Source organism: Mytilus trossulus, chromosome 4 (assembly GCF_036588685.1).
Source record: "Mytilus trossulus isolate FHL-02 chromosome 4, PNRI_Mtr1.1.1.hap1, whole genome shotgun sequence".
In the NCBI taxonomy this organism is placed as follows: Eukaryota; Metazoa; Mollusca; class Bivalvia; order Mytilida; family Mytilidae; genus Mytilus; species Mytilus trossulus.
In genome coordinates this window covers 28,558,197-28,619,144 of record NC_086376.1, presented here as the reverse complement: position 1 = coordinate 28,619,144, position 60,948 = coordinate 28,558,197, and the positions used below count along the sequence as shown (strand labels likewise).

The following is a 60,948-nucleotide window of genomic DNA, read 5'->3' as shown; positions in this document are numbered from 1 at the left end:
ATGAAGTCCTACATTTTAAATTAAGAAATTGTGTAATTACAACATCAATGCATATACCAGCAAAGTATCTACGAACTATTCTTTCATAACAGGGTTATAATAAATATAATCAATTCAAATAAAGTTAACTTAAGTTGCCTTTCCTAAATATCATATAAACAATACACATCTATGAAGTTCAAATTTATAAAAAAGTAAATCGTTTATTACATCTTAAATGTATATTCTGGAAAACTATCTACAAAGTATTCTTACATGACAGGATAACCTCGGGTAACCATAACAATAACATAAAAAAAATAAAATCTATGAAGTCCTAGATTTTTTAATTAAGAAATTGTGTGTTTTAAATACAGATGTATACACTAGCATAGTATCTACTAATATTTTTTTCATAACAGGGTTACCTGTGGTAACCCATGCAATAACAGCAATTACAACCAATTTAACTTAAGTTAATTCAGATCACCTTTACATTTACATCACATAAACAATATAACTTCAATGAATTCCTACATTGAAAATAATGAAGTTGGTTTATTACACCATAAATACATATACTAACAAAGTATCTACTAAGTATTCTGTCATGACAGGGTTACCTCAGGTAACCCATAAAATAGCTACAAGTATAATCCATTTAAATCGAGTTAAGACAGATCGCATTTTCTAAATATCGCGTAATCAATTTACATCTATGAAGTCCTACATGTAAAATAAAGAAATTGTTTGATTACAACATGAATGTTTACACTAGCAAAGTATCTAATAAGCATTCTTTCATAACAGGGGTACCTGAGGTAACCCCAAATATAATTGCAAATATAACCCACTTAACTGAAGTTATTTGAGATCACCTTTACATGTATATCCCATAAACAATATAACTTCAATGAAGTCCTACATTCAAAATGAATAAGTTGGTTTATTACAATTAATGTAAAGACTAGCAAAGTATCTACGAAGTATTCATTCATGACAGGATTACCTCAGGTAACCCCAATTATAACACCAAATACAAACAATTTAACTCAAGTGAACTCATGTAACATTTACATATAATCGCATAAACAATACAAATCTATGAAGTCCTACATTTTAATTAAGAAATTGTGTAATTACAGCATAAAAGTACAATGGTTCTCTGAAGTAATCTGACCATGTACAGTAGAACAATGGTTCCCTGGGGAAACCTGACCATGCACAGTAGTACAATGGTTCCCTGAGGTAACATGACAAAGCACAGTATTACAATGGTTCCCTGAGGTAACCTGGCCATGCACAGTAGTACAGTGGTTCCCTGAGGTAACATGACAATGTACAGAAGTGCAATGGTTCCCTGACAAAACCTGACAATGCACAGTAGTACAAAGGTTCCCTGAGGTAACATGACAATGCACAGTAGTACAATGGTTCCCTGAGGTAACCTGACCATACACAGTAGTACAGTGGTTCCCTGAGATAAACTGACCATGCACAGTAGTGCAATGGTTCCCTCGGTAACATGACCATGCACAGTAGTACAATGGATCCCTGAGGTAACCAGACCATACACAGTAGAACAATGGTTCCTTGAAGTAACCCGATCATGCACAGTAGTACCATGGTTCTCTGAGATAACCTTACCATGCACAGTAGTACAGTGGTTCCCTGAGGTAACCTGGTCATGTATAGTAATTTTCATATGACCTGAGGTAACCTTGTCATTTACAGTAATTTACAGATGACCTGAGGTAACCTGGTCATGTACAGTAATTTACAGATGACCTGAGGTAGCCTGTCCGTGAAAAAAAGAACATATATGTAATCTGGACTGAATAAGCTGACGAAGGGAGTTGACCATATCAATAGTACAATGGTTCCCTGGGGAAACCTGACCATGCACAGTAGCACAAAGGTTCCCTGAGGTAACATGACAATGCACAGTAGTACAATGGTGCCCTGAGGTAACCTGACCATACACAGTAGTACAGTGGTTCCCTGAGGTAACCTGACCATGCACAGTAGTGCAATGGTTCCCTCGGTAACATGACCATGCACAGTAATACAATGTATCCCTGAGGTAACCAGACCATGCACAGTAGAACAATGGTTCCTTGAAGTAACTCGATTATGCATAGTAGTACCATGGTTCCCTGAGATAACCTTACCATGCACAGTAGTATAGTGGTTACCTGAGGTAACCTGGTCATGTATAGTAGTTTACATATGACCTGAGGTAACCTTGTCATTTACAGTAATTTACAGATGACCTGAGGTAACCTGTCCGTGAAAAAAAGAACATAGATGTAATCTGGACTGACTAAGCTGACGAAGGGAGTTATGAACATTCAATTGTGGTAACCTGAGGTTTGTAGAAAATTAGCGTTTTGCAAAGTTTATCTGTGGTAACATCCCAAGTCAAACTGAACTGCTATTATTAGCTGTTTATTAGCTGTTATTTACCAGTTCTTCATATTTTTAGCAGTCCTTTAGCTGTTCTAAGCATTCAATCTAATAGCAGTTTGAAAAAAAGCCACAATTTCTTAGCATTCCGCTTAGCATTCATCTTAGCATTCGTCTTAACATTCGTCTTAGTATTCATCTTAGCATTCCTATTAGCAGTCGGGACAACAGTTATGACAGCAGTTCGATAGCAGTTGACCTTTTAATCTTTGTTATAAAGATGCTTGGATCTGGCTATGTTTTCAGCTCCATGTTCCATTTTGGCTCCATGTTGTGTGGAAATACTTTCTAGTGAAAAACTGAGTTTTTTGTCAATTGTTAGATTAATTTTAGCTGAATTGAATACTTTTACACACCTGCAGTAGTACAGTAAGTTGAAAGTTACAGTTAATGCTTGTGTATATTCTGACATAACTTTGTAGGGGAAACAGAAATCATACAGAAAGCACTAAAAAGGGGGATAGTTGTTTATTTAAATAGAATATCTGATTTGTTGACAGGATTGTAATAGAATATTAGCATATATTGTACAGTTCAAGATGTTATTAGAAAAGAGAGATATGATTGTTTTATCTATTATTTTGTTAATTAACAAATCTAATCATATTAAAGAGTTGAAAAAAAGGGGGAGGGAATATTATGTAAACCTTGGCCACAAATAGCTGATTGGTTAACATTGTCGGAAACAATCCATTAAATGAAATTAATTCAATATATAAGTTTACCTAAGTTTGTTTCAGAAAAAAACCAACATACAAATGTAATATATTACAAGTATCAAAAATTTATTTGTTTAAATCCAAAAGAGAAAGAGAATATAACTGTTATCTTTTTGTCTGCATTAAATATAATAAAGATAGTACATTTGGCATGTTCGGTTAAAAAATAATGATAAAAATAATAACTTTTAATCTGAAAATCACTTATTCAAGGTATTAATAAGCCTCTAAGTAGTAATAGTCCTTAAATAAGTTGCCTTTTAACATGTTTAAAATCTCTTATATTTAAAGTGCACTTTTAATTGTTCCTATATCATAAGGGCCACTGACAAAATTGATAATGGGTCTAGCTAAAGAAGTTGCTTCTCACATTTTTGTTTTACATTCCTTTAATTATGATTATAGTCTGTTATTAGATTGTATAGTTAGTGCTCTAATTACAAATATAAGTAAGTACATGTAAAACTTTTTTAAATTTTCATAGACTCGTCAATATGTTAGACAGTATATATTATTAGAATTTTAATAATTTTTGCTTTCATATCTTGTACACTGTACATTGATTATTCATGTGTCATCTTTTTTATTGCAACTTTTGGCAGATCCGATAGCATTCCACAGCAGTTAATAGCAGTTTATTAAACCATATAAGGATGTAAAACTTAGCAGTTTGCATGAATATTCATTATTGACAGCTGTTATTATAGCAGTTCTCATGAATATTCATTATTTGATAGCTGTTATTATAGCAGTTCTCATGAATATTCAGATCTCATTTAAATTTTTCGTTAAAAATAACTGCCAAAGAACTGTGAAGGCTAAATAAACTGCTAAGAAACAGCTATGGAATGCTATTGGAATGCCTTTATGCAAATTAATCATTGCCTTATATTTGAGAACTGTGAATGCTAATAAACTGCCAAATAACTGCTGTCAAGTGGGAACTGTGAATGCTAATAAACTGCTAAATAACTGCAGTTCACTTTGACTTAGGATGCAGCTGGTACAATGACCATGAAGTTGATACCTTAGGTAACCTCACCATATTCTAGCATACAGAGGTATTCTGATGTTACTTATTTATATACAGTAGTTAAGAAATGACATTAGTTAACATGTGCACTTGGCCATGTAAAGAAATGCAGAAGTGCCCTGAGTAAAACTAAAAAAATAGTGTTTTGTAAAGTTAATACAAAGTGTGGTAATACGAGTACATGTATGTGCAGTAATACAGAGTAACCTCACCATGTACAGCAATACAGAGGTAATATTAGGTAACCTCACAGCTTAATGTTCAATCATACAGAGGTGACCTGAGGTAACCTCACCATGTGAGCAATCATAGATATGATCTGAGATACAGGAAATACACAGTAATTTAGAGATGACCTAAGGTTATCTGACCATGTACAAAAGTCCACTGGAGATGTGAGGTTTTTCCTTGAAAATATCCAACATCTCTCAAATAAGATTGATTAAGACAATTAACATTTTAAAAAGCAGTTATATACTAAAGAACCTGTGCTTGAAACTACGTTACTTTCAAAGTAATGTCAAATGTCGCGTATGATACGATTTTGATACTCATACACAGCTAATGAATATTATGCATGAATATAGATAAGATCAGCACGTATAGCCATAGACTGAGAGTTGTAGATTTGTAGTGTAAATATATAGATGCCGTTTATAGAATACAAAATTAGATCAGAAACATAGTTATTAAAATTGAGAAAGGAAATGGTGAATTTGTCAAAGCGACAACCACCCGACCACAGAGCAGACAACAGCCGAAGGCAACCAATGGGTCTCCAATGTAGCGAGAATTCCCGCAGCTGTAGGTGTCCTTTAGCTTGCCCCTAAAAATATGCATAATAGTTCAGTGATAATGGACGTCATACTAAACTCCGAATTATACAAAAGAAACTAAAATTAAAATCATACAAGCCTTACAAAGGCTTTAATACTATAAAAGTTCTTAACAACATTATGTTTGCTTTAAATGAATGTTCAAATCATACATATCGCTTATTCCAGCTACACTTACAGTACTAATGTCTGTATCATTACTTTTTAAAATGAAACTAAACTTATCTTGTTCTCATATATTAGCAAAAGATGGAACTATATCGCTTAAATTACAAAAGAGTACATTTCTATTAATTTCTAGCGCTTTGCATTGAATGAGGAAATGGAACTCGATCTTCAATTCCATCCTTACAAATTGGATAAATTCTCTGTTCTAAAGGTGTTCTAGTATATCTACCAACTTCTATTAGTAATTTACTATTACTAATTCTGATTTTTACCATTTTAGAAATAACACTTGGTCCAGTAAAATTATTTTTAACTTTGCGATATGTTCTTAGTTTATTACTATGACTATTACCATTATTTGAGTCACAAAAAAGAGCTTGTTTCCAGTATTTTATGAATTCCTCTTCTAATTTCTTTTGAAAAGTATTTTTTTCTTTGACATAGTATTTTGATTTTCCCAGACATGTTGCAAACCAAGTTTACTTAATAACACTTTTAATTTACTACAAAAAACCATGAGGAAAGTTTAAGTTTTCATTGTATGCTTTCTTTACCATATGCGTATTCTGTCCATATGTAAATGTCATATATTACCAAACACAATGATAGTCAAAGTTTCAACAGGACATTCACGAAACTTAGGCAGCAATCATTTCATTTTCAGGGGGGGGGGGGGGCTATGTTTTTTTTTTTTAAAGTTTGTTTCTAATTGTTCTGCCACTATACGTAATGCTAAAGTTGAAATGAAAGAAAAAAATGTTTTCGACCTGTCTCCAAAAAATACTGTCTTTCGCCGAAGGAAAAAAATCCATAGCCCCCCCCCCCCCCCCCCCGAAAATCAAATGTTTGCTGCCTTGGGCATGTGTGGATAACTTTTATTCTTTCATAGTTAGTTTAAATAATTGTATATACATTTATTTACATAAATCTCTATGAAACCAGTTTTTGACAACTATTATTTTAAAAGTTTAAATCGCCATTCAAAAAGTCTTTTCTTTTTAATTATTTTAAGTCTTTTACGTTTCACTAAATAAATATCTGTTCACGTTGCAATGATCACAAATAAACCAAATATTAGGATTTTTTTCGTGAATTATTTGTCGTAACTTATTGTAAAAAAATGTATGTGTTCCTGTTTTCTCCTATTTTTCGCACTTATACTGTCAGTCGAAATAGAAAGTACAATGATGTATTTTTAGTTTATTCTATTTTTAGATCATGTTATTACTACGCATATGGGCACTATTGCCAAGATTACCTGAGGGCACCGATTACCTCAGGGCATACAGCAGCGGACCTAACTGCCATCTGCTTTAAAAAGTCGGAATGCTAAGCGGAAATACGAGTTGAATATAAAAGGCTCAACAAAAATGATACGGATACGTAAATACGCATATATATATATATATACATATTTACTAGAACACACCTGTGATTCGCGGGTCTGTGACTGAATTAAAGAATACAACTATGCGTAAGCCTTATAAGTATTGTCATCTGATAAAGTCATGTCGATTATAAGATACACAGTTTTCTCTGCTTTCAACATCTTTCTGTTTGGACCCGTCGACCTGGAACTGATCAATTATTGGTATTAATAATTTTATTTGGAAAACAAAAGGGCCTGGAAAGGAGTATGTTTTAATCAACAGCATTGTCCTTTATGAGTTCTAAATAAAGTTGAGTTATTTGATTCGCTGTTTTACGTCATTTCAACAAATTGAAAATTGTACATGCTGTACCTATACGCCTTATTTTAAGTCCAGATTTTTTATTGTTCGTATTGTCATCTTAGAAAGTCATACTGATAAAAGTACTACAAGTAGGAACAGTAGTAGTGTCAACCCTGTGATTACCACCCGTTTATATAGCAAAATCCTAAATACAGCGTTTGGTGGTGCGCCTGTCAGATGCGGAACGTACAGATAAGTTAAGGTAGCTATAAACAGTTAGGAAAAAACACTAAAATTTGCCCTTATGAATTTTACCATTCCCTTTTCATTGCTTTCTTGCAATATGAAGCTTACTGTTTTTGTCATATATGGGCATATGTATGTAATCAGAATCTTCCAGACATTTTATTTCCAGTATATAAAATAGTAAAATATAATTTCTTTTTGGTGTATCCATGGCAACAATCTGCATTTATTTGTTATAAAATATTGCAAAAAGGGGGGGAAAGGTGTCACATATTTCCCCAAAATTTGACTAAAAGTAGAATTTCAATTGCTTGCAGTAATACCTTTTCTGAAACTGTGTACATATATCATTCAGCAAATCCAATGAAAATCATATGTCTTTCATCTCATTTTTTTGTAAAGTTGCGTCAAAAACTTCGTGTAGAAAAAGAGTGTTTGTAAACAGTACATTAATTTCTGGACCGATGGACGGTCTAGCTATGAAAATACGGACTGTCAAACAGAAAACAGCCCATAAAACATGTAAAAAATAATCTTGATGCTCTTATAAACCACCTTTGAAGGCTAAATTAGCACTCATCTGTCTAAAAATGAATTTTATTTCACAATAACTTTCCTATTTGAAAAATCCACAGGGGCCATAATGCGAAACTCCTAACTGTGTATTGCTACCTAATAGGTAACAGGTGAATATACTATTGGTATCGGTATCGGATTCGACCCGGAACTTCTTAATTATAGGCAATATTAATTATGTGGAAAACAAAAGGGTCTGGAGTGGTGTAATTTTTAATCAACAGCATTGTACTATATTAGTAATATGTAAAGTTGAATTCTTTGATTCATCGTTTTTACGTGATGACGGCTGACAAATTGGACCTCGTAATTTTAGTATTATAGATATAGATATAGATATATATAGTTTTCAATTTAGACTCGTATATATAATATATATATATATAACGTTATGTAAAATTATCCCATTATACCAGCCCAATATCATAGTACAGGCTAGACTATCCTTTAATAATGAGAAATCTGGAAGCTAAAGTATCCCGATGAACTCACCGGTCGCCAAATATGACCGAAATGGTTGACATAGAATACGATTGAAACTTATTTGTATATAGAAAGACCTTAAAATTAGACATTTTGATTAAGAGTATCTGACGTGCGCTTACATACTAGGAATTTGAAGGACGTCTCATTTTAACAATTGAAGGACTCCTTATTAGCGATATTGTTTAGCTATTCAACATATATGTATCCTGGCAGATTTTTTATTTTATTTTTTTTGGTCTCCAACATCACTGTTTTTTTAAAAGAGATATATATTGCGAATATGGCTGGTGCGATAAATTGGTACCGCTAATGCTTACCCTTCCTTAAAACCATAAATCATCACAGTTTTTACAGGGTTCTTGTTTCTTTTATTTTTTAATGTTGTAGTTTATGGACTGTTGTGTGTATTGTTTTATTTTGACTGTGGCTTTGTTGATTGGTTTCAACCTGTTTTAGTGTTATTACCTATTTGGTAAATTCCTCCTCTCTCTTATATATGATACCATAATGAGTATATATTAAAATATCAGCGTTCATATGTACATTTATGTGGATACAATGTTGAATCAAAATAAACATAATTAGTAGATGAGTAAAAAAAAGAAAATGAAGAAATAGAAAAAGTAATTAAGGAGATATAAACAGGAAAAGTATAGAAGGCAATATATAAGGATATTTGTACGTGTGCAAGGTTGGAATTATTAAGTGTTTAACTTGTTTTACACAACAGACAACATTATAGATAGTGTTATATATAGACAACACGCTTATTCGTTCTAGTTGTAAGTTAGGCTGTCATCCTCAAACGTGTTAGTAATGGTGTACCTTCTGTAATATGTAGAATACAAGGGATATTCAAAGATTTAGACGAACATCTTCGAAACAGCATAATGGTTTGGAAATTGATCAAATCAAATAATATTGAAAATCTAAAAATGTTTACCGCGCTAAATGTTATATATGACAATCATACGAATAAGTCAGAAACTCCACTGTTGTTTGGTAGGTTTTTTTCTCTGTAAATCTTTTGTTTGTCGTTTACAGTTTAGTATAAATCAATCATGTCATTGGTTTTTCTCCTTTGAGTTGTTTTATTAGCTCACCTGGCCTAAAAGGCCAAGTGAGCTTTTCTCATCACTTGGCGTCCGTCGGTCGTCCGTCGTCGTCCGTCGTCCGTCGTCGTCTGTCGTCCGTCGTCGTCCGTCGTCGTCTGTCGTCCGTCGTCGTAAACTTTTTACAAAAATCTTCTCCTCTGAAACTACCAGGCCAGATTAATCCAAACTTAACCACAATCATCATTGATGTATCTAGTTTAAAGTTTGTGTTTTTTTACCCGGCCAACCATCCAAGATGGCCGCCACGGCTAAAAATAGAACATAGGGGTAAAATGCAGTTTTTGGCTTATAACTCAAAAACCAAAGCATTTAGAGCAAATCTAACTTGGGGGTAAAATTGTACATCAGGTCAAGATCTATCTGCCCTGAAATTTTCAGATGAATCAGACAACCCATTGTTGGGTTGCTGCCCCTAAATTGGTAATGTTAAGGAAATTTTACTGTTTTGGGTTATTATCTTGAATATTATTATAGATGGAGATAAACTGTAAACAGCAATAATGTTCAGCAAAGAAAGATTTACAAATAAGTCAACATGACCAAAATGGTCAGTTGACCCCTTTAGGAGTTATTGCCCTTTATAGTCAATTTTTTACTATTTTCCGTAAATATCCATGATCTGTTACAAAAATCTTCTCCTCTGAAACTACCTGGCCAAATTATTCCAAACTTGACCACAATCATCATTGATGTATCTAGTTTGAGCAAATCTGACATGGGGTAAAATTGTTCATCTGGTCAAGATCTATCTGTCTTGAAATTTGATGATGAATGGGACAGCTCGTTGTTAGGGTGCTGCCCCTAAATTGGTAATGTTAAGGAAATTTTGCTGTTTTGGGTTATTATTTTGAATATTATTATATATAGAGAAAACTGTAAACAGCAATAATGTACAGCAATTTAAGACTAAAAACTAAGTCAAAATGACCAAAATGGTCAATTGACTGCCTAAAGGTTTTTGTCCTTTATAATCAATTTTTAACAATTTTCATAAAATTTGTAAATGTTTACTTACATTTTCTTCTGAAACTACACGGACAAGTTCATTATAGATAGATATAATTGTAAGAAGCAAGAATGTTCAGTAAAGTAAGATGTACAAACACATCACAATCACCTAAACACAATTTTGTCATGCACTGTCTGCTTCCTTTGTTCAATTCACATATACCAAGGTGAGCGACACAGGCTCTTTAGAGCCTCTAGTTATTTTGGCAAATGGTGTCGACGTGTGTTGCATGTGTTTATAGTAAGCTTACACACGCAATATCTTCTTTCCGATTGTGACATATAGTCACAATTTGCATTAATTGTGTAGCTAGTTTTTTAGATAACACTTATTAATCTTTAAATTTCGGAATGTCTACAGCAACTATTTCCAAATGGCGTACACCGTTACTTTAAAAAAAAACAACGTTTGAGGCTATTCAAGAAATGAAGATACTTCGGGAAACACAACAGCATTGACAGTCAAGTAGTTACATACTCGAAAAGAGGGGGAGAGTGATTAAAGAGATACTAAGCATTTACTTGATTTTCCTAACGAAATAGATATGTACAATATTTTAGATAAAGAAAGAGCCATTTCCAAATGTAAAATACAACTTTTAAGGTATGTTAATGATAAACCGCCATCTTGGATTGTACAATCACAGTACAAAATCGGTCTAGTTTTTTGCCCAAATCAGCAAATTTGGAAACAGATTTGCAATTTTATGGTTAGACTGTTTATTTATATAAAGAAAACCTGATAATTTATTGTATTATCCGAGATATTTTAACAAATATCAACCTTTTTTGTTTTTAAAATCATTTTTTGCAAAAGAAACATTTAAGGGGAGATAACTCTTTTAGTACAAAATTTATACTAGGCTAACAGGGCTTGTTTTTTATTTTTTCTTGTGGCAAAAAAACAAGTTCGGTGACACCATGTTTTCTTTTTATTTTCTTAAAGCATATTACGAAACCTATCTTCTCACAATTTATTTCAAAATTCTATCTCATAGAACTTTTTTTATGCACTCTTATGTGTTTTTCCATGAACAATCTAACCAAATTTAGGCAATTTTCAACGACTCATAGCTTGAAAAATAGCACGGTGAACCATACTTTTTATTATATTTTTGAAAAAAGCATAGTAAAATGTTCATTATGGCAAATTATAAGAAAATTCTGTCTCAAAAACATTTACTTATGATCTAACTTAAAGAAGCATTTGAAATAAACAGTGATTATTTTATCGAGTATGTGTGTACCATCAAAGAAAGATGACTGTATCCCGGGTTACTACTCCCGAAAAAGAAAAAGGAATAAAATCAGATCTTGAACTACATGTCGCGGTTATCAGGACAGTAGAATTTTTCATATGAATATGTGATACAAGTGGAAAATATCAACGAATTAACATTTTTTTTGTCATAATTAGTCATAACTGTGTGAATTAATGTGTATTTACAATAAGTATTATTTTAGTAACAAAACTTATTATCTATCTTGTTTTAAGTAAGCAAGTAAGAGAAATTGTCTAAACGATCGAGTTAGTTAACGATTGAGTTAGTTAAGTCATTAAAACAAGTTAGCTTAGTCTTTATAGCAACCAAGCTTAAGGTCTTTATAACTCTAAAACTGCTAATATTTCTTAAAGTTACCAATTCAGGGGCAGCAACCCGAAAACACGTTGAATGTGTCTGAAACTTTAGGCAGAGATTTTGCTTACCTGATGAACATTTTAACCCTTGTTAGATTGGCTCTAAATGCTTTAGTTTCAGAGATACAAGCCCAAATCTACATTTAACCCCTCTCCCCCCCCCCATTATGTTCAATTTTTTTAGACATGGCGGTCATCTTCATTATTGGGCGTGTCAAGGGGTACTATTTTTTAAAACTAGTTACCATAAGGATGGTTTGGGCCACATCTGATTTTATTTTGCCAGTAGTTTAATTTTTTTCAAAGTGATGAGAAGAGCTTATAAAAAAAAAGAAGATGTGGTATGATTGCCAATGAAACAACAATCCACAAAAGACCAATATGACATAAACATTAACAACTATAGGTCACCGTACGGCCTTCAACAATGAGCAAAGCCCACACCGCATAGTCAGCTATAGAAGGCCCCGATAAGACAATGTAAAACAATTCAAACGAGAAAACTAGGTGAGCTAAAAAAAAAACTGACAAAAAGCAATGAACATAAGGCAAAAGTGTCGGACAAAAAGCAAAATTATCGGACAAAACGCAAAACGGACAAAAAGCAACGGACAAAAAGCAAATGTTTCGGACAAAAAGCAAAATAATCGGACAAAAAGCAAAACGGACAAAAAGCAACGGACAAAAAGCAAAAGTTTCGGACAAAAAGCAAAATAATCGGACAAAAGGCAAAACGGACAAAAAGCAACGGACAAAAAGCAAAAGTTTCGGACAAAAAGCAAAATTATCGGACAAAAAGCAAAAGCGGACAAAAAGCGAATTGCGGACAAAAAGCACCGTATCAAAGCAGCAAGTGCCAACTCTTGAAGAAAATCATTTAACTTATGGCCTCAATTTTAGACGGTTGGCTGCGATTGGTCATATAGTAACACGTGTTTAATTAACCGCGATCAACAGTTGCAGAGACCGAGCATGATTTTTTTTAAAGTATTTGTCTTAATGTTTACAATAACAGAACAAAATCCTTTTTTGAAGACATTTCACTCACTAATGAAGTAGAAAATTCATTCTTTTGATAGATTTATATGTTATTGAATTCTAATTATAACTTGAATTCGAATCTATCAGGGGCGGATCCAGTCATTTTAAGAAAGAGGTTCCCAACCCAGGAAAAAGGGGGTTCCAACTATTTGTCCACATTCGAATGCATTGATCGTCCAAAAGAAGGGGTTTCAGCCCATGGCGCACCCTTCTCCCCAACTGAATAATAAATTCATGTATTTGGCAGCAAACGTGCGATTTTCACGAAATGTGTAAACGGGGGATTGGGAAATCGGAAATGGCACATCCTGCATTTTTCATCAAAGTGAAGATCACAGCCTGTTTAGCCCCCCTCCCGCTTTCCGTTTCACCCATAAAAATTAAACCTTATCTAACTTACCACTAAGGATTTCTTTAATATATTATACTTTTTAACGAAGTCTCAAACGTGTTAACACACATCTTATACTTGAAATAGTTCTTTTGTTTTTATTAAATTATTAGATTTATGATTTTTTTTCTAGAAAAAAACCTCCGTTGAAGGGAAATGAAAAAATATGTGTTTATACTATAACTTACATTTACTAATTTGATGCCAATCCATTTAAGTTTCTCAAATGTTCAGCTTGCAAAATGTAATACTTCTTCCTTGAAACGTCGTACAAGTCAAATACAAAACAAAAGTAACAAAAAAAAACAGGCCGGAAACAACCTGCCGTATAATTTTTCTGCACTTGAAGTCAGGTCAAGGTCAGACGCCTCGGACCTTGACCTAACTATTCGTGCAGAAAAACTATCCGGCAACGGTTGTTACCGGCCTGTTTCTTTGTTACCTTTGTATTGTATCTAATACTTCATTTACCCGTATACGTTATTTTCTTTTCTGGCATTTTGTCAAAGGTTATTGTTGTCTTTCTACATCCCACATTGGTTTGTACTGGTCAGGAACCCGATGTCCAGTGGTTGTCTTTTTTTTTTGGTGTGGTTTACAATTGCTTCTCGTTTCTCGTTTTTTTGTTATATAGATTATACAGTTTGTTTTCCTTTTTGAATTGTTTTACATTTAATAATTTTGGGTCCCTTTATAGCTTGCTGTTCGGTGTGACTCATAATTGCTCCGTGTTGCAGGCCGTACTTTGACCTTTAATGGTTTACTTTCACAAATTGTGACTTGGACGGAGACTAGTCTCATTGGCACTCATACCACATCTACCTATATCTATCTATATCAAAGTAAATTACACCGCATATTTACCGAAACAAAAGACAGTAATCGTTTTATCCCATATTTTATTCCGAGAGAAACGTATGTCATGAAAACATTTTTTTCGGAATATAGTATAAAACGATTACTGTCTTTTGTTGGCCTTAGTGAATATCCGTTTTTCAAAAGTCAATAAAAACACACGTTTACCTCATCAAAAGACAGTAATTGTATAATATTGTTTAATAATAGCAAAACGAATAAGAATAAGAAAATATAACAGATAATACATTTAAATACATACTTATTTTAATATATACCGATCGTTCGACTAAACTTGCTTTATTAGAAGGTAAGTAGAATGTTATCGGATAAAGATTAAATGAAAGTCATATTATTTATACAGGAATTTTAACTTTAAATGATTTTCTGAAAATAAGAGGGTGACGTCAAAACATGCTGTAATGATATAAATAGAACATAGGAAGTAATGGATGGCGAGCTAGCAGGTAATTTAACATAAGTTGTTTTAAAAATTGGAAGACATTCAAAGTGTTGAACATTTTTGATTTTTTTTTTCACGTCTAGAAAATGGTAATTAGTCTAAGACTAAAGACCGGTGAATTAAAGGTGTGTTTCACCAGATTGTCCATTGTTTTACTTTAAAACATTCAATAACATGATAACTCCTATTTTAGATGTAAACAAATTTATTGACATGAATAATTTGATCGTATATTTTTTCATTGTTTAAAAGTGTTCTGAAGTGTCATGTGTTCAAAATATTTCAAGTATTAAACCACCGATCTTTATCATTGTAATAAATTGTCCATGTATTTGTTGCGAAGTTCGTGAATCAAGAAATTTGTTTTTATTTTATATTGACCTTGTCTGAAATATAGATCTGTCATTATACTTTCACTTTTGTGTCGGTTGTGATAACTGTAACAAACAAATCGTTCCGATGTGACATTTGTTCTGCCGGAACAAATTTCATAGAAAATATGCTATACCGGAACTTCTGTCACAGAAAATATGTTCCAGCACTATAAAATTTATTCCAGAACTATATTGTTTTACCAAGTGTGAAATAAGTTCCGAAACAAAAATTACAGCACCATGAGTTTTGTTCTTACATTGAAATGAAAATAAAAAATGAAATAAGTTCCTGTGATATTATTAGTTTTGAACGAAGGTATTTTATAGAAATCAATGAAAATGTTCTGCTCGAACCTATTTCACAGAAATAAGTACTGTACGTGCTTGCATGGGGTACATTTGCAATTGTAGGATGAAGATAAAAACTAAATGGATGATAATGTATCATAATTTGTATCTATGTTTTATCGTTTATGTGGTATTCGACATCCTTGTTTCCTGTTGATCTGTCATGCGTGTTCTTATCATACATGTACTAAGCTATGGTCATTGCACAGTTTTAAAAGAGTGTGTCTTTTGTTTCTTTATGTCTTTTAATATAGAATCATATTCAAAACAGTGTGGTCCTGGCCATTAATTGACGACCTAAATTATCCCATTGACTGGGACAGATTAGGTGAACGTTTGTCGGTAACGACCATTGTTCACTTCTTACTTATTATAGAATTTAAACTGTGGGGTCACCAAAGGTTCTTAACGCCTTTAATAATAAAATAATTCGAAAAATTATTCAGGAATAACCTTTATGTTTTGATTTATATTATTATTGATATAAATCAACACATCGTATTATTCCGGATTAGTTTTTCGAATTGCTTTATTTAGGTGTTGAGAACCTTTGGTGACCCCACAGATTCAGTGCCTTTAACAAGTACATAGTGAGCAGTGATTGTTACCGACAAACGTTCACCTAATCTGTCCCAGTCAATGGGGTAATTTAGGTCGTCAATCAATGGCCAGGACCACACTGTTTTGAATATGATTCTAATTGATCAGTCACTTTGCCCTTTTCAAAAAAGTACAAATGTTCATCTTTGACTATAATACTTTTTTTTGGAATGACTTTTATTATACATTTCTTATTCTACTCTTTCCTGGTTCATAAGTGTCATTTTTAGAATTTATAATTGAGTATGTTATCTAACTTTTGCTTTACTCCACATGATCCAAATTGGATGTTTACACTTTTTATTTATTACATTACAAGTGTGGACACAGATGAGTGTGGATAGTATGTTTGGATGTTTGACAGTGTCTTATGACAACAAAGTTCTATGTTTTTCCTATATGGTGTTGCACGGTGACAACCGATCTGAGCATTAGGAGTGTTATTTATTTGATATTTTTTTTATGTTCAATACAGACATGGGGAGACAGTAATTACATTAGTTACCAAATGATTATGATAGAACATGTTCTACATCTTTGGTTTTGGATACATTTTGTAGCTGGGAGAGCAATTGTTAATTTCTGTGTCGATTTGGTCTCTTGTGGAGAATTGTCTCATTGGCAATCATACCTCATCTTTTTTATATGTATTTGCTTACTATTGGTATGGTTCTATTTACATTACTTTGTGGTGGATTGTCAGTATCATTAGTAAATTATTTTGTTAAAATGTCGAATTTCTTCCTCAGATTAGAATACATTTATTGGTTTTAAGTAATGACAATGGCTTATGTCTGACATGATTATTGGGGCTAAATAAGATAGGAAGTAAACCTCTGTGCTGATTTATATCAATTTTTTATATCTCCTCCAAAGCTGGTCGAAGCAAAATTTTGACCAATATAAAAATGATTTCACCAAAAGAACCTTTGTGAGCATGCTTCAAAGACTCATAACTGCTCCAAAAGTAATCTGATCGAATTTTAAGCATGTCAAGCAGATATCATCAACATCTACTTAATAAGTCTTAATATGTCTAAATACCTAAAAAGCTATTTAGTACTCAAAAGGTATTGCAAAATTATTCCTTTTCATTTTTTGTTTTGTTATATGGATACAAAAATAAGTGATACATGTACCAATACAGTATTTGGTGTTGTATGCAAGTGTAGTAATTAACATTGACTGTAACAATGTTAATTCACACAAATGAAGAAATAACAAATGAATGGAACAGATACTCCGCAGGGTGCTGCTTTATACGACTGCAGAGGTGGAAACCTGAACGGTTGGGGCTAGTATGGACACAACATTCAAGCTTGATACAGCTCTGAATTTGGATTGTGGTTAAATAGTTGACACAACATAGGTTTCTGACACAGATTGAATGTGGTCTATAAAGAACTTCGACTTAAAAATTTTAAATTGGACATTTACCTATTTTGGTCCAATATCCAAAATCTAAATACATGGTTAAATTCAGAATATCATAGAACCCGAAGAATTCAATTTTTTATGAAAGCAAATAATGTTTAATTTTAGACCCTTTAGACCTCCATGTGGACCAATTTGATAACCGGGCCCAAATATTAAAAATCTAAATACACGGTTAGAAGAACCCCATATATTCAATTTTTGTTGAAATGAAACAAAGTTCAATTTTTGACCCTATGGATCTTAATGTAGACCAATTTGAAAACGGGACAATACTGTGCAATTGAATATTCCTGGCTATTGGCAATACTGTGCAATTGAAAATTTCTTGCTATTGCGCAATATTGTGCAATTAGATATTTCTTCCTATTGTGCAATACAGTGCAATTAAAAATTTATTGCTATTGCACAATACTGTGCAATTGGAGATTTCATGCTATTGTGCAATACTAAGCAAATTGAACATTTCATGCTATTGAACAGTACTGTGCAATTAAAGATTTCTTGCTATTGCAGAATACTGTGCATTTGAAAATTTCTTGCTATTGCACAATACTTAGTATAATAATTTTTGACCCCGATTGGGGCCAACTTGAAAACTGGGCCCATAATCAAAAATCTAGGTACATGTTAAGACTCACCATATCAAAGAACCCCAAAAATTCAATTTTTATTAAAATCAAGCTAATTTTAATTTTGGACCCTTTGGACCTTTATGTAGATCAATTTAAAAACAGGACCAAAAATTAAGAATCTTAACACGGTTAGATTTGGCATATCAAAGAAGCACAATAATTCATTTTTTTTATGAAAGCAAACAAAGTTTAATTTTGGCCCCTTATTCCTTGGGACCAAATCTCCCAAAAATAATCCAAACCTTCCTTTTGTGGTCATAAACCTTTATAGCGTGTATAGTGAACCCCCTAAATAAAATAATACTGTGTTCTAGACCACTTCCCCTTTCGGTGATCTACAGAAATGATTTTTTACTATATAGTATGTTAATCAACATAATGCATGTTTTCTATAATGACCTTACACTCATGGGTGACAACTTCAAGTGCTCATTATATAAGATAACTTGTTTAACCAGTGGAACATATTTCACAGACAAGGAGCTTATTTCACCAGGTGAGAAACAAATCTCACAAATCCAGAACTTATTTCACCAGGTAAGGAACAAATCTCACACACATGGAACTTATTTCACTAGGTATGGAACAAATTTCACCAACCCAGAACTTATTTCACCAGGTAAAGTGTGGAACTTATTTCATAGAGATGGAACAAATTACATAGAAATTGCCTGTGAAAAAAGTTCTCCAATTCTTTTTTTCACAGTAACAAATTTTTGCTCACAATACCATATATCCCTATTTCTTTTAAAAATGCCATAGAAAGTCGCGTAAATCGAAACATAGAGAGTCATCAATTATTGTTCATTTTTCGGCATTATAAGTTAGTTTGATAGGAAATATACCTTCGATATATCATTGACTTTTACTCAGAATCTGCATAACTAGCAGAACACATTAATCGTACGACTGTTTTGAGTACCTGCCGGCCTAGAACATGGTCCACTGACTTTGATTTTTTACCAATTTTCAATGTTAAGTTTTCTGCTTTAAAAAGTTAGTTTGAGATGAACTTCCTGCGATAGATCAATGATGTTTTGTATGAAATAGCTTAACTAGCAGTACATAGATCTATTAGTTTTACGAAAATTTTGAGGTCCTTTCTCTACATTCTCTAGGACATGGTCTAGTGACTGAATTAATTATCGATTTTCAATGTTAAGTTTTCTGCTTAAGCTAGTTTGATATGTTCAACACGTGAACACACTCAGACACCATAGATACCAGGATCGAAAATTTATATTTGTGACAGACGCACGTTTTGTTTACAAAAGACTCATCAGTGACACTCGAATAACAAAATGTTTAAACACAATAAAACGGCCAAACAAAGTAATAGATCGTTGGTTTTTGTATGAAATTGCATTACTATCAGTACATGCAGTACGTGTATATTAGTTGATGACTATTTCGAGGCCCTGCCCCTATGTCGTGGACCAGTGACGGTGAGTTGATTAGCAACTTTTAAATTTTTAATGTTAAAGTGTCTGCATAAGATAATACCGTTAGCAACTACAGTTATTTACAATCAGCACGATATTTCCAATAGAGTAAGATTTCTGTCTGTACACCTCAGCTCGTAGACCATTTTCAGATCCCGTCTACTAGAACATGGTCCAGTGACTGAATTTACGCTATTTTTCCTGCACGTTTGATGTTTATTTGATTGCACACGACAGAGCACTTATGTAGTACATTTCGATGGGCGATGCAGAATCATGATACAATGCCATTTGCCAAAAAAAGAAGTACGAAGTAGAGAAAAACAACTATAGCAAAACACTACACATACAACTAAGATTGATTTATAACACGAACCAAACAAGACCCGAGACGAACTCTTCAATTTGTTAGAAAAATACGTCTGACTCTATAATTCGCAATCGAGGTTAGGGGTTCTATTTCCTTTTTCAATAGCGGAACATATCCACGGTCATTAGTAACAAACATAATCTATAACAGTCAACAACATTTTTATGGATTCCGTAAAATATTCAAATGGGTGACTTCAACTATACCATTTGATTGTGGTGTCTTTTTTTCAAGCTGCACAGTCCGCATAACCATCAACCAATTAGTTATCACGCGAAAATCTGGCTTCTTTTCCCTTTTCAAGAGAAGAACTTATATAAGGTCTGTCTAATAAGAACAAAGAAACAAGTCAATAATCAGGGGTGGTGTCCATTGGACTGCCAGTTATCTTGAAACACTGTCTTCCAACGTAACAAATGTGCTGTAAATTAAAAAAAAAAACAGCATCTTAACAATGTCGGTTTCAGTAAGTGTTTTGTTTACATCAGGGCGGTTTTTATCCTTCTAAAACAAGATATTTTTATTATCATTAATTGGTCATGTTTGTAAAACAAACTTATACTAATCATTTTAATCTGTCTTTAGATTTTGAATGAAGAATACTTGTGAAAACGATTATTTCTATGTAATTTAATTTGTTTCATCTGAGCTTAAATTTTGGACAACGAATAGTGAGTGCTCAGACTGTGTACACTTATTAGATACTATTAGTATTATATTTGTAACTTCACATAAAAGACGAAGAACACAGTTAGTACAGTTATCGTATAAAGCACAGGAATTTAAAACTGTTTATTGTGATTCTTAAAACTAACTACAGTATGTTTCAATGATACTGCTTTTCTCAAAACTTTATTCTATTGTAGATCACATGATATAAAAGAACATGCCTGGATACTATGCTGACAATGCATATAACAGAAGAATCGGGAGAGCTGGGTTGCCAAAAGGTAGCATGCCAGTGTCACGGGAAGGAGTATTCCTTGCACCAAGAACATATACTAGTAACTCCTACACAAGACTGGACCGAGACCTTTCACAGTTTTCAATGTTATCTGGATTTCTGAACAGTTCTAGATCAAGCGATAGTGACAGTGGCTTTGGTTCATCATCCTCGTCATCCTTCAGTTCACCTCGTCAAAACCCATCACATTCAGACGGCGGCACATCTTTCAGTTCACCACGTCAAAACACATTTTCCGATTCACCATCCAGATTTACAGCTCACCTAAGGGACAGTTCTTTTGATAGTGGTCTCGGGTCACCATTTTCTAGTCCTTTCAGTTCACCACAGAGAACTCCTGATCGATCATGGGTAAGACGTTTTTCTGTATTTCATCAAAATCCCATCAATTTTCGTTATTAATCTGTTACAGTACTACATACATCATACACCATGGACCAGTTAAACATTCTAGAAACTTACTTATTTAATCATTCTATTGGGAATGTACCCTATTGGTATACAGGCCCTTTAGTCTTCTATAGGATTTTGGTTACATATTTTAAAGTCAAATGAAAATGAGTCTTTATTATATAATGTTTATAAAGCTAACAAGCAGTTAAATGATGGATTTGCTTCAAAAGTTAAAATGCTACTTTCAAAATTAAATTTCACTCATGTTTGGGAAAATCAATGTACCTTCTCTAAAAAACTATTACTATTAGCCGTCGTGAAGAAGCTCAATGAAAATTACATTATATTTTGGAAAAATTGTCTCTTTAATGATGATAATTCAATAAATGGAAATAAACTAAGAACCTACAGAAAATTTAAAGTTAAGTATGAACTAGAAGAGTACCTTTTATTGAATTTAGATAAAAATGTTACAAAAAATTATGCTAAAATAAGAATAAGTAATAGTATGTTGGCTGTTGAACGTGGAAGATACAACAAAACAGCTTTAGAAAATAGAATATGTCATTTATGCCATAAAGAGTTGGAAGATGAATTTCATTTCATCATTACATGTTCAGAAATAAATAAAACTAGGATCAAAATGTTTAATGAAATTTCTAATATTGTCCCCTGTTTTAATTCCATGAGTGAAGAAAATAAATTTGATTTTATATTTTCCTGCGAAGAATGTGATATTTTACTTATCATTGTTAACTACATAAGTGAAATGTATAATGAGAGAAACAATTGTAATGTCAATATATGAACTGTGTAATGTATATTATAACATATTTTTTCATACATAAGCATAATATTTTAATACATAACTTTAAAGAGGAGGCATGCTGTCAAAATAGTATTATAATTAATACTATTAATCTATGTTTTTGTTTTTCTTTCAATGCTACATGTTTGTAGTGTAACTGTTTATTGACTATCGTTTTGTAATTTTAATATGCCTGTTTGTTTGGTTTTTTTTGTTGTGTATTTTAGTAACAATCCTATTGTTTGGATTTCAAACTAATAAAATTCTTATTCTTATTCTTATTCTTATTATTCTACCCTTTTCGCAGTTGTTTGTAATTAGTTAAACAATGGAATAAGAAACGAAGTTTATCATGCTTATTGTCTCTGCTAGCAAGTCAGGATTAAAGACAAACATTTCTTGATTTGATAATACACAAAAACATATTATCCTTTAACTACAATTTTTCATGTTTTTAGTTTGATGAATACACAAAATGGACACAACTGAAGATACACGAGGAGGGGGAGAAAATTGCATCTAAACACGAACAACAATGGCAAGTTATGAACCTGACCGATGAGATATTGATGAGAGAACTTCAACAGTTACAGGTAAAGCTTCAACTGTTATTCTGGTGCTAATCCCCATTTCTCAAGTATGCCCCCCTTTTGTTTAGGGGGGGGGGGGGGGGGGTTGCTGATGTGGCGTAAGGTTGACATCAATCAATCAAAAGAGTGACGAAAAGTGTTGTTCAATTTGTCCCTACTAATAATATATTAATTTCTGTGACTGCATCTTACGATAGAAAATTAAGTTAATCTGCAATCAATTCCAGTGCATGCCTTATACCGATAAATTATATAATGTGTTACATTTCTAAACTCTACAGACGAGAAAGGTAACACTTTGCCACCGAAAGCTGAACTTTTAGGTCAGTCAACCGAAATTTAGCTGTCCCAAATTTTGGAGTTGTAGGTGAAGATTTATACAGAAATGTGTATAGATAACGATAAAATTAAATGAACTATTTCAATAGCATAAGTCTCGTATATATGAGGGAAAGTGTCTTAATTACTTTGTAGATAACTGAAGACCTTTAAATTATCATTCTTTGTTTACAGTTGGAAGAAATAGAGAAATGGACAGAATTTAAAATGAAGACAGAAAAAGAAAAAGAAGATATATGTCAAAGAAATCAGCATGAAAATTTACATAGGAGAAAAGAGAAATTTTCTCTGAATCTGGTGGAACGACAGGTAAAATCTGACATTAAGTTGCAAATATGTATTATAGTACTAATCACAAAGTTTTTATTGTTCTTCGTCATTTCATTTTACATGTAATTTTAGGACACAGAGTCTGAGAGCTTGCAATCGAAGCTTCTCAAATCAATCTGTAGTTTGCTCCTTGAAAATTTGAAAACATTATAATTTATCAGCCAAAAATCATCATTTATTGCCATTTTTTTTCTGTTTCAGCAAGAGGAAATGGAGAAATGGACTATTTGGCAAAGTAAGGTTGAATATGAAGCAGAACGAAAGAAACGTCAAAAACATGACAGTGAAATAAATACGCCTGCATCTGAATTTCATCAGTTTTGTCAGGTATAAACTAATGGATAGGCGTTATGCCTTTTTTATTAGCTCACCTGGCCTAAAAGGTCATGTGAGCTTTTCTCATCACTTGGCGTCCGTCGTCGTCGTTAACAATTTTTTAAACATCTTCTCCTCTGAAACTACTGAATGGATTTGAATGAAACTTAGCATGATTGTTTCTTAGATTATCCTGCACAAAGTGTGTGCTTTGATTTTTGATCCGTCAAAAAACATGGCCGCCGTTACTTAAAATAGAACATAGGGGTCAAATGCAGCTTTTGGCTTATATCTCAAAAACGAAAGCATTTAGAGCAAATCTGACATGGGGTAAAAATATTCATTAGGGCACGATTTATCAGCCCTGAAATTTTCTGATGAATCAAACAACCCATCGTTGGGTTGCTGCCACTTAATTGGTCATTTTAAGGAAATTTTGCAGTTTTTGGTCATTATCTTGAATATTATTATAGATAAAGATAAACTGTAAACAGCAAAAATGATCAGCAAAGTAAGATCTACAAATAAGTTTTATATGACCAAAATTGTCAATTGACCCCTTTAGGGGTTATTGTCCTTTAATGACAATTTTTCACAATTTGTTCATCATATTTGCTAACTTTAAAAAATCTTCTTCTCTAAAACTACTCAACCAAATTCAACCAAACTTCAACTGAATGATCAGTAGGGTGTATAAAATAAAGTTTGTGCTTTATTTTTTATTTCGTCAAAAAACATGGCCGTCATGGCTAAAAATAGAACACAGGGTAAAATGCAGTTTTTGGCTTATATCTCAAAAACTCCAGCATTTAGAGCAAATAAGACAAGAAGTTAAAGTATTAATTAGGTCAAGGTCTACCTGTCCTGAAATTTTCAGCCGAATTGGGTAACTGGTTTTTCAGGTATAATGCCCCTGAATTGATGATTTAAAAAAAAAAATTGCAGTTTTTGGTTATTATCTTGAATATTATTATAGATACAGATAAACTGTTAATAGCAAAAATGTTAAGCAAAGTAAGATCTACAAATAAGTCAATATGACCAAAATTGTCAATTGACCCCTCAAGGAGTTATTGCCCTTCAAAGACTTTTTTTCACAATTTGTTCATCATGTTGACTTACTTTTAAAAATCTTCTCCTTTGAAACTGCTGCATCAATTTCAGCCAAACTTAGACTAAATGAGTTTCAGAGTATCTAGTATAAATTTTATATTTCATTTCCTTGTATGTCAAGAAACATAGCTCCTATGGCTAAAATAGAACATAGGAGAAAATGATTTTTTTTTTGCTTTTGAAGAAAATTGGATGATTCAAAGAACATTTAAATAAATTGAAAAGCCAAAATAATCATTCTTGAGAGATTTAACCAAAACAATTAAGGTGAGCGATTCAGGCTCTTGAGAGACTCTTGTTTATGTTTCTTTGATACATATATGACATGGCTCTGTACTTATACATCCCGAGATTGTGTTATTAAAATTTTCTTGGCTTTAATTTTTGCTAAAATGCTTGGTTTATGGGCGTTTTTCAATAAAAACGTACTTTCTTGTCCCAGCCACTTTTAAAAATATGTGTTTGATCTTTGCAAGTAATTTTTTGTGCAGTCAGTACATTGAATTAGTTTGAACATTTTTAATCAAAGAAAAAGTTTATTTTTTAGAGGGATTGATTCCTGAATGGTCCAAAATAACCAAAATGGCATGTCCCTAGACCGCCTGTTCAATATTCATAAACTAAAATAACAAAAATGTAGAAATGAATGTTATTTTTACTTAATATAAGTTCTTTGATAATTCAAAAGTATGTTTAGAGCCAACATATTTTAATAAACAGCTTTCTGCATAGGATTTTTAATTTCAGAAGGTGTGTCCCTGACAAAATGTCTACTACGAAACGAAGTCATTAAAATTTGCTGATGAACAGTTTTAAAAAAATCAATGTTGTTTTTGTTTGCAAGAGACATAAACATAAAGGTCTTACAAAAGAAGTGATGCTTTTATAACGGCAATTAAATTGTTAGTAAGAAAAATTGAGCACATCAAATGGACCAGAGTGATATCGTATTTTTGTTAATGTCCACTACGAAACTGGTCAAATCTCCTTCAGTATTTGGTTTTAAAATTATGAAAAAAATATCAGTGTACAGCTTAATACATGCTTTGATGAATACAATCAGTCTTGTTAGTTACTATTGCAATATAGAGATTGTGGGGGGGGGGGGGGATAAAACATGCTAATATGTGCCCTACGAAACAATTATGGGAGAAAAAAACGTTTCGTAGTGGACACTACCACTACAATGCAGCCTTTTTTTACACTTTTTTTTCAATTATATTCGTACAAAACAAATAACAGTTGTTAGTTTCATGAAATTTTTATTATGTTTTTATTAACATAGATTAGGGTTGATGTCAACTATGAAACTTTTTGTTCACTACGAAACGGTTTTGTTAACTACGAAACGCATCAAAATGTCCACTACGTAACATGAGTTGTACCTTCATATGTGAAGTACTGTCTAATATTTATCGTTAAAAATGGTTCTCTAATTCAGAAATAAATGAGATTGTTTTCAGTATATACAGTAAACAAACTGGAATGTCTAGAGGAAACATTTAAAATTGCAAAAATATGTGTGTTTAGAAGCAGTTTCGTAGGGGACAAAAGTCCACTAAGAAACAGTACACTAGTAATTATGTACGTATGTTGTGTCGATTTCAGTCGTTTACCTCTTAACTTTATTAGGAAAGTTTTTTGTACCAGCTTTATCTAAATAAAGGCAACAGAAGTATACCGCTGTTCAAAACTCATAAATCCATGGACAAAAAACATAATCGGGGTAACAAACTAAAACCGAGGGTAACGCATTAAATATAAGAGGAGAACAATGACATGACACTAAAATGTAACACACACAGAAACGGACCGAGCATCAGACAAAATCCCACGAGAATAATAAATATAACATCAAAACCAAATACACGAATTATGGATAGACAAGTACCGTGACACGTCTTATCGCAATGTGAATTTACACTAAAACATAAGAGAAAACAAACGACGCAACGTTTAAATGTAACACATGTACAGAAACGAACTATAATATAACAATGACCATATTCCTGACTCGGTATAGGACATTTTTAAAGGAAAAAATGGTTAGTTGAACCTGGTTTTGTGGCTTGCCAAACCTCGCACTTTTATGGTCATGCGAAATATAACATAAAAATGACAACACAACACCACAGGACTACAATATAAACAATAAAACTAGGAATACGATTGACTGACATGCGTGTTAAAACATTTATCTTCCATCAGTTCACTTAAATTTATAATATGGTGCAATAATTCATACACATTCTTGCTTTTGTTTACTGATTCTTTTTCTATCTTTAAAATAATATCAACGCTTTCTTTATGTTCCATTTCGAATGTTTACCATATGAACATACATAAATGTTTTGAAGTATGGCAAAGTGCTTTAATAGTATTTTTTATTGTATGTTGCTTTGATACAGAGACCAGCAGATGAAACGTGGACAGGATTGCGAAATCCAACGGACCAAGACAATACAGACGAAATGCCAAATAATCAAGTCCCAAACAGCTTTTGTTATCAGCAGAATCCTGTATACGAGACACCGACCAATGCTAATTTACAGGTATATACAGTGTTTTGTAGTAGTTTAATAGGTTTTATTTTTGAAAATGTGACCTATGCATCAGCCCCATGCAAATCAACAAGACTTAGTCAAAGCTCGAATTCGAAAATAAGAAACAGCCGTTTTAATCACAATTCATGCGACTACTTTTGATTTTTATCGATAAAACATGTCACTAGTTGTTTTGGTCAACCAATCGGTACGGTGACCATAAAACTTATGTGGTTATTTCAAACATGAATGGTCGAATAAAGTGATTGTAGTCATGTTCTTGAAAACATCAATCTTCAATAATTATAAGTTCTCATTATGCAAAACAAACACCAATTAATCTATAAAGCCAATGGTTCTTTAAATAAAAGTTTTCGCATAACCTGAACTTTATCAGACTCGTATTGGCTTAATTGTTGTTGTCGATAAAAGTAACATTTTATTTAATATTTCAGTTCACATGATTGAGAAATGAACAAGGAAAATGTTTTGAATTGTAGCAAAATGAAACAATGAATAACTGTATTTGTACGTTTTTACACACATTTGATTTATGATATAGACACCAACAGATGAAACTGGGACGAGATGGCGTAATCCGACAGATCAACACACGACAGATGTCATGCCAAATAATCAGGGCCCTTTCAGTTATCAGGAAAACACTGTGGACGGAACAACGACGAATGTTAATTTACAGGTAAATATAGTGTGTTTGTCAGTTGTTTGAATCAGACAATCCGTTGTTAGGTTGCTGCCCCTGAATTGGTAATTTTAAGGAAATTTGCTGTTTTTGGTTATTATCTAAATTATTATTATAGATAGAGATAAACTGTTTACAGCAAAAATGTTCAGCAAAGTAAGATCTACAAATAAGTCAACATATGACCAAAATGGTAAATTTGACTCTCTAAGGAGTTATTGCACTTTATAGTAAATTTTTAATCATTTTTCGTAAATCTTAGTAATCTTTTAGAAAAATCTTCTCCTCTGAAACTACTGAGACAAATTAAAGTAAACTTGGCCACAATCGTCATTGGGGTATATAGTTTAAAGATTGTGTCTAGTGACCAGGCATACCAACCAAGATGGCCACCACGGCTAAAAATAGAACATAGGTTCAAAATGCAGTTTTTTGCTTATAACTAAAAAACCAAAGCATTTAGAGCAAATCTGACAGGTGTAAAATTGTTGATCAGGTCAAGATCTATCTGCTCTGAAATTTTAGATGAATCAGAAAACCCGTTGTTAGGTTACTGCCCCTGAATTGGTAATTTTAAGGAAACTTTGCTGTTTTTGGTTATTATTTTGAATATTACTACATATAGAGATAAACTGTAAACAGCAATAATGTACAGCAAAGTAAGACCTAAAAATAAGTCACATAACCAAAATGGTCAATTGACCCCCTAGGGAGTTATTGCAGTGTATAGTCAATTTTTAACAATTTTCATAAAATTTGTAAATTTTCACTAACATTTTCCACTGAATCTATTGGGCCAAGTTCATTATAGATAGAGATAATTGTAAGCAGCAAGAATGTTTAGAAAAGTAAGATCTACAAACACATCCCCATCATCAAAACTCAATTTTGTCATAAATCCATCTGTGTCCTTTGTTTGATATTCACATAGACCAAGGTGAGCGACACAGGCTCTTTGGAGCCTCTTGTTTTACAAGTGAGAGTTATAATTAAATTTAGGTTTAATCCACCTGTTAATGCTTTTCATCAGAAAATGTCTGTACCAAGTTAGATATATGACATTTGTTTCTATTTGTTTGTTGTGTTTTAGATTTTGATTTTGCCATTTGTTTAAAGACGTTCCGTTTTGAATATTCCTTAGAGATTGGCATTTTGTTACTTTACTTGTTCACGATATTTAAATTGAAACTACACCGTGACAGGATAACTAGTATTTCAAAAATTATTTATTTCTTTCATTATTAATTAGTATTGATGAACAGATAAGTCCACATTATGAAAACTACTCTCCATTTTGTAAATTGGATTTTAACGTGTTAATCATTTGATATTTAAATGGGAATCAGTAGACACAATATGGACTAAATGGAGAACAGATGATGAGACCGACACAACACTTGTAAAGGAAGTGGAACAGGTATTACAACATTGTTACTAAAGAGAAAGTCTAGCTGTATTGAGTAAAAAGTAAAATCACAAAACTACCGATAATTCAATACGCAAAGTTCACAAACCACAAACCAAAACCGAGGGAAACCAATCAATAAAAGAACGGAACAACAGAAACACTTTACTGCTACACAAACTAACGCCAACATAGTGAAAGGAACGGATTATTAGAAAGCAACTGCCATATTCATGATGATTTTTACAAAAAATGTATTTTTTTTTATACTCGATAAATCCAAGTGATGCAGTTTCATGATTCTCTTTCATCAAAATATTGTCCATCTGTTTGACTGAGTGTTTTAAAAAATAATAATAAGTAGTGCTGTTTATTATTATTCTTAGAGATTATGTAAGATTTGTATCAAATGTGGTTTTTTTAGAGTCAGTGTGGAAATCAAGCCTTATTAGGACAAATGCCAGAATCTACTTTGATGTCACAACATCATGAATCAACGTCAGGATTTCAGAATACAACTAAAATAGGTCAAGAGTATCAGGAAACAATGCGATTCATACATACGGGAATAGAAAACTTTGATCTTCAGTCCAATATCGCTGATGAAAACATGGACAATACTTTAAATACAACTACAGGTGACAGAAGTCCTCATTCAGATTTTACCGATGATGATTATCTACAAAATAGTAAACCGTCTATGTCTTACCAAGTTAGTTCGCCACACTATATGGCAGGTACAAATAGACTCAAACCTGTGCAGAAGAAAAAGAAAAGCACGACTAATTATGATGCTTCCTCTTCATACTTAAAGTCAAGGAGGAAAAGCAATGATCATGGAAAAGAAATCCGATTTTCTCATCCCGTAAGTATAAGTATAACTCATAAACTGTTAATAAACAGGTTTTCTTTAAAATAATCATTGGTTCAAGGAGAGCAGCATTAGTTTAACAATGCTTTCGATCAAAATATTAAAAAGAAATGGTATGATTGCCAATGAGACAGCTCACCACAAAAGACCAAAATGACGCAAACATTAACAAATAAAACTTGTTTTATCTTATCTGTTAAGCCAAGAGAAGAAAACGTTAATGTTTATTTGTCAATTCAATTTTTCATGAAGATGTAAAGAATATATAATATATGTACAAAATGTATCTTATTTTGGAGGGAACATGAAACCCTTCATGGCTTTCATGTGAATAATATGGACTTCGTCATTTCATATATCACAATATGTTAATATGGCAGGATTTGGGGAATACTAGTATACCCGAATCAATTTTTATGTAAACGTTATTCATACAAAGCTACCGATTCTATTAAATCAGCTATGCAGAGCCATTTTCTTCTCAGTTGCATAACGACTTAAAAAATAAAATGGATTGCTATTGTATTTTTTTTAGGAAAATGATTGTACTTGTTCAATACCTTTACAACTATCAATTTTAATAAAAATATGTTTTATTTTTATTTTAAGGAACAAAGTTTAAACTTACAAACGTCAGCTATCAACGAAAGACAGTTTAAAAACTTAAGGCATAAAGCCCTGAATGACAGAAAAGATATGACAAAACAAAAATCGAAGATAGAAAGCTATACCATGAAAGGATATACTGGAATAGTAGTAGATTTTGAAAAAATCGAAATGATTCAAACATTAAGTGTACAGGGGTTATGTAAAAAGCATATCGCACGATGGAATGACACAGTTGTTGTTTCAAAGATGATTGATGTGCATAAAGTTTCAGAAAGGACAACAACAAAATTTCAAGATGAAATATTGTTATCAAGTGCCATAGAACATTCAAATATTGTAAAATATCTAGGTGCTTCAATTGTTCATCCAAATTTGTGCATACTTACCGAATTCATGCAGACAAATTTATACGAAGCACTTCATATTGAGGAAAATATTAAATTTCTTGAAAAGGAAAAGATAAAAATTATACAACAGGTTGCTTCGGGACTTGAATATCTTCACAAAAAAGACATGTCACACTTTAATTTAGAGACTCGCAATGTTCTCCTTGACTATACGCCAGGTTCGTCTTTAGTGGCAAAATTAAGTGACTTCAGTCATAGCGTAAAGATCATGAACGAAACAGAAGAAAAATATATGCGTTCTGACCAGAATTCACGTTATTCTGCACCAGAAGTATTGTGTGAGGATTATGTCAACATGAAGTTTCTAAAAATGGCAGACGTCTATTCATTTTCATTGATAATATTTGAAGTTATTTTTGAACAAGAGCCTTTCCAAACTTTGGATATTTCAGAAGCCGCAAAACAGATTCGCGAATCAGGTTTAACACCTACAATTCCAAGAAATGTCTGTGTCAACAAAACCTTACTGAGTTTTATTATGTCTGGTTGGAATAGAGACCCAACTCAACGTCCGACTATTAGACATTTTGCAAACTATTGTCTTGGGATGGATCATATATTTACAAAGTCTAACACCCAAGACAAAGACATCACCATTTATTTTTATTTTTGTCTTTGCTTTATCGGATTTTTATCTGTGGATGAGTTTATATTTGATATTATGTCAACATGCAGCATAGTAATGTTATTTATGTTTGTTCTCTCGTGCATTATATTGTTTAGATCAAGTAATATCAAACTTACGAACACAAGATGCTAGTCTTGAATGCACTGGCTCAAAGACCTGTTAATACTGTTTATAATGCTTTTTTGTTATTTTTTATTTATATGGATCTTGTCCGTACACCACCTTTGATTATTTGTAATATCTTCAATTTTTCACTTATTCTTACTACATTTGTATAAACTTCAAGATTATCATTATTTTTTTTTAAACCGTTTTTTTTTCTGACGTGAATATTTTAACCTATAATGGTTTACTTTTTAAATTGTTATTTGGATGGAGAGTTGTCTCATTGGCACTCACACCACATCTTCCTATATCTATTGATCAATATTTTTGAAGGGTTAAATATTTCTCAGTGGTGTCCTGCCATGACTTTGTTTGAATTTGTTTGTTAGCTTTTTGGTCATGAATGTTTGTCTCTAATATTTAATTAACTGTGCATTTGTATTCATATATCGCAGATCAAATTTATTTGTTCATTGTGTAGTCATACGTTTTTTGATTGAGTTAAGTCTGCCAATTGATATTTTATCGTGTGTTTTTCTATGTTGTGATGTTATGCTATTGTTTCAGAAAAAGGGAGAAGGTTTGGATCCATTAAAACGTTTAATCCCGCTGCAAATGTTTGCACCTGTTCTAAGTCAGGAATCTGATGTACAGTAGTTGTCCTTTGTTTATGTAATATATACGTGTTTCTCGTTTTGTTTATACAAATTAGACCGTTGGTTTTCCCGTTTAAATGGTTTTACACTAGTAATTTAGGGGCCCTTTATAGCTTGTTGTTCGATGTCAGCCAAGGCTCCGTGTTGAAGGCCGTACTTTAACCTATAATGGTTTACTTTTTAAATTGTTATTTGGATGGAGAGTTGTCTCATTGGCACTCACACCACATCTTTTTATATATATATAGTATGTGTTTTAGGAATACAATACTAAATTTGCATTTACGAAGTGATTTCTGTAATAAAGTAAATAGTTATCAAAGGTACCAGGATTGTAAACTGGGGTGTAAAATAATGTCGTATTTATGATTCATGCATTTATTTATTATACGTTTCTTGGAAATGAGAAATAAGTAAATTACTGAAAACAATATTTCATTTGCATGTTCAGCAATCAACATACAGTACACAAAAACATAATTATGGGTGAACAAATTGGGGAAGAAGCTATGCACATAGTCTTATACGCAAATCTTAGCAGGAGTTTGTTCTATTGATTACATTATAGTATTGTACAAGGCTAGAGAGCTGCTAGCTAAGTTGTGTTCCTTCAGATTTGTGATGCTTTTCTGTGCGGCAGTACTAAGTCAATAGCTATGGCTACTTTAGAATTCTTCCTGAAGTAGCGAGCACTTGTTTACACTGCTACCTAAATAATTTTACTGTTTAGGTAATCGATGCTGGTGCTACCTTTAATTTTTCTTCATAGAGGAAAGTGCTGGAGTTTCTTACTGACAACATTTTTTTTGAATTTTGAGGTCGACTTTTACAACAAATTGACGGCTTTCCTATTGTAACAAACTTCCCTCTTCTTGCCAGTCTTATCTAATTTTCAGATGTGTCAGAGTTCTTTCAGACACCTGTCAAGAACCAAATAAAATCAAAGAAGCCAGATCATTTAATTTCACATTCAGATGTATTAATGATGTTCTTTCCAGTGACAATCCAAACATTTTTTGATTGTGTTCAATTAATATATATCCTCCAGAACTAGAAATTAAGAAACAACAGACACGACTTCCTCTGCATCAGGTTTAGGCTTATACCTCGAATTTGACATAAGCTATCATCTCAGTCATATGCACTTGTCTCAGATTTCCTTTTGTTTATGCATTAATATAACAGTGTTATTTTAAGGTATATATAAAAAAATATATATAAGACAAGTGCCTACGATCTCAGTTCCAGGATCTATTACTAATAGTGGAAAATATTTGGTGGTATTACACATAATATTTGAAGCTGCGAATGCACCTTTGACCTTGTGAGTACTCTTCAAACAAACTCATTTATCATATAAACATTTCTATATAAAAATTAGTGAAAGTTACCTCAAAATTTTATCAATTAGCCAAAAAAGTTTAAATTAGAGAGCTATACATGGATCAAGGTAAAATCTTAGATCTCCGAGAAAAATCCAAAACGGAAAGTTCCTAATCAAATGGCAAAATTAAAGGCTCAAACACATCAGACGAAAAGAGGTCAACTGTCATAAACCATGACTTGGAACAGGCATTTTCTTATGTAGAAAATAGTAAATTGAAGCTTGTTTTAGCTAGATAAACCTCTCACTTGTATGACAGTCGCATCAAATACCATAACATTGACAACGATCTGTCAAGTTATGAAGACAAAAAGGTCAATTAGATGTATCTACCATCATTAAGTCATCTTTTGTATCATATTCAACTGTTTCTAGGCAGAAAAGATAAATATATGATAATTAATAGGTTCACACATATATCATCTATCATGATGCGGCTTGATTTGGATTTTTCAAAGAAATGATCGAATCGATGTAGATGTCGCCTTACACTATACTAGATCTTTCTTAAACTGTTTAACTGTTTATTACTAAATAAAAGAATAATGCTTGAAATAATCAGTATTACTAAGGAAAATTCTAATATGACGTTCTTCTTTAGCCTTGGGTACAAACCCGTGTTCTAATGTGAATAGAACATGGGCTGCACGTGATTGACGTCACAATTGAAATTGCAACGTCAGATGAATTTTGAACAACGCCAGAGATCAAAATGGACATTTTTGTTGGTGTTTCTCGCTAGGAAATTAAATAAAAACATTCTAAAAGTAAGTTTAAATTTTTCTGTTCTTTTTTTAGCTCACCTGGCCCGAAGGGCCAAGTGAGCTTTTCTCATCACTTGGCGTCCGTCGTCCGTCGTCCGTCGTCGTCCGTCGTCGTTAACTTTTACAAAAATCTTCTCCTCTGAAACTACTAGGCCAAATCAAACCACACTTGGCCATAATCATCATTGGGGTATCTAGTTTAAAAAATGTGTGGCGTGACCCGGTCATCCAACCAAGATGGCCGCCACGGCTACAAATAGAACATAGGGGTAAAATTCAGTTTTTGGCTTATAACTCAAAAACCAAAGCATTCAGAGGAAATCTAACATGGGGTAAAAATGTTTATCAGGTCAAGATCTATCTGCCCTGAAATTTTCAGATGAATCGGTTAACCTGTTGTTGGGTTGCTGCCCCTGAATTGGTAATTTTGAGGAAATTTTGCTGTTTTTTGGTTATTATTTTGAATATTATTATAGATAGAGATAAACTGTAAACAGTGATAATGTTCAGCAAAGTTAGATTTACAAATAAGTCAACATGACCGAAATGGTCAGTTGACCCCTTTAGGAGTTATTGCCCTTTATAGTCAATTTTTAACCATTTTTCATAAATCTAAGTAATCTTTTACAAAAATCTTCTCCTCTGAAACTACTGGGCCAAATTAATCCAAACTTGGCCACAATCATCTTTGGGGTATCTAGTTTAAAAATGTGTGGCGTGACCCGGTCAACCAACCAAGATGGCCGCCACGGCTAAAAATAGCACATAGGGGTAAAATGCAGTTTTTGGCTTATAACTCAAAAACCGAAGCATTTTGAGGAAATTTGACATGGGATAAAAATGTTTATCAGGTCAATATCTATCTGCCCGGAAATTTTTAGATGAATTGGACAATCGGTTGTTGGCTTGCTGCCCTCCAATTGGTAATTTTTAAAGAAATTTTGCCGTTTTTGGTTATTATCTTGAATACTATTATAGATAGAAATAAACTGTAAACAGCAATAATATTCAGCAAAGTAAGATCTACAAATAAGTCAACATGACCTAAATGGTCAATTGACCCCTTAATGAGTTATTGCCCTTTAAAGTCAATTTTTAACAATTTTCATTAACTCGGTAAATTTATGTAAATTTTTACCAAATATTTTTCTCTGTTACTAATGGGCAAGGTTCATTATAGATATAATTGTAAAAAGCAAGAACGTTCAGTAAAGTAAGAACTTCAAACACATCACCATCACCAAAATACAATTTTGTCATGAATCCATTTGTGTCCTTTGTTTAATATGCACATAGACCAAGGTGAGCGACTCAGGCTCTTTAGAGCCTCTAGTTTATTGATAAACTTGATTTTTCTATAACGTTTTTGTTCATCAAATCAAAATGGCGACATTTCGAGCGTCACTATAGGTCCGCTTCGAAGAACAAAACTTCAAAATATTCCTATTAGAATCGAAATAATTCTATCATGCCATGCTCTATGTTCATTTTAACATGGGTAGGCATTATATTTGTAAACATTTAATACCTCGCTAACGCTCGGTATTAAGATATTAACAAATATAATGCCTATCCATGTTAAAATGAGCATAGAGCATGGCATGAAAGAATTATTTCTTAAACAAAACATTCAGTGTATTCAACAAAAAAGAAGTCCTCTTCATGCAATCATTATTATAATTAGGATTACATACCGGTATTATATAATCATCTGTCTGTTGTTAAAAACTATTGATATGACGTTAATTAAGATTGTAGTTTGATGTCTGTCTGTTTGACGTGTACCCCACATTTTTTAGCTCACCTGGCCCGAAGGGCCAAGTGAGCTTTTCTCATCACTTGGCGTCCGGCGTCCGGCGTCGTCCGTCGTCGTCCGTCGTCGTCCGTCGTCGTCGTCGTCCGTCGTCGTTAACTTTTACAAAAATCTTCTCCTCTGAAACTACTGGGCCAAATCAAACCAAACTTGGCCACAATCATCATTGGGGTATCTAGTTTAAAAAATGTGTGGCGTGACCCGGTCAACCAACCAAGATGGCCGCCACGGCTAAAAATAGAACATAGGGGTAAAATGCAGTTTTTGGCTTATAACTCAAAAACCAAAGCATTTAGAGCAAATCTGACATGGGGTAAAAATGTTTATCAGGTCAAGATCTATCTGCCCTGAAATTTTCAGATGAATCGGTCAATCGGTTGTTGGGTTGCTGCCCCTGAATTGGTAATTTTGAAGAAATTTTGCTGTTTTTGGTTATTATCTTGAATATTATTATAGATAGAGATAAACTGTAAACAGCAATAATGTTCAGCAAAGTAAGATCTACAAATAAGTCAACATGACCAAATGGTCAGTTGACCCGTTTAGGAGTTATTGCCCTTTATAGTCAATTTTTAACCATTTTTCGTTAATTAAAGTAATCTTTTACAAAAATCTTCTCCTCTGAAACTACTTGGCCAAATTAATCCAAACTTGGCCACAATCATCTTTGGGGTATCTAGTTTAAAAAATGTGTGGCGTGACCTGGTCAACCAACCAAGATGGCCGCCACGGCTAAAAATAGAACAAAGGGGTAAAATGCATTTTCTGGCTTATAACTCAAAAACCAAAGCATTTTGAGGAAATCTGACATTGGATAAAAATGTTTATCAGGTCAAGATCTATCTGCTCTAAAATTTTCAGATGAATCGGTCAATCGGTTGTTGGGTTGCTGCCCCTGAATTGGTAATTTTGAGGAAATTTTGCTGTTTTTGGTTATTATCTTGAATATTATTATAGATAGAGATAAACTGTAAACAGCAATAATGTTCAGCAAAGTAAGATCTACAAATAAGTCAACATGACCAAAATGGTCAGTTGACCCGTTTAGGAGTTATTGCCCTTTATAGTCAATTTTTAACCATTTTTCGTAAATTTAAGTAATATTTTACAAAAATCTTCTCCTCTGAAACTACTTGGCCAAATTAATCCAAACTTGGCCACAATCATCTTTGGGGTATCTAGTTTAAAAAATGTGTGGCGTGACCTGGTCAACCAACCAAGATGGCCGCCACCGCTAAAAATAGAACATAGGGGTAAAATGCAGTTTTTGGCTTATAACTCAAAAACCAAAGCATTTTGAGGAAATCTGACAGGGAAAAAAAGGTTTATCAGGTCAAGAACTATCTGCCCTAAAATTTTCAGATGAATCGGTCAATCGGTTGTTGGGTTGCTGCCCCTGAATTGGTAATTTTGAGGAAATTTTGCTGTTTTTGGTTATTATCTTGAATATTATTATAGATAGAGATAAATTGTAAACAGCAATAATGTTCAGCAAAGTAAGATCTACAAATAAGTCAACATGACCAAAATGGTCAGTTGACCCCTTTAGGAGTTATTGCCCTTTATAGTCAATCTTGAACCATTTTTTATAAATCTAAGTAATCTTTTACAAAATCTCCACTGAAACTACTAGTTCACAATCATCTTTGGGGTATCTAGTTTGAAAAATGTGTCCGATGACCTGGCCATTCAACCAAGATGGCCGCCACGGCTAAAAATAGAACATAGGGGTAAAATGCAGTTTTTTGCTTATAACTATGAAACCAAAGCATCTAGAGCAAATCTGACAAGAAGTTAAATTGTTAATCAAGTCAATATCTATCTGCCCTGAATTTTTCAGATGAATTGGACAACTGGTTGTTGGGTTGCTGTCCTCCAATTGGTAATTTTTAAAGAAATTTTGCCATTTTTGGTTATCTTGAATACTATTATAGATAGCAATAAACTGTAAACAGCAATAATGTTCAGCAAAGTAAGATCTACAAATAAGTCGACATGACCTAAATGGTCAATTGACCCCTTAAGGAGTTATTGCCCTTTATAGTCAATTTTTAACAATTTTCATTAATTTGGTAAATTTATGTAAATGTTTACCAAATATAGTTCTCTGTTACTAATGGGCAAAGTTACATCACCATCACCAAAATACAATTTTGTCATGAATCCATTTGTGTCCTTTGTTTAATATGCACATAGACCAAGGTGAGCGACACAGGCTCTTTAGAGCCTCTAGTTTTTTATTTATATAGTTACAATAAAAAAAGAAGATGTGGTATGATTGCCAATGCGACAACTCGGCACAATCTAAACTAGTTTTCAAATATTGCCTGGTGTAAATTGTAACCTGTTCAATTGATCTCAATCATAACAGACATTGCAATTGATCAATTTGTCACATGAGCAAAAAATGGCAACAATTATTAGACAGAGCAATCACATAACTCTTGAATTTCGTCAAGTAACCCATTTGTTGTACTCTAACCTTTGATTGATAAATGAAAGAAATGTATTAACCTAACTTAGTTATTGTTGTATATATGTTAGTAGGTTATTCAAGGAACGTTTTTAATTTGCAATTGCTTACATTATATAATATAATCTTCTTTGAGTTTGTCACGTCACTCCGCTACTTTGAGAAAATATAACTATTGTCCGTAATTTTTGTCGTCACATCAAGAATTCGTATACCGTCTTTCTGTGTGTGTTACATTTAAAGGATGTGTTTATGTTGTGTCGTTGTTCTCCTCGTTTATTTGATGCGTTTCCCTCAGTTTAAGTTTGAAACACGGATTTGTTTTTTTCTCAATCGATTTATGAGTTTCGAACAGCGGTATACTACTGTTGCCTTTATTAAACAAAAGGATCAACTAATGAATAGAAAACACACGAATGTGCTTAATATAATTATCCATCTTCTCAGAAAAATGGATTTTAACATTTTAATTTGGCAGTGGTGATCAGATTTATTATTGTTTATATATCTTATAGATGTAAAATGGTATTTGATTCGGTATTCTTTAAAGGGTTTCGATATACTCTAGTAATTAGTAATGACACGATTATAATCTATATTGGCACCTAATACTTCCATCTTTATAGTAGATCTGTATAAATAAAAAAGAAGATGTGGTTTGACTGCCAATGAGACAACTATCCACAAAAGACCAAAATGACACAAACATTAACAATTATAGGTCACCGTACGGCCTTCAACAATGAGCAAAGCCCATACCGCATATAGTCAGCTATAAAAGGCCCCGATAAGACAATGTAAAACAATTCAAGCGAGAAAACTAACGGCCTTATTTATGTAAAAAAATGAACGAAAAACAAATATGTAACACATAAACAAACGACAACCACTGAATTACAGGCTGCTTATTTTCAAATTTTGGTTGATGCTTTAGCTTCTATTACTTTTAGAAAGAATTATTCAAGCATCGAATACAATTTAAATGCCAAGTTGAAGATGATCTGTTAGATTCACCTTTGTTTGTCCAAATAAATTTGAAGTATTTGTTATATGAAAAAAAAAAACCAAAAAATTGTACGAGTTGTCTCATATTAACTCTGAACCAAGCATGTTCTAGATTTCGATTAAATATCATCTTTTCTTATGCTTTATTATACACTATATGTTATTTGTACTGAACAAATATAGTCAACTAATTAAATATGCTGCAATTAGACGTACACATGTTAATCCGATAGCAAAATAGCTCTCACTTTCTGCTACAAGTCTATGCAGCTAAAAACTAAAAACCATTAACTGTATATGTTGACATCGCTATATTTGGTATATAACACATCTTGAGAACTACATTGTTCTAGCATAAATGCGCAATTGTGTCTTTATTTTCAGTAATAAGATTTTTATTCACATCTTTGAAGTTCACCAAAACGTATCAACAATCAAATTCTTAAATTGGTAGTCATTGGCATTATTTCATAGGAGAATGTATGAATTCGAATACCTTTGTACCTTAATAGCATGGTCATCAACATGAGTTTATCATCTTTATAGTAATATATTTTATGACATTGTAATTTATATAAAGTAAATAGTTTAACTGTCCCAATGCAAGATGTAAAAGTTAACATTTGTATCGGAAGTAGGATAGACGTGTGCAAAGCAGAAGACACCTAATCGTTCAACATACCCAGATTTTCTTCTCTTGTTGTTTGACTATATTCTTTCTTCTGCTGAAGATAAAACCATAGTTTTTAAGATTCAAAATAGATGAAATATATTATAAAATATTTCATTTTCCGTGTTTTAATGTAGCCATTAGAAGAAACAGTCTTTTTAAAGTGGAAGAAAGAAGGTGAAACATTAATAAGGTGGCAAACAGTATGAGTGCATACTGGAAAAATGTTTTGCTACAAATCAGGTCTCTCAAAAGAATCAATCATTGAATCATTCTGCCCTACGAACTATTGACCTATTGTAGTATGCTACTATTGATCTGAGAATGACACCTGATGTTAAAACATGCTACAAGATTTTGGATGAAGTTGGACAATAAATACCTAAATCTATACCAATCTAATTTGATGAAAAGCAGCATTTTGAACAATTGCCACTTTTTTCGGGAGCAAATATTAATCAATTTTTGTCTAGGTGGTTCTATCTTGACTACCATTTGCATCGAAAAATAAAAATGCATGATGTCCTGAATCAGAAATACTTATAGCTGGAGCTATAATGCTATTAAAGTCAAAAGTACATTTAAAGGAGTTTCATACAATTGCCCAAATATCTTTTTTTGAACAGAAATTTCAAAAGAGGGACGAAAGATACCAGAGAGAGAGTTTATCTCATAGATAGAAAATAAACTGACAAAAAAGCTAAAAATAAAAAGACAAACAGACAAATATTAGTACAGAAGACACAACCTAGAAAACGTAAGACTAAGCAACACGAACCCCATAAGCAGGATAAGCAGATCTTGCTCCCCATGTTGCACCCGTCGTGTTGCTTTTGTTATTACAAATCCAGTAAATAGTCGAATTCGGTAGGTCGTGATGGCGTTCGTTAAATTTACGAATGGATGATTTCAACTTCACCGAAATATCACGACATGAATATGTCACCAATAACGCCATCTATGATTTTACAGATTAAGTGTGCATTTCCTTGTCATGCTTCCAATTTTGAGTGGAATAGTAACAACTATTGTGAATGAGTGAACTCTTGAAACATCAAACAAGTTTGACATGAAGTAGCTTTTATAAAAGTTAAAACAATACCAAGATGTTGATGAAATTTACAGAGGGGGGCATCGATCAAAGATGGTATATATTTAAAACTAAATTTAGGTATGCTGATACTTGCACGCTGTGTCCGAGGTAAAAGATGGACAAACTTAGCCGAACGTATAATTTCTATTTCGAATCTTCCACTCCAGAAATATGCATTAGAAAAACCAAATGGAGATACAGAAATGGAGATTATCAGATGTGGAAATATGACATTATTAAGAATCCTTAGTTAAAAAAAACAAGACATAAAAACAAAAATAGATCAAGCTAATTGAAACTGTACAACCAACAGTAAGAAATAAAACATAAAGATTGTCTGTAAAGGAGAAACCTATGCAAGCCATAGATCCAATCACTATTCATAAAAAGGTTACAAAAAGTGCACACAAAGAAGTGTCGATCATTCATGAATTGAAAAACATATCAGACAGAGACACCTTACATTTCAGTTATGTAAATTCGATGATGCCAATTGCTGTATTCCTCCAACTTTAGGCAGAGAAAAATTATTGTGGCTTCTAAAAAAAACCGTGAAATACGAAGAAACGGAGGGAGATAGACCACAAATGAAAACACAAAATAGATCTAAGATTACTATTGATGTTGTTGAACACAACAAATGTCACATAAATACCAAATGATATTGAGAACAATCAAAACAGAGAAATTGTTACGTAGTGAAAACGAAGCTGGAGATGGGAACAAGAGTATACTGAACAGCTGCGTAACATGCAAGATCTACTATTGGTTATGTAAAATGCAATAAGCCAAGGGTCTCTTTTAGAACGTCTAATCATTGATTTTGGGTATACATGTGGAGCACCTACAACACCGGCACGTCATGAAGAAAGTGATAATGCCAAGAGACGATCTTTCTTGTAGAAGCCTAGTTGAGAAACCAGACTTACCTATGATGAACGACATTTGTTTTTCAGAAAGCCCTATTTGTTTGGATCTGGGGAAAGGCACACAATAGACCGTTCGTTTTTTCTGTGATGAACCGGCTTAAAAAAACTGCAAGACTCTTCAGGTTTTTATAAAATATTTTGTAATACATATTTTGTACCTACATACACTACATATCTTTTTCAAGTGAAATAGAAAAAAAAAACCACCAAATTATTCTGGCCCAATAATTTTGCAAAAGCCATACAACACATTTAAAGACACTATCGATATAATATATATAACAAATACAAAAGCATATATACATTCCAATATCTCCTTTAAACCGGTAAAGCCTAACAACGCCTTGCACAATTTCTCCTTGTTCAAAAATTTAGATCTAATATGTAATTGTCCGAAAAAGTTTATTTGCTGAATATTTGATGTTCATACGTCTATTTTAGTTAAGAATTAAATCGAAGGTAAAGATAAGATGACCCTTTTACATATATTTAGCTATTCGTTATTTAACATGAAGCACACATATGGCAAATATTGGAATGCAAAAAATGAAACTAATGTTTGTTTATTATCCCCCTTTGTATATAGTATGTGAATTTCTTTTGGATGTGAAAAGTGAAATAACATAAACACCGAACTCCGAGGAAAGATCTAAACGGAAAGTTGCCCTTAATCCTGGTACCTTTGATAACTATTTAAAATAAAGCATGTCAAATTCTTGACTTGGTACATTTCTTATGAGGAAAATGGTGGACTTAACCTGGTTTTATACTAAGCTAAACCTCTCACTTGTATAATAGTCACATATCAGTATTGAAACAGTACTGAAAAAAATCAGTACTGAATTAATAGAATTGGTAATTGTACTGTTTTTATATATTAATAAATAGTACTGTTTTTATATATTAATAAGTAGTACTGTTTTATATATTAATAAATAGAACTGAATTGATTAAAGTATAACGTTACAAGTTTTCAGTCTTACTGATGTGTACAAGGGTAGAAATGTATCAAAACAAACTTGCTTAATTATTGGCAGTGTGCATGATCATTTGTCAACTATTATTATGTAATATATATGTTCGGCTACAAGTGTGTATTTTAATAAGTTAAAAAAATATGTAGACCTTTATCTTAGAATATCCCATTATTTTATGTGGTAATATATGCATATAAAGTTATCATAGACACCAAGACTAAATTTTGTATATACGCCAGACGCGCGTTCGTCTACAAAAGACTCATCAGTGACGCTCGAATCCAAAAAAGTTAAAAAGGCGTATATGGTACATTGAGGAAATATTTTTTCTTCAACTCTATACAAATGTAAACATATTTATCGTTATTGGTATTTACACATATGAATAATATATATTCGGAGTACCACATTCTATCTTCAGTCAGGATAATGTATGGTTAATTATCCGAAGTGGAATATTTTGTCTGCTTTCGGTGAACTCACTACATATGGTATGTCCCAATTTGGGTAAAGTTAGTATCTATAGTTCATTCAAGCTGTACACATTGCTACATTTTGCCGCAAATTTACAATAAAATATTCATTTTAATATGATTTCAAAAAGATGATTTGTTTTTTCTTCTTTTCGTTTTCGAGTCGAGACGATATTGTAAAACTGTGTGACTGGTGTTTTCCTTCGTCTGTCTTACTATATTTTCTTTTTCCGTATTAATGTTGAAAATCCTTATTTTTAGTCTTACTGCAAATGCTTTTTATGGGTTGATTTTTAAACTAAAGCAAAATCTCTTAGTATAATCGGGTGTAATGATATAAATACATCCTTAAGTTGATATTGTAGCTCTTTTAATAATTATACTGTGTTAATGAGAGTGCAACTATTTTTTTCTCCGTTTTGAAAGATTTTTAAAGTTTAAAATTGCTTCTTGAAACATACGTTATATTACATTTGTACCTTCAGCATCGGAAGCTATACGGTCCTAGTGATACTTCCAATGTATCTTCCCTACACATGAATTGTCCCTAAGGCCTTATATTCAAATTTCTATAAAAAAAATATGTTCAAATTATAACGTAAGGGTACGTCAACAAACCATGAAAATATGAAATACAATCATAATTCAACCAATCAAATTATACTTTGCTTATGCATGTGCTTTTGTTAAAAGTGAGGCTTTATGTTTCTGTTTTGGCATATAATTCCATTTCTACTCAGTAGTTATGCTTAGAGTTCAAACTACTAAAACATAGAATTAATTACGCCTTTTAGAGCACGACAGTTTATCCATATTTGTCTACTACAAGACCTAATAAAAAGTAAACGTATTGCAAAAGATATAAAACAGATGAAGTTTGTCTACATTGGATGCTTGAAGGTGTCAAGTCATCACAGTTTAAGACATTATATTCATACCATTTGCCATCTTACCAGACTTTAAGGCAAATTTCATTTAAAAGTAATGTCTTTTCAAAGCACCTAGGTGCCCTAGACTATAAAATAAGTCAAAGATGTCAAAATAATTAACGTTTTATTTTCGAATGCCAAAGGCAGAAAATAATACCAATTCACACTAAAATACAAATATCATGATTGGAAACTAGTTTCAAAAGTGCATCCAAGTACACATCTTCATAATTGTGTTTTGGTTCTTATAGTTTCAGATGAAAAGGGGAAACAATAGAATTGTTTTGTTGTTTCTGCTTGAAAAAAATCATTTGACCTGGACTCTTGTTCGCCTGTAGTGTTAAATGTTTTGGGTTTGATTAACAGTTTTTTCAAACCAGACTTAAAGACAAATGGTGCCGCTTTTTCTCTAGGCATCTGGTATTACATGTAAAAGTTAAATGGAGGACTGTTTGGCTTTGAGGTAGAATGATATGTCCGATTATGTTGACAGGTCTTGAAGTAGATTGTTTCCATTTGTCAAGGAAATCATGAGAGGAAATGCAAGCACGGGAATATCGTATCAATTGAGAGATATATAAACTGTATGCAGGCGCTGCTGGAATGTTGCAACACAGAAATGAAAAGTTCACAATTGGAAAGCTGAAATCATCTCTTTTGTCGTAAAGTTGTGTTTTTAAGAATTAAAATATAGATCTCTGATTTCGTTATACTACATATAACCTAGATTGAAATATGAAAAAAAGATGACCTGAGATGGATTTGTCAATTTTCAAAGTTGTGGGTCCTTTTTGATTATATAGTCTGCAACTGTTTCGGTTCTTATAATCCCTGCTTTCAAATACTGTATTCGGCTTTTAACTTTCATGTTTTAAGTTTAATCAATAAAAGCATCTTGAACGCAGAAAATAAAAACTGTCCTTGAAAAAAAATATTCCAATTTCATAAATTTATACTTTATGAAAATTTAAAATAGTTTTAGAGCTTGATATATGGTATCGACGCCGATTTACATGTATACCTGAACATCTCGAGTTCCACATTTGTCAAACTGTTTTGTCGAGGAACTGTTGTTTTATATATATGAAGCTACTTCCATAATTTCTTCAAACATTAATGTACTTTAAAAAATAGTCATTAGCTAGATCTTCAATAATCAGTATAAATAAAATGTACTGTGATAAACAAATAACATGTTGCAACTACACGTGTATTATCAAATTAATTACAATTACTAGATACCGAATTCATTGAAAAAAGCCAATTGGTTTTGCATCTTTAAGTCATCTTAATTAAGTGGTTAGAACTGAGGCAGTAATATGTTTGAATAATGGCAAACTATTTCGCTGACAAATGGAAAAAACAACCATCGTAAAAATTCTGGTCAAACTTGATTTTGGTCATTTTCCTAAGTCTATGATTGTTAAATTTTAAGCCATGAGTGCCAAACAATTGCACTTTACATGATGAATCAATATTTGATTTAAGTTAAAATTACAGCCGTACGACATAAAATTATGATTGATTATTTACAAAAATGCATTAACACGAAGAGCAAGAAACTCCTCAGAAATAATCAATTGCAAAAAGAAAATTGCGGTTAATTTGGACAATGGTATATGATATGCCAAGAGAAATATGTCTTGAAAATTCTTCAGCAAAGTTAATCGGGTTAAGATGTGTATATAACATAGGCTGTTTTTTTTATGCTATTATATATCATACACAATAATAATTCCTCCAAAGCGAGAAACTGAAGAGTCAATTTCTTTCGGATAAATAAAGAGCTACTTAAAATAGATGAGTTTAAAGTGAAGAACTGCGGCTGTGAAACCTGTTGAATTCGTACTTTTTACCTAGTTTCAGGAAAATATACTCTTTATCTAACATCAAGAGGAAAGCTTCTTCGCATAGCCATTTATTTTATATATTAACCTGGTAAATTCTGTGTTTTACCGTCAGAGCTTTAAATTGATTTGATAGAAGTGCACAACTAGACATAAGTTGGATTTGATCTGATCAACATAATCCCGATTGGACGTTGCTACGTATGTATTCATCCCTTTAGGAATCTTTAGTCCTCAATACTCTCAACATCATATTTTTTTTTTCCGTTTTTTACTTTTTTTTTAATTAGAGCGTCACTGAGAAGTCTTTTGTAGATGAAGCGTACGTCTGTCGCAAATACAAAATTTTAATCCTGGTATGTATGAAGAGTTCATTCTACATGTCAGTTTACCATTGTGATTTAAATAAAACAAGAAGTACAAGGCAAACTTTCAAGAAATGGGCCTACAAAATACTCACAAAGATGAAAAGTGAAAAAGCTGTCTTATTGAAAGCTCCAATCATTTCAAATATTCATTGGTTATTATAAATGAGCGCGTCATGGTGGGTAATATTGAATGCGTTTACCTTTGTAAAAATAGAAAGCTAAGAAAGTAAATACAGACACAGTTCATAATATACTGATGTTACAAATCCATACAAGGTGTGTTAACAGTAAATAGAATTTCATATTAAGTCCTTTTTCGTTTTGGTGAGCTTTAAAATGTTTTCATCTCCACAAGTGGTGTGGAAAATTAAAGTTGAGCATTTTTTTTTTTTTACGTTTTTAATACTTTGTCGTTTGAAAGACTCTTTCGGTTCAACAGTGCAATACATTTTTAACGGTCAAAACATGCAAATTAACGTGAGATTATCCTAATTATCTGAATTTGACGGAAATATCCTTTTTTAAAGACACATTTAAAGCCAATTGTTTACCGTACAGTTCAAATAAGTACGTGTATCGATCTTACTGGATTTAAAGACTTCCTTGGAAACGAAATGAAACGGGAGAAGTGTGATGCTAATCTTTTCCTTAGCACTACAGGAGAGACACTGTCTGTCTTCGTGATTGTCTATTTAATAAAGCCAAAATAATATAACTCTTCTACAAACAGTTTAATTCTATAATGCAGATGAAAACATAAAACTGTAACGTGTAAAGTGTTTGACAACTGTCTGTCAATGGATTTATTTTGTACTTTGTCATTTTTACGTCTCATATTAAGTATTTTTAAAAGGTGTTATTGAACATTGTCATGTTTACGTTGATGATACAAATACATCACTATTTGTACATACGCAATTCAATAGTAAAACATACTTTTAATATTCAATAAAACATAATGCTTTTTTATGATATCTTTAATTACATTTGTTAAATTATTCCCGTCCTGAATATATATGAAGATCTACAATATATAGCTTTCCGATCAGTTAATATTCATTGTCAATCCTTTAAACACCTTCTACATTCGTCTTTTCTAGCTTTAAATGGAATTATCAAACAAACATATCAACCTTCTAAGTTTACACGTTAGGTCGTTTAAAAAGAAAATTTGTATGAAATAAAGCCCACTCTTTCCTTAAAACCACTGTAAGATATGACAATCTCGTACATGTAACAAGGTCGCAAATCATATAATGACAAATTTGATCTCATCTTCCTCATTTTACTAGTACCATTTGAGTAGTTATTTTGAGGATTTGATTATGTATATGTTTCCTTATTTGATGATGAAACACATATATACATGACAATACTAGATAAATCATTGCGGTATTACAATTCAAATAATGAGAAATATTGTGTAATCTGTTTAAGTTTCCTTTATCATCTTTAAAAGTTTTGTTTCATTATTGGATATGAGTAATTATATCTCTGATTTTCTTATAGTATCACTCAACACCGCAAATACAACGACACTATTTATAGTTTTTTAAAATATTTTTTTTAATTTCAATATGTTCAATTCAGTTAGTTATAGACAGTTATCAAAGGTACCAGGATTATAATTTAATACGCCAGACGCGCGTTTAGTCTGCACAAGACTCAGTGACGCTCAGATCAACATAGTTTTAAAACTAACAAGTACACAGTTAAAGAGCATTGAGGACCCAAAATTTCAAAAAGTTGTGCCAAGTATGACTGACTGACTGACATCTGACTTTTATAACAAAAATTAAAATAAATTTGTTCATATTTGTGCATTTAAATTTATGAAAAATCATGTATAGTTCAGAGGTTTAAGTTGTAATCGGATTTAAGATTTTTCTCTCATCTAGAAAATCCAGAAAAATGAAATTACAAATACAATCTATGGTTTCAACTCTTTGTAAAAGTTGGCCTTATGTGGATTTAGCTTTTAAAGGGGGGGGACTATTTTTGGTCATTAAGATCTTCAATTGTTTCGAATTTTTGAATAATCTTTCGCTTTCAAATATTTGGCTCTGAGCGTTACATATTAAAGTAAATCTATTCATACGCGTGGAATTAGTTTAAACATGTTGTTTCACTTTTTTGTCTGAGAGGTAGACAGGATCATGTATATTTGTTGTTGCGAGATGTACTACTGGAAAAAATATCTAGTGGATTGGAATATTTAGAAAAAAATGGTATGCATCATTTGCTATTGACATTTTTAGTGATAATTTTGTTTGTTGCATGAAGTTCTTGATAACAAGTAAAAAAAATTACATAAAGAAGCAAATTTGCACGCACATTTAAATATTCTGCTAAAAAATGTCTAAAATGTTGAATGATTGTTATCAATACAATCTAATTAAAATATAGATCTCCGATTTCGTTATACTACGTTACTACATATGTAGTAACGTAGTATAACGAATACATATGAAGTAACGTAGTATAACGAATACATATGTAGTAACGTAGTATAACGAATACATATGTAGTAACGTAGTATAACGAATACATATGTAGTAACGTAGTATAACGAATACATATGAAGTAACGTAGTATAACGAATACATATGTAGTAACGTAGTATAACGAATACATATGTAGTAACGTAGTATAACGAATACATATGTAGTAACGTAGTATAACGAATACATATGTAGTAACGTTGTATAACGAATACATATGTAGTAACGTAGTATAACGAATACATATGTAGTAACGTAGTATAACGAATACATATGAAGTAACGTAGTATAACGAATACATATGTAGTAACGTAGTATAACGAATACATATGTAACGAATACATATGAAGTAACGTAGTATAACGAATACATATGTAGTAACGTAGTATAACGAATACATATGTAGTAACGTAGTATAACGAATACATATGTAGTAACGTAGTATAAAGAATACATATGTAGTAACGTAGTATAACGAATACATATGAAGTAACGTAGTATAACGAATACATATGTAGTAACGTAGTATAACGAATACATATGTAGTAACGTAGTATAACGAATACATATGTAGTAACGTAGTATAACGAATACATATGTAGTAACGTTGTATAACGAATACATATGTAGTAACGTAGTATAACGAATACATATGTAGTAACGTAGTATAACGAAATCGGAGATCTATATTTTAATTAGATTGTTATCAATAATTACTATTATAAGGAGGTGTAACACCTTCAATGTTCCAAAACAAAAATGTTGACCAAATATCAGAATTAGCAAAATCTGAACAACCTTAAGAAAAGACAAGCTAAATGAGATTTTGAAGACAGAGGAACACATATTGACCGAGGCCTTCTTTGAAAACTTGCCAACCGTAAGAAAAGACAACCTAAACGAGGTATATAAATAAAGAAACCCGAGGTAAATATGGGTTCTTTTGTCCATAAAACTTTTGCAAATAAACTCAATTTTATTTAAAAACGTAGCACTTAAACAAGATTTTGGAAAACAAATTAGATTACGGATCTGGTCAACCCAAAGTTTTTGAACAGAGAAAAAATTACATATCCATAAATACAGACGTCATAGGCCTATGCTAGACCAAAATATAAAGCATATATATATAACAATTGAGACAAAAACAAAAATTCTGGATTTCCAAACAATATATAAGAAAAGGAAAGATGTATCATAAAACATGGCTGAAAAGGGAGAATAACAAGGGCGTAAGGTTAATCGTTCTAGCCGTAAAACTTGTGCAACTACTTTACTGCAGAATGGTAAGCCTTTACAGAGGTTCTACGGGATTTTGGAAAAACATTGGATCATTATATCATTGTTCTGATCCTTCCGTAAAACAAAACAAAGAAGCATAACATACCATATCTAGTGTGATGATACCAGAATCATCTAAATATCATGACAGTTCTGACATATATGATGGACATATTGGTGAAATTGTTAATGAGAATTAGCCGTACAGTATTGTGCCAATGGTTAAACTTTGTTCAAGTTCATGTGTGTCCACATTAAGAATTAAGAAACAAGCCAAACATTTGCCAAATGTTCATGGAATTACTGTAAGGTACTATACAGAAGCCATAACATTTACAGTATAAATACATAAATTCTTCTGTTTGTTTTTGGCAAATAGACATGCTCATACTTATTTTTGAAAACATTAATGGATATTGAGTTGTAAAAAGATAGAAGAAGATGTGGTTTGAGTGCCAATAAACCAACAACTCTCCATCCAAGACACAATTTAAAAAAGTAAACCATTATAGGGTAAAGTATGATGTTCAATACGGAGCCTTAGATTACACAGAACAGCAAGCTATAAAGGGCCCCAAAATTGACTAGTGTAAATCCATTCAAGTGGAAAACCCAAAGGTCTAATTTATATAAAACGAGAAACACTTATGAACCACATTAACAGACGACAACTACTGAACATCAGATTCCTGACTTGTGACAGGTGCAAACAATTGCAGCACATTTACACGTTTTAATGGTCCAACCCCTCCACCCTGATCTGAAACAATAGGGTAACATCACAACAATAAAAAATAATTGCATAGGTTTATGTTCACGGGTCACAATGGTACCATGGCGCCAAATTTCGTTTCTGTATTAATAGAAACATGCCAGCGAACTAATTGTAGAATGTAGCATTTGTCTTCAACCTGGTAAAGGGGTGATATGTGTCTATAAATTCTAGTTGTATGACTACCAACAGGTATATCTAGGAAGTAAGAATCGATTTGTGAATATCAAATACAAATTGTAGTTTCATTTTAAACATGTGTTTTAATGTATTTTGCAGCATAAGATGAAATAAAAGACTACAAGAAGAAAAAGGGAAAAAAAAAGGAAAAAGTCCCTTTTGAATGCTAAAGAACTGTAATTGCATGGCCAATGTGTTTTAAAAATTTCTGCAGAACATTTACAAACTAATGGAATATTAAAGATGCGTTGCATTTACTTGCTATCTCCTTTGTCTCATACATAGAGTACTTAGATACAGCCAATTTAAAACAACAAAGCCGTTACTTACATAATCCTATGCTGCATTAAAATGTCAGTATTCAAAGGAGGCCTATTGTTCGAGTGAACTATGACTCTACAATGCTGTGATATGACTCTACAATGATTGTTTGAAACACAGGGGCTGTAATTAGTGTTGGCACCATCAATATAAATACTGTATCTGGCAGAAATGAGAAAAATAACACATGTACTAACAAAGTTACAAGTGAAATTGTTTCATCTCCTGAATAACTGAAACAAGTTATAAACTAGGTACGTTGTTCCTTGAAGAAAATTTGAATAAAAAACTTCTTCCTCTGCAGTTTTCGATTTTGTATTATTATAAATATGAATGTTGGAAAATATGTACCATAAGCTAAGTAGTAAATTAATAGAGATATTATACGTGATTATTTCTGAATTGGTCTTGTTATTGGTTCTCGGCCTCAGACCAATACAGCAAGCCTCGGACCAATAATAACCATAAGTGCTTACAATTGTTTTCTATCTAACTAGAACTTTGATGATTTTAACTTTCAAATTGCCAACTTCCCATTTCTTAGCAATAACATATACACCGGCTCTTCTTCATCGAATGATGTTATCTTATCACAGGCACTTGTCTCTGTGTTTCTTATCTCATTAACATAATAAGCTCCTTACCTAGAAATTATCTCAGCAGAGTTTCGAGGAAGAACGACTGTAATTGATTTTCTTGCGATTCCCTTACTTTTTTAATTTTTTTACCTAAATGTGTCTTTCTTTAATCGTTTTCAGAATTTTGAACATGGGTTAACGACTGTTACATTGATTTAACACTTTTGTTTTTCAGAGGGGTTGCACGAATATTAGTAAATATAAAATTGGAAATATGTCAACTGTCCTCAGACAATTTAGATTGATGTGTCTATACCGGAGACTGATAACTGTTGCGACTTGAAATAAGAGTTAAAGTAGCATGGATTTAGTTTTAAAATATTTTTAAGACCGCAGGGAAAGATTTAAGGCCACAATTTCATCATTTCTCATCAAACATATCAAACATCAATCAACTTAATTTACATGATTTAGGAGCAAAGTAAACTAGTAAACTATTTGACCGTTTTATTTGAAATGAATAATTCGGCGAAGCACTTACATCCGCTTCATATGTACTTTGGTGGGTAGTTAGCAGTCATACCACATCTGCGGTTGTTTTTAAATAGACAACGAATGACATTCAACAATGAACAGGACCTTTATCGTTCTATCACCTATTAAATGCATAGGAAAATTTAAAAAAAAAGTTAAATAGTGAAAACAAGCTACGAATGGCTTTTATACACCTAACTTCTTCTTAAAATGAAAATAAAAGTGTATTTGCATATTTCCAGAAACGAATCAATGCTTTAACACTGCCCTTCTAAATTTGAATATTATAAAAACAATATGTTACGATATCTTTCAATTACACAGCCTTAAATAGTAAATTTAAAATTAGTACAATTTGGTCCCTTACAGAATTAATGCAAGTGTAAAAGTTTGACGTAATGTCCATAAGTTTCAAAATATAATCATCCCTATAGAACGTGGCTGTGTATTTTTACATCCCGCATTCAAATGCGTGCACCAGACAGAAGTCAAAATGAGAAATTTATAAACCTAAAGTACATTTGTATAATTTAAGTTGTATTCACAATTCGACAAGGATTGGTTGAACAATTAATCACATGTGAATTTCTAAAAGTATTTCAAAATGCGAAAATGATGACAATTTTTGATTGGAAGCTAGGTTTCTTGCACCACCATAAAAGACTATCCAAAGTCCGCTGCGTCTACTTCAGAATAAAAGAGGCATTATACACAAAAGCTGTTAGTAATTGTTGGTTGTTATCTTTATTAAAAAGAAGGAATAGAAGAAAAAAAAGTAGGAATCTGATGTACAGTTGTTGTCGTTTGTTTATGTAATTTATGCGTGTTTCTCGTTTCTTGTTTTTTTTATATAGATTAAACCGTTGGTTTTCCCGTTTGAATGTGTGAGCGAAGGCTCCGTGTTGAAGGCCGTAACTTGACCTCTAATGGTTTACTTTTATAAATTGTTATTTGAATGGATAGTTGTCTCATTGGCACTCATGACTCATACCACATCTTCCTACATCTATATACTAATATGGTATATGGCATGATTGACAAAGGGACAACTATCAACTAGAGTTCAAATGACGTGGATATTAGCAATGCAGTGTATTTGTACATTTAAAAAAGATGTGGTATGATTGCCAATAAGACAACTGTTCGCAAGAGACCAAAATGACACAGATATTAACAAATGTAGGTCACCGTATGGCCTTCATCAATGAGCAAAGCCCAGACCGCATAATCAGCTATTAAAGGCCCTGATAAGACAATGTGAAACAATTCAAACGAGAAAACGGCCTTATTAAAACAAATATGTAACACATAAACAAACGACAACCTCTGAATTACAGGCTCCTGACTTGGGACAGGCACGTACATAAATAATGTGGCGGAGTTTGACATGTTGGCGGGATCCCAACCCTCACCCTAACCTTGGAGCGTGGTATAACAGTACAACGAACTATAGAAACCAGTTGAAAAAGGCTTTAATCATCAGATGGACAAAAATACAAGTGGACGTGACCGGGTACTTATACATCCCGACACAAAAAGACACAATGAACAGATCTGAAAGTACTCGCAGTTATCTGACAGCTAGTTCAAAGCCACTAACAATTTATAATATATAATCATGCATCTAAGACTAAACTACCAATCCGTACACATCCAACATCAAATGGATTTAGTATAAAGACTTCATAAACAGCCAGAGAAAAACATGACCTTGTGCAATGCCAAGTTAGATGTATCGAATGATAGTAGATCCATGAATATGTAAATGTATATAACATACTAGTAATATTTAGTAAGCTTTTAATTTACTGATAACAAAATCAATATTTATACCAATAAAAACAATATTCAATGATCTTATTAGTGTTTAATAGGTAACTTTTTAAAATAATTTAATTTAAAGGAGCGACAAGTTTACATGGATTATTACTTAATTTCCGGGCACGGTTAATAACATTTCCGTAAAAATGAGGATGTGCTATCCCGTTAGAAATAAGTTTTCTGCAGGTACAACCAAACTTCAAAACCAAATATTTATATCTTTGGATTTTTTTTTTTATAAAGGTTTTAAGTAATTTATGGTAACGATATCCCTGGTTTAATAATTTAACAGTAATACATAGATTGCATTTAAAACAAGAACGTCACAACAGACACGGGCAAAGCGAACGAGCTGCGACATATTAACACCGTAAAATGGTGTCAAAGGAACATCACCATCTAAAAAATGGAAAATTAACAATAGGGAACGAAAAATCGTCTCTTTTGTTGTAAATTTTGTGTGGAGTTTCCCGTTTAAAACCAAAATATATAAATCCAGGAAAGGACAGTTATAAATACCAAGGCTTTTCTATCTCAGGCATAGATTACCTTAGCTGTTTTTGGCAACACTTTTTTCGGAAATTTGGATCTCAATGCTCTTTAACTTCGTACTTTATGCGGCTTTTTTTTCTTATACTTTTTTGGATTCGAGCGTCACTGATGAGTCTTTTGTAGACGAAACGCGCGTCTGGCGTATATTTAAAATGTAGTCCTGGTATCTATGATGAGTTAATTTACCGAATAAATTTGATTTATTTAAAGTAAGTTCCTTGGTGTAAATTTCAGCAGTATATTGAGAAAATTCTTCATTATTCAACGAAAAATTATCATCAAGATAACGGTAAGCGTTGTTGAATTTATCAATTAAATACATTTTCGACGGGTCTTTACTGAGTTTTGTCATACACTGTGATAACTTCAAAACCAAATATTTATATCTTTGGATTTTTTTTTTATAAAGGTTTTAAGTAATTTATGGTAACGATATCCCTGGTTTAATAATTTAACAGTAATACATAGATTGCATTAAAATCAAGAACGTCACAACAGACACGGGCATAGCGAACGAGCTGCGACATATTAACACCGTAAAATGGTGTCAAAGGAACATCACCATCTAAAAAATGGAAAATTAACAATAGGGAACGAAAAATCGTCTCTTTTGTTGTAAATTTTGTGTGGAGTTTCCCGTTTAAAACCAAAATATATAAATCCAGGAAAGGACAGTTATAAATACCAAGGCTTTTCTATCTCAGGCATAGATTACCTTAGCTGTTTTTGGCAACACTTTTTTTCGGAAATTTGGATCTCAATGCTCTTTAACTTCGTACTTTATGCGGCTTTTTTTTCTTATACTTTTTTGGATTCGAGCGTCACTGATGAGTCTTTTGTAGACGAAACGCGCGTCTGGCGTATATTTAAAATGTAGTCCTGGTTTCTATGATGAGTTAATTTACCGAATAAATTTGATTTATTTAAAGTAAGTTCCTTGGTGTAAATTTCAGCAGTATATTGAGAAAATTCTTCATTATTTAACGAAAAATTATCATCAAGATAACGGTAAGCGTTGTTGAATTTATCAATTAAATACATTTTCGACGGGTCTTTACTGAGTTTTGTCATACACTGTGATCCGTAACAGTACAAAAACATGTCTTGCTTTTAAAGGGGCACAATAAATGCCCATGGGGATACCTACAACATGTCTTCAATACCTTTCCTTTAGACACTTATTAAAATCAAGGAGATCAATGGAGCCTGTTTCGTTAGATTCACATTCAGATGAATTGATGATGCTCTTTCTATTAATCCAAATTTTCTTATTTGCTTCCATTAAATATCCTCCAGAACTCGAAATTAAAGAAACAACCAACCATGTTTCTTCTGCCTCCATTTTAGACACATACCTCGAATTTGACTCAACCGGTCATCTCTGTACAGGAATCTGTAACAAACGAGACGATTGTTATATGTAATTATCGATTTTCCCCTCCCTAGTAGCAATCTACAAGCTTCACCTGTAAATTGGGCATACAGGCAGGCCCTCGTCTAAGAATAACCTTTACTATTTAATCCATTTTTCGTAATATCTCTTTAGCGTGACTCGGTATTTGAACATCCCGCCATTGTGTTATTGTGCTAAGTTTAATTATTGTATTCTTACCTTTGTTTTTAATTATGATCCTTGTTTATGTGCAATTTGTTTTGAAATATGTGTTAGTTTTTCTAGTAATTCAAATTACTAATATAACATTGTTACGTCGACTGCTGTATCCCTATTTTAACATTTTTGTGTGCTTGAGTAGAAAGTTGATGAACGAGCGTCTCGTCGTTTTTTCTGAAGAAAAAAAATTATCGGAAGGTACCAATACCTTGTTGATGAATCTTCCGTATTTATTCGAATTTGACATACAGTCATCTCATTACCAGGTTCTATGACAGAGGAGACGATATTAATATTGAAATTATTGAATTCCCCAACTAGTAGCAATTACCCAACTTCACCAATGAACCAGTGATAACGAACTTTAGAATATAAAGATTTTTCACCAATATTTTCTAATCTTAAAAGAGTTAGGGACGACATCAAAAGTTCAATGTAGCATAGTAACAAAACTTCTTAATTCACATAGTTTTTTTACTGACCCCCCCCCCCTTCTTAACTTAATTTGGGAAAACATGATTTACCTATTTGGATATATGTAAAATCAATTTTGGATTAATAAAACTTGCAGCAATGTTGACCCCTACCCCAAAACTATTTGAATTAATTTTTTTTTTTATCCTACAAAGTGCTTTGCCTATATAGACACACATAACGTGGCTCTTTTTGTGCTTATAAATCCCGTCATTGTGTATTTTGTGCTATGGTTATTTTTTGTATTCGTGTTTTTCATTTTTTGTGCTTTGTCTTTAAGCCTTTTTGAGTTTAACTGTTTGATTTTATAGTGATTAAGATTAAAAAAAACATTGTTGACTGATGTACCTCAGTTTTCGACTTTGTTTTGTTCACACATCGCTGTGAACATAAAGGAATAATTTGCGACTGCCTTACAAATGAGAAGTTTGGCAACCCTTTAAAGACTGCCATACCAATGAGAGGTTTACCTACCCCTAAAATGAGGGTTAGTCCATCATTTGCTAAGAATGAAAATGCATGTCCCGAGTCAGGAATATGACTGTTATTTATCATTCGTTTGATATGTTTTAGCTTTTGATTTTGCCATTTGATAAAGGACTTTTCGTTTTGAATTTTCCTCGGAAGTTTGGTCCTTTTGTTATTTTATTCCACAAATTATACACGTTGGTCTTAAAAAGTAAAATCACAAAAATACTGAACTCAGAGGAAACTCAATTTGGAAAGTCCATAATCACATGGCAAAATCAAAAAACAAAACGCATCAACAACGAATGGACAAGAACTGTCATATTCCTGACATGGTACAGGCATTTTCAAATGTAGAAAATGGTGGATTAAACCTGGTTCTATAGCGCTAAACCTCTCACTTTAATAACAGTCTCATCAAATTCCGCTACATTTACATGATGCGTGTGAAAGTGTAGCGAACTACGTATGTTGTTTATCAACTTAACGTTTAATGGTATTCTTTTCTTTGTCTTTATGAATATTTCTTTTGCTGTTAAGTTCATTTTAGGAAATCTTCATTTGACGTGGCGTGGGACTTGTGTGCATCCATATACTGTGCTTTTGTGAATTTTTGTATTCGTGTGTTTCGTGATTGTTGGTGTGTTGTGTGTGTGCCTTTCTGTGTAACCCATAGTTTTACCTATTACATCTGTATGTTTACACAAAAGCATTGTCTTTTAATTGGAAGTTTATTCAAAAAGAGGGACGAAAGATACCAAAGGGACAGTCAAACTCACAAATCTAAAACAAACTGACAAAGCCATGGCTAAAAATGAAAAAGACAAACAGCAAAACAATAGTACACATGACACAACATAGAAAAGTAAAGAATAAACAACACGAACCCCACCAAAAACTAGGGGCGATTATGCAACTGCCTTTAAGTTACAAATAGTTATCAAAGGTATCAGAATTACAACTTTATACGCCAGACGCGCGTTTCGTCTACATAAGACTTCTCAATGACGCTCATATCATAACAGTTAAAAAGCCAAACAAGTACAAAGTTGAAGAGCATTGAGGACCCAAAATTCAAAAAAGTTGTGCCAAAATACGGCTTAGGTGAGAGGATGAATAGCTATAAAACCATGTTAAATCCTCCATTTTCTTCTTGCAGAAAAACAGGTACCAAATCAGGCATATGACAGTTGTTTTTTTCTCGTTCGTTTGATGTGTCCACGGGGGGTCAACTTCAATATTTTTTTGGTAGGGGTGTGCCATTTTTGCCTAAAAAAACATGCCCATTTGAATATTACATTCACTGAAATTCAGTACCTATAGTTATATAAATATTTAAGAAAGAATGACATATTCTTATATATAATATTTAAAATATGACCCATGCTTATATAAGCACTAAATTAACTCATCATCACTCATAATTCATAAATATACCAGCTACCCTTAATTTTTTATATATGAATTGACATTCTCAATAACATATTTATATATGATATGTAGATCATTCCCCAAATCAATAAACAGTTATCAAACGTAAATGCATTTAAATTTAGGATGTCATTAAAAAAGAGGGTCATTCCTATATACAATCTCGCAAAATTATGACCCATATTTTGGCATATCCCCGTATACCCAATAATAGGAAGTTGACCCCCCGTGGATGTGTCTGAGCTTTAGATTTTGTTATTTGATAAAGTACTTTCCGATTTGAATTTCCCTTTGAGTTCGATTTCTTGTTAGTTTTACTTTGTTTGGCAAAAGTATTCACATATTTCCTTTAATGAATAGATTGTTTCGGATATTGTTCGATATAATTTGGCTGTTATAAAATTGAGAAATCATTGTATTAAAGAATGAATCTCCCTTGTGTATCGTTATGATTTCTTTACCGGTTTGATTTTTCATTTTTTTTTAATGTCTACTCTAACCGTTTGTTTTAAGTTTTGGACTTCCAAATGTTTAAACCTTGAAGAGACATGGCGCATAATTATGCTATACAATTTAGGTCGTTGATGAAATTTTATGCTAAATTAACACTTAGTAATGTAACGTTTCCAGGTTTTCGAGTCTGAATTGCAGTCGTTTAATACTTCTGTTGGCCTCCGGTAAAGGAAGATATTATAAGAAGGATAAAAAGGTAAATTTTATTATTTTCTGCTTTACATGTAGTTATATTCAATACAACAAATACAGCGATTCATAATATATAGCGTGAAATAAAATACATTTATATATTATAAGTAATACAAGATGCATTACTCGCTCAAAGTTGTATAAAAAAAAGTTCTGTTAACTGTCTTTATGCAGGAAATGTTGCTTGCACTTCATTCGAATAATCTGATAGTCGGTGGACAGTGAGCGATTTATCCAACCAATCCGTACGTCAGTAGATGACATTAGATAAAATACACTTATACATAATAAGAAATACAGCCAAGTGAAATTCTTGT

The 60,948-nt window shown here is 32.4% G+C and overlaps 1 protein-coding gene across 2 annotated transcripts; it reads left to right on the top strand.

Annotated features, from left to right (window-relative positions):
* The first annotated feature begins 14,577 nt into the window (after positions 1 to 14,577).
* On the top strand, positions 14,578 to 32,961 carry LOC134715026 (dual specificity protein kinase splB-like). 2 transcript variants are annotated; one of them, XM_063576868.1, is made up of 9 exons: positions 14,578 to 14,698; positions 20,764 to 21,212; positions 22,521 to 22,655; positions 23,166 to 23,300; positions 23,523 to 23,648; positions 27,158 to 27,301; positions 27,855 to 27,992; positions 29,825 to 30,265; positions 30,881 to 32,961. In XM_063576868.1, exons 2-9 carry the CDS (start codon positions 20,784 to 20,786, stop codon positions 32,045 to 32,047), a joined length of 2,715 nt encoding a protein of 904 aa, XP_063432938.1. In that variant the 5' UTR covers positions 14,578 to 14,698; positions 20,764 to 20,783; the 3' UTR covers positions 32,048 to 32,961. The 2 variants fall into 2 exon arrangements, with proteins under 2 accessions (XP_063432938.1, XP_063432940.1); XM_063576870.1 differs by lacking the exon at positions 14,578 to 14,698 and adding an exon at positions 19,209 to 19,530.
* Positions 32,962 to 60,948: the final 27,987 nt, after the last annotated feature.

Coding starts and splice junctions, on each gene's coding strand:
- LOC134715026 (XM_063576868.1), top strand. CDS start 20,784: ATGCCTGGATACTATGCTGACAATGCATATAACAGAAGAATCGGGAGA. Junction 27,993..29,824: donor CGACGAATGTTAATTTACAG/GTAAATATAGTG, acceptor TGGTTTTTTTAG/AGTCAGTGTGGAAATCAAGC. Junction 30,266..30,880: donor AAATCCGATTTTCTCATCCC/GTAAGTATAAGT, acceptor TTTTATTTTAAG/GAACAAAGTTTAAACTTACA.